Source organism: Myotis myotis, unplaced genomic scaffold (assembly GCF_014108235.1).
Source record: "Myotis myotis isolate mMyoMyo1 unplaced genomic scaffold, mMyoMyo1.p scaffold_m19_p_21, whole genome shotgun sequence".
In the NCBI taxonomy this organism is placed as follows: domain Eukaryota; kingdom Metazoa; phylum Chordata; class Mammalia; order Chiroptera; family Vespertilionidae; genus Myotis; species Myotis myotis.
The window spans coordinates 3384810-3441177 of record NW_023416326.1 but is presented as its reverse complement, the minus strand read 5'-3'; the positions used below and the strand labels follow the sequence as shown (position 1 = coordinate 3441177).

Below are 56368 nucleotides of genomic sequence, written 5' to 3'. Positions count from 1 at the left end.
TCTATAGGATATTCATCTTGTATATATTTTGATTGATTTCAGAGAGGAAGGGAGAGGGAGAGATAGAAGCATCCACGATGAGAGAGAATCATGGATCCGCTGCCTCCTGCACGCCACGCACTGGGGATCCAGCCTGCAACCCAGGCGTGTGCCCTGACCGGGAATCGAGCCGTGACCTCCTGGACCCGGGCGTCAGGCACCGGTGGTGGCACCGCCACCCAGGGCAGTGGTGTCGCAGAGAAGCAGCATAGAATCGGACAGCGCAGCGAGGCCACTTCAGTCTTCCCAGATCAGGCGGCAGGGAGTGGGGGGTGGGGGGGGTGGCCCTGGGGGCGGAGAGGGTGCGGGGGGGAGGGGGGGTCCGACCCCAAATGGACCAGCTGTGGCACCTTGGGGAAGCCTCAGATGTTCATTGTCAGGTTGATGAACTGGGAAGAGAGAGAGAGAGAGAGAGAGAGAGAGAGAGAGAGAGAGAGAGAGAGAGAGAGAGAGAGAGAGATATGAGGGCCGGTGAACCCTCCATCCACCTCCCCACCGGCCTCAGCAGTGGCCCGTTGGCTGGCTCAGGCCCCGGAGCTCCGCCCTCTGGTCATCCTGCCTGCAGACACGGACGCCTGCCTCGACGGGAAACATGCAAGAACGTCGGTTTTCGGGGCTTTGCATGTCCCAGAGGCCCTGGTGCCTGAGCCAGCTCAGGTCCATGCGGATGGAGCCTTTGAGGTCCAGACGCTCAGCGGCGTTGAAGGGTAGGACCCTGTTGCTGCCACTAGTCACCCTGCATTTCTAACCGCCTCCCCTAGGTGGCGCCCACGCCGCTGGCTGAGGGACCACGCTGGGCAGCTGGGAGGGGCCAATCCACGCCTCCTGGCCTCTTCCAAGCCTCGGACCCCCCCTCATGCCCTTCCCTCCATCATTTGTGCTGTCATCAGCCCATGTCGCTGGTAAAAGTTGTCCATTTCTTAGGGTTTTTGAGGAGTTTGCACGCGTGCATACCTTCCTACGTGCGCACATGCGCACAGACACACACACACACACACACACACACACACACACACACACTCACACGCCAGGAATCACGAGTCCCCTGGGATGACATGAGCAAGGGGGGCGTGAGCAAGTCGGAGCCTGGAAGGCAGGCTGAGGAACCCACGTGGCCGAAGGAAGAGAAGGAGAAGGAGGCGGGGCTTGCTAGCTCGCTTTGTTCCGGGGGACGAACCTCTCTATGCCTCAGTTTCCACTTCTGCAAAATGGGTAGGCTATTCGCCCTTAGCTCGGAGGACTGTTGCAACAATCATGCGGACTGCTAAGTGCACGGAACTTAAACAGAGTAGCATGTGCGTTGCTGTTTTGCCCCAAAGCTAAACGTTTAACCCTCGCATGCCATCATGCAAACGTTGATGGAGTGTGTCGACCGTGGGCCCGGCCCTGGCTGGGTCCCTGAGCGGGAGGTCTGGCTGGGCCTTACCTCGTTTATGTTGAGATGAATGAACTCCTTGTTCTTCGTGCTGAGAGCCTGGAACACGCCTGATGGGAGAGAGACCAGAGAAAGGCATCCTTGCGGGGACGGGTCCTTCAACAGGCCGAGTGCACCGCCCCTACCCCCAAGCCTGCAGGGGAGCTGCTCCCCCTGGCGGCGAGCACGGGTATTACACAGGCCTGACTCGGGGGCCCGCTGATGGGATTTCTTTCTCTCAAGGGGTTGGAGGACGCCCCCTGGATTCAGGTGACTCTGGCCTTCGCCCCGGGTGGCACCGTGTTGTCATTGACAATATCCAGCCGATCTCCTGATCCTTGCTGTTTGGGGGCCAAGACCCCTGGCAACCCATGCCCCTCCCCCCAGGGTGAAAGCGCAGGCACGTGGGGTTTTGTGTGAGTCTTGAAAGCCTGAGTCCCTTAAGAGAGGGGAGCCCTGTGGGTGCTCCCAGGCGGGGGAGGAGCCGGGTGCTACGTCTCCCAAGCACCCAAGAGAGTGGCTGTGCTCTCAGCCTCTGTTTCCCTCTTCGTCCCCGTGGTCCAGCCGGTCGCCCCTGGCTGCCCGACAGCCACCTGGGACCTCGAGAAATACGACAGAAGGCCCGGCCGGCCTGGCTTGGTGGCTGAGCGTTGACCTATGAACCAGGAGGTCCCGGTCTTGGCCCCACTTTTCGGCAGGTTTGTCTGTCCCTGGTCCCGGGAGGTGGCCGGGGGCGTGGCCTCCACGGGCGAGGACACGCGGGACACTGGACACTCACGGCTGGCGTTCTCCAGCCGGACCAGGCAGTTGAGGAAGTCGTCGAAGCCCAGCTGCAGGTCCTGGTCGGCGTAGCGGAGCACCACCAGCTGCAGGAGCGGGCGGCTCAGCTGGAAGCCTGCGGGACGGGCAGGAGACGGGCTGAGGCCCGAGGGCTGGCAGCTGAGGGAGCTGCTGGCGGAGCTCCCAGACCCGGGCTGAACGCAGTGGGCGGGGTGTGTGCGTGTGTGTCTGTGTGTGTGCGTGTGTGTCTGTGTGCGTCTGTGTGTGTCTGTGTGTCTGTATGTCTGTGTGTGTCTGTGTGCATCTCTGTGTGTGTCTGTATGTCTGTGTATGTGTGTGTCTGTGTGTCTGTGTGTATGCCTGTGTGTGTGTCTGTGTGTGTCTGTGTTTCTGTGTCCGTGTGTGTGTGTGTCTGTATCTGTGTTTCTGTGTCTGTGTGTGTCTGTGTGTGTGTGTCTGTGTGCATCTGTGTCTGTGTGTGTCTGTGTGTCTGTATGTCTGTGTGTGTGTCTGTGTGTGTGTGTCTGTGTGCATCTGTGTGTGTGTGCCTGTGTGTCTCTGTGTGTGTGTGTCTCTGTGTGTGTGTCTGTGTGAGTCTGTGTGTGTGTGTGTCTGTGTGTGTGTCTGTGTCTGTCTGTATCTGTGTGTCTGTGTGTGCGTCTGTGTGTGTCTATGTGTCTGTGTGTGTGAAGAGCTGCCCGCCCGGCATGGCTCAGTGGTCACGGTTCTGTTCAATTCCAGGTCAGGACAACTCTGTGTGCGTTGGAGGGGTGCGGGGGGGGGGGGTGCAGGTGAAGTCACAGTTGTCCCCCCAGAGTTCAATGAGCTCATGGTCTTAGTTTTGTTTTTTTTAAGATGTATTTTTACTGATTTCAGAGAGAGGAAGGGAGAGGGAGAGAGAGAGAAACATCAACGATGAGAGAGAATCATGGATCGGCTGCCTCCTGCACGTCCCACACTGGGGATCGAGCCTGCAACCCGGGCAAATGTCCTGACCGGGAATCGAACCGGGACCTCCTGGTTCCTAGGGCGATGCTCAACCCCTGAGCCACACCGGCCGGGCCTGTGCCCTGAGGAAGCTTCAACCCAGGAGGTCAGAGACCAGCCCCCTCCTAGGGTGTAAGAAGCAGGTGCCACCCCCACGGTCCCTGGCTGTCCCCCCTTCACCAGCCCCCCCCCTCAGCCCGCACCCACACGCCAGGCTCTCCCTCACCTGCGGCTCTCAGCGCGGTCCGCAGCTCGTAGGAGGACATGGTGCCGGACTTGTCAGCATCGAACCGAAGGAAAAGGTTCTGGGAGGGGGGACACAGGCCGTGAGGACCACAGAGCCCCCGACGGCGCCTTCGGTGGCACTAACGGGGCCGGGGAAGGGCGATTCCTTACGAGAGCGGGAGGCAGCGGCTGGGGGGCCTCCAGAGGAAGGCGGCCCTGCTTCTCCCTTGTCATTTGGGCAGTTGCACTGAGCTGCTGCTTTAACTGCGGAAGCAAGTGCTGGGGTCCCATCCTGGGTCCCTGCCTTTGCCCTCTGAGCACAACCCCCCGGCCGGCTGCATCCCGGCCTTTTAAAACCCCCTCTGGCCCGGCCGGCGTGGCTCAGTGGGTGAGTGCCGACCTGTGAACCAGGAGATCAGGGTTCGATTCCCGGTCAGGGCACATGCCCAGGTTGTGGGCTCCATCCCCAGTGTGGGGGGTGCAGGAGGCAGCCGATCCATGATTCTCTCTCACCATTGATATTTCTCTCCCACTCCCTCTCCCTTCCTCTCTGAAACCATAAAAATGTATTAAAAATATAGAGCCCCCTCTGCTATGGGCTTGCAGGGCCACCGGAGGCCACGCGCGCCCCAGGGTACATACCATCCACGTCTTCAGTTTCTCCCAGAACACTTTGAATTCATCGAACTCCAGCTTCCCGTTGCCACTGGTCTGTGCCGAGCGCGTGAAGGAAAACGCGAGTGTGTTTCCCCTGGGGCCCCTCGGGGGACCTCCCGCCTGGGGCTACAGTGGGGAGGGGCAGTGGGCTGGCGAGGGTGGCCTGGGGGGCACAGATTCTGGGCTTCGAGGGAAATGGTTTCTATCTCTCGCTCCCTCTCCCTTCCTCTCTGAAATCAATGAAAATATTTTTTTTTTTAAAAGAAAAAAGACTGCCCTGCAGGTACGGGCCGCCTTCTAGGAAGGTCTGCCCCGTACAGGGAGCTTAGCGTCTGCTCCTGCCCGCGCGCTGGGGAGGATACGTCCATTAGAGAAATAATGTTCTTACAGGAGATCAGGCTCAGCTTCTCGAATCGAACGCCCTTTTCTGAAATCACACAGAGAGCAGGACTCAGGCCGCCCCCCGACAGAACGCCCGCTGCCGTCTCCCGGAGCCCGGCCGGCCGCGGGGTCAGCTCTGGGGCCGGGGCCGGGGCGACGTGCTCCCCCTCCGAGGAGGCTGCTGGGAGAGGTTGGCATGGCCTTGCGGGAGGAACATTTGCAAAAGATGGAAAAAGCCTTCAAAACGGAACTGTCCTTTCAGCCATTGATTCTAGGTTTAAGAATCACAAGGAAAGTGTTACCAATACGGACTTTTCTCATCGCCCTGGCTGGTGTGGCTCAGGGGATAGAGCGTCCGCCTGGAGACTGAAGGGTCCCGGGTTAGATTCCTGGTCAAGGGCACATGCCTGGGTGATGGGCTCCATCCCCAGGAGGGGGCGTGCAGGAGGCAGCCGATCCACAATTCTCTCTCTCATCATTGATGTTTCTCTCTCTCTCTCACTCTCCCTCTCTGAAATCAATATATATATAAAGATTTTTCTCATCAGGTTCTTTACGGGGGCAAACATTTAGAAACGAGGCCCTAAGTTATGCCCACGTGATAGATTATTGCAGAGCAGCAGCCTGTGGCTCTGAGCAGCAGGTCCGGGAGCCGTCCCAGGCCCCTCCTGGGAGCCCGGGCCCCGGTGGGGGTAGGTGGGGGGAGCACTCACTCTGGCTCAGCACAGCATTTAACACATACTCCAGCTCCTCTGCGGTCACCTCCATGTCCTGTGAAAGCGGAGACGGTGGCTTTTCTCCCCTCCGCACCTGCTCTGTGAGTTTCTTTCCGCTCTGAGCTTGATTTGGCTCAAGGGACAGATGGGCCTCCCCCGCCCCTGCGGCCACTCACTTCTCGGGGCTGCGACCCAGCCCAGAAAGCCGGAGGGAACTGGGGCAGGCTGGGTGCTTCCCGGGCCCTGAGCTAGGCTCCCACGGCCGCTTATGCTGGGGACGTGTGGCCGGAGCCCCACAGCAGCAGCAGCACCCCAAGCTTTGAAATGCCCACACGGCGGGGGGGGGGGGGGGCACCGTTTCAATCAGGAGACCGGGGACAGGGACAGGGACAGCCCAGGGCCCCCAACAAGCAGGCTGAGTGACAGAGAGGGTGGGAATGGGGGCAAAGGGCAAAGGGACAGGCCCTCTTCATCCCCCGGGCCCCAGGCAGAGCCCTGGTTCGAAGGGACAACGTGCTGATAAGTGTTAGCAATTGAACCGCGGCCCCATCACCGGTGGTGCAGGAGGGGCGGTGGGTGGGGGGGCCGTCTGCGGGGCTCTCGGGGACCAGGGCTGGTCTCACTGTGCCCCACTAGGCCTGGGCACCATGCCTGGGCATCACACCTGGGCACCACTCTGGGAAATAGAGCTGACCAACGTCCCTGTTGTTGTATCCCTGGGTTGGGGCATCACAGACACCCAGGCCTGGGCAGCCCCAGCCACACCTCACCTCCCCGGCGACGCGTTCAAACAGGGCCCTGAACTGCTGCTCCTCCTCCGTCTCCTGGTCCCGTGGGGTCGGCTTCGGGGGCTGGAAACGACCCAGAGGAACTCGCATTGGAGCCACACAAAGGACACTTGGCATTTGCTCTCCCATAGAAGCAGCAGGAGCCTAGCTGGTGTGGCTCAGTGGTTGAGTCTCAATCTAGGAACCAGGAGATCGAGGTTCGATTCCCCATCAGGGCACATGCCCAGGTTGTGGGCTCGATCCCCAGTGTGGGGCGTGCAGGAGGCAGCCGACCCATGATTCTCTCTCATCATGGATGTTTCTCTCTCTCTTTCCCTCTCCCTTCCTCTCTGAAATCAATAAAAAAAATATGTATTTTTTAAAAGGCAGAGCCCTCTTCTCCAGGAGTTTAGGATCAATAGAGTCAGTGCAATTCAGTGGTTTCTGTTGTGTTCTCAGAGGCGGGCAACCATCACCACAGTCTATTTTATTTTATTATTTTATTTTATTTTTAATATATATCTCTATGGATTTCAGAGAGGAAGGGAGAGGGAGAAATGGAAACATCCATGATGAAAGAGAATCATGGATCAGCTGCCTCCTGCACACCCCACACTGGGGATCGAGCTCGCAACCCAGGCCTGTGCCCTGAGCGGAATCGAACCGTGACCTCCTGGTTCCTGGGTCCACGCGGAACCACTTCCCACAGGTACCCCTTCCCTGAACTTCGAGTTTTATGTGATGCTTTGCTGACAAGCACCGGCTCCAGTCCCAGCCCCCACGGCGACGCGGGCAAGGCTCACCTCCGGAAGGTCGATGTCCACGTGTCCATCCAGGTCCCTGGGGAGGCAGGAAGCACGTTTTAACGGCTGGTTTGAAGCAGGGCGGAGCAGAACTCAAACGGAACTGTTTCCTGCTTTTCGGATGGGTTAAGCATCCCCCAGTCCCGGCCGGCGTGGCTCAGCGGTTGAGCATCGACCTCTGAACCAGGAGCTCACGGTTCGATTCCCGGTCAGGGCACAGGCCCGGTGTGGGGCGTGCAGGAGGCAGCGGATCCATGATTCTCTCTCGTCATTCATCTCTCTCTCTCTCTGTCTCCCTCTCCCTTCCTCTCAGAAATAAGAAAAGAACGCCCTCTGCCCATTTCGCGGGTGTGTCATGGGAAAGGGGAGAAGGGGGTCGTTCGAGGTCCCTCGGTCGCCTGGGATTCCTGAGCCTGGGACTCACCGGCTGATGGTTTTCTTGTCTGAAAAGATCCTCAGGCAGAAATCGGCCTCCTGGTGCGGCTCGAAGGTGCTGGGGATGAGGATGTAGTCCCCGGGGGGCAGCTGGAACCGGTCGGACACTTCCCGCAGGTTGATGAAGCTCTTGCTCCGGGCCTGGGAGGCGTGGTACCGGAAGAAGTCCTTGTCCAGGTGGTCCTCCTTCCCGGGGCACTGCGGTGGGAGAGGCAAGGCTGCTGGCTCCCACTAATTGCTGTTCTTATTTTTAAATCCTCACCCTGGGATATTTCCCCATTGATTTCTTAGAGGGAGTGAGAGAGAGAGGGAAAGACAGAGAGGGAGCATCGATGGGAGAGAAACACATCAATGGGTGGCCTCCTGCACGAGCCCGACCAGGGCCCGGGCCGGGGAGGAGCCTGCCGCCGAGGTACGTGCCCTTGACCGGAATCGAACCCGGGACTCAGGTCCACAGGCCGACGCTCTATCCACTGAGCCACACCAGCCAGGGCAGTTTTCACTCTTTGGACCCAGTTTGGGGCCTGGCCATTGCGTCTCAGGCCGAGGCCCGGGAGGAATGGAGAACCGAGAAGCCGTACTGTGAACGCAGCCGCGGCGGCTCGCACCCACCTGGTAGATGGCGTAGCCGATGGTCAGCACGTTGGCGCCAAACCGCTTGAGTTTCCTGCGATCCTTCTGCATCAGGGCCACGAGCAGCGTGCACGCCTCCTGCCCGTCGTCCTTCTCCGTCAGGGACAGTCTGATCTGCGGGTTGGTCCAGAAGGTGTCTGCGTGGGGAAGAGGCGGGTTGCTTCTCCTCCTTTTAAAAACCATGAAGGACACACACGCACACACACACACACACACACACACACACACACACACACACACGCATATGCACATGCATACCGCACATGCGCACACACACGCACGCACGCGCACGCACATGCAGGACTGTCCGTCATATTGGAAAACAACCCGGTGGTAGAACAAGGGCGCTTCCCCGAGCAGTTCTTGCCCAGCTTCCTGCCAGGTGGCCCCTCGCCCTCCTTCCCCAACCGTCCCTGAGACCCCACAGTCTGACCCCATGGTTCAGGCTTCCTCTAGGGCCCTGGCCCTGATCCGCGACGTCCCCGGGTTGGACTGGGCACTCAGGGATGACGAGAGAGTGGCAGGCAGACTACGAACCCAGGAAGTTGCGGCAGCCACCGGCCGTGGAGCCCCGCACCCAGCTGCCCTGGTGCACCGTCACCTCCCACTTGTGGGGCGCATCCTCCTCCAGGGCGTCGGGCGTGAGGTTGCAGATCTCGACTTTGTCGAAGTGGGCCTTAAAGTCGCTAAAGGCCATCCTGAGACAGAGCGGGGGGCACGGTGCGTGGGCGGAGGTGGTGATGACGCGACTCACCCACCCATCCATCCATCCATTCACTCATTCATTCATTCATTCATTCTCTCTTCATTCCTTTATTCATTCACTTATTCGCTCACTCACTTATTCACTCATTCGCTTGTTCATGGATTCATGTATGCAATCACTCGTTCCTTCCTTTATTCATTCACTTGCTCACTCACTCACTCATTCACTCATTACTGGCTGCCTCTTGGGAGGGTGCCTGCCTCTCGCAATACTGGCTCGGTCTACGCTTTCAGATGCTCTCAGGGTAACTGCCTTTAGGCTCTCTGTCCTCAAGATGGGCATGGGGGGAGGGGACCCCGTGAGCACCAGTCCTGCCCCCCCATCTTGAAATTCACCCCCAAACTCTGGGCAGGCGCTCAGAGGAAGGGATTCTGGAGAGAGAGGCTCCACCCCACGCTCTCAACTCCCGGAGACGGGCTGAGCTCCCCCAAAACAGAACAGACTGAGCCGTCTGCCAACCTGGGTGCACATGGGCGGGGGAGGGTTGAGACAGAGGGACTGGATTCACCCACAATAAACAAATGAAAGAAGGGGAAATAAGTAAATGAGTAAGTGAAGGGATAAATGAATACGCCAAAGACAGGGAAAGAACTGCCTAAGTCGGTGACGGTGTGCCCCTTGCCCTGAGGCCGGCGGCACCCGCTCCTGCGAGGCCGGCACAGAAACGGGGAGGAGGAGGCGCCGGTACCAGAACTCCCCGTCGTCCAGGGCCGCGTGGCTCAGGCGCTGCTGCTCGGCGGGGCCCACGGCGCGCCACTCAGGGGAGCTAGGAGCAGACACGCTGCGTCAGGTGGCGGGCCCCTCCCTGGGGAGCCATGTGTGCCACGCGGAGGGGATGGGTCCTGGTCAGTGAGAGCTCCCTGGGCCCGGCCATGTGCCAGGGCCTGGGGCCGGCGGGCAGGTGCACGTCCCCTCCCGGCAGCCGGCGGGAAAGGCCCTCAGGACCTCGGACACGCTCCCCCGCCAGCCTGGCCCGTGTGCCGTGACGGCGGAGGGGGGGACCCGCCAGAGAGACGGGGTGGACTGACCTGTCGCTCCAGGCGCCGTTCCACTCCACCTGCCCCCACGGGTTGCGGACCCTGATGAGCGCCGTTTTCCGGCCTCGGACGTGGACCTGGAAGATAAACGCACCGGGAAATGGGAAATGACAGATTCCTCGTGTGCCCCACCTGGCCTGCCGGACCGCCAGCCTCTGGGCTATGACACGCTAAAGACACGCTAACAACATGCTAACGACACATCAAATCTCATCCGTGCTGCGCTGGCCCCTGGGGACTCATTCCCGCTGCACCCAGCGGCCAGCGCTACCCACGATGTCACGCGACCCCCCACCCCCACCCCCAGGGCAGTGACGCTGAGTCTGGGGAATGAGGTAGAATCGTGATGAACAGGCCATTAGTCCACACGAGTCTGCAAAGAAGCTCTCCAGACGGGGGGCTGCCCTTGAACTTGAAGGACACCGTCTCTGAAATGCCTGAAAGTGGCTTTATTCTTTTTTAAAAAATATATATTTACTGGTTTCAGAGAGGAAGGGAGAGGGAGAGAGAGAGAAACATCAATAATGAGAGAGAATCATGGATCGGCTGCCTCCTGCACGCCCCCGACTGGCGATCGAGCCCGAAACCCAGGCATGTGCCCTTGACGGGAATCAAACCCGGGACCCCTCTGCGAGGCACTAAGTTGGCACAGGGGACCGGCATCGTTGAGTCTGTCCCTGCACCCGCCCACCCTCCCGCAGGGGCTCATGTCACCCACCTGGTCAATCCCCGTCACGGTGTAGGCGTGACCCTTAATAAGGCCGAAGGGCGTCCGGGCTTCCGATTCCGCAGAATTTTTTATCTGAAACACGAAAGGGCAGCAGCGTGGGACCCATGGTGCGAGTCAAGCCGGAGCCTGGGCTCCCCAGCCGGACCCAGCTCCGTGCCCGGCCCAGCCGCTCCTGTCCCCGAGGTGAGGGCTCTGGGTCCAGGACACGTGAAACGGGGACACAGGACGCCCGAGGGCGGCGAGCGGCAACATTCGCCAAGTCCCAGCCTCTGCCAGGTCAGGAGACCCCCGCCCCCAGCTGGGGCTCTAGCGGTCAGTTTACTCTCCTGCCTCCAAACAGAACAACTTGACCGTCCCCATCACGCGGGAGCACGAACTTGAACCAAATCGCATGCACCTAACGGGCAGCGAGGAGCACATGGCAGCCTCACAGGCCAGCCTGTGCCACACACTGGGAGACGCAGGCGGGGGACGAACACTCGTTAGCAAAGAATAAGTTCCCACAGGAAACAGAAAACTTGAGTAGGTCTCAAAAGCACACGGGGTGCAATGCCATGTGTGCGCTTGTATCAAAATAAGGAAATTATTTGCCCAGCAGGCGGGGCTCAGTGGTTGAGCATCGACCTACGAACCAGGAGGTCGAGGTTCGATTCCCTGGTGGGGGCACATGCCCGGGTTGTGGGCTCGATCCCCAGTGTGGGGCGTGCAGGAGGCAGCCGATCCATGATTCTCTCATCATTGATGTTTCTGTCTCTCTCTCCCTCTCCCTTCCTCTCTCTGAAAGCAATCAGAATATATTAAAAAGGAAATTACTTTAAATGCTGTTATATTTCTTCTATCGACTGACATGTTTTTGCACGATACACGATGCGAAGACAGCAAGTTTTGAAAAGGTATTCGTGGTAAGGTGCGATTTAGGGAAACCACGCCAGCCCACCTGTGTGTGCATATATGTGCGTGTCCGTTTGTATGAGGGAGGGAGGGCTGTGCCGGGCACACGCCAGGCATAAAGGGCTGGCCTGAGGGAGGCAGACAGACATGTGCCTTCAGGTACCTCAGGATCGATCTACCTGACACAGCAAGTATGTCTTCCCTTTGTCATTTGAAAAACATTAAACAGCCCTGGCCGGTTTGGCTCAGGGGATAGAGCATCGGCCTGCGGACCGAAGGGTCCTGAGTTCGATTCCAGCCAAGGGCACGTACCTTAGTTATAGGTCCCCCGATCTGGGTTGGGGTGCAAGCAGGAGGCAACCAATCGATGTGCCTCTCTCACAGCGATGTTTCTCTCTCTGTCTTTCCCTCTCTCTTCCACACTCTCTCAACATCAATGGGAAGATATCCTCGGGTGAGGATGAACAAGCAAAAAAACACCCCAAAACCTTAGACAAAGGCTTTTGCTTTAATTAAAATAAATGGACATTTAATTAGAACGAGTACCCCCTCCCCCACTGCAAGTCCTGTTCCTCCTGGGTGTGGCCGGGCACCTGGCCCCGACCTCTGACCTCAGTGCCGTGCCCGGGACGGGAGCGACTTACGTCGATGGAGCAGCCCACCAGGGAGCCCCGCTGCAGCGCCTTCTCCAGGATCTCGTAGAAGTTCTCGGGCGCCTCCTTGGTGGCGAAGGTCTCGGCCACGCCCCCCGTGAAGTCCTCCATGGCCTCGATGGCGCTGCCCCCCTTCAGCGCCTCGTAGCTCCCGTTCAGCCTGGAAGGGCAAGGACAGCGTGGAGCCCAGCAGGACCAGCTGTTCCCAGCACATCAGCATCGCCCTCTGCCCACCCTCCCAGCCCCTGCCGAGGCCAGATTCCTGACGCAGGGAGAGCAAGGGGAGGGCCTCACTGTGCCGGGGTTGCAGAACGGCTCCGGCCTCTCCATGCGCACCTCCAGCCCTGCGTGCGCCCCCAGCAGGTGGGCCCGGGACCCACACCGGGGACCCTGAGCTGAGTCTCCCGGCTCCATAGAAGGGGCAGGGGAAGGCCCGGGAGGGGGCGGCCCCGGGAGGGGTGGCCAGCAGGGAGGGGGCGGCACTCACTTGGCGTAGGCCTTCTCCAGCAGGGCGCTCCAGAACTCATTGTGGTCAGCCGAGTGCAGGAAGATCAGCCGGTCCCTGAAGGTGGGCAGCCGGTCATCGACCACCACGTCCAGCCACTCGCTGTGCTGCCAGAACTGCGGGCGGTGGGGACAGATGGACGGATGGACGGACGTCGGGGTGAGTCCCACGGCAGAGCAGTCCACGGCCGACGCTCATCACTTTGCTTTTCCTCCGTCCAACCAAACTGCCCCAGGCCCACCTGCTTGGCCAGGGCACAGGCCTGGGTTGCGGGCTCGATCCCCGGTGTGGGGCATGCAGGAGGCAGCCGGTCCATGATTCTCTCTCATCATGGGTGTTTCTCTCCTCTCTCTCTCTCCCTTCCTCTCTGAAATCAATAAAAATATATTAAAAAAAAAAAAAAGAATTTCCAAAAGTCAAAGCCCTTCACACGGACCTTTACTGTAGATTTGCCAAAACGTCACTGCAAGTTTTTTTTTTCTCTCTCTCCTTTAATCCTCCCTGAGGACATGGTCAGAGAGAGGAAGGGACAGAGAGCAAAACACTGATGTGAGAGAGAAACATCGATCTGTCGCCTTCATGTGCCCCGACCGGGGGTGGAGCCTGAAACCTGGGCCTGTGCCCGGATGGGGGTCGGTAAGGTTTTGGGGAACAGGACGATGCTCGGCGACCTGAACCGCTGGGCTGGGCGTCGCCGCAAGTCTTGCTGCCTAGTCTGCGAGCATTCACCGGGCTGGCCCGCGCCATCTGTCCCGGGCACAGTGTGGGCTCGGCCGCCACACGGGTGACAGAGCGCGGGGGGGAGGGGGGGTGCTGCTGCTGCCCAGGCAGGGGCTGTCCCGGCAGCTGGAGGCCTCACTCAGAGAGGCAAGGGCAGGGCTCACCTGGAAGTGGAATATCCCGGCGTAACCGGGCCCGAAGCTCTGGTCCTGCGGCACCACCCTCGCCAGCGCTTTCTGGTTGAGCGTGAGGGCGGCGATGGCCGCCAGCAGCCAGCAGTCGCCTGCAGAACGGAAGTCGGGGATCATGGTTTCCGTTACCATTCACAGCAGATGGGGACACTCTATGTGGGAGAAGGGGGCGTTCCGGATGTGGGCACGTCCTCTCAGCATTGAGAATGGACAGCCCGGCCGGCGTGGCTCAGTGGTTGAGCATCGACCTGTGAACCAGGAGGTCAGGGTTCGATTCTGGTCACGGGCACATGCCCAGGTTGCGGGCTCGATCCCCAGTGTGGGACGTGCAGGAGGCAGCCGATCCATGATTCTCTCTCATCACTGATGTTTCTTTCTCTCTCTCCCTCTCCCTTCCTCTCTGAAATCAATAAAAATATATTAAAAAAATAAACAAAAATGAAGTCAAATATCAGTGTTTTCTGTGTCATTCCAGACCCCCCCATTGCAGCCATGGGCCCCCAACCCCAGACACTTCCACCCCAGGGAGCAAGAGTCCTGGGCTCCCACCAACGGAGCAGCCGGGCGGGCTGGGGGATGAGGGACGGAGGAGCAGAGGTGGAGCAGGGATGGCCCCCAACCCCAGAGGTCCCGCTGCCCCCCGCCCCCGTCCCGCTGGCCGCCGTGGGGGGTCCGTCTCACCTGCCACCCCTGCTCCCTCCGCTCCCACTCACCGAGCTCCCCCTGGCAGATGTCCGTCCTGGTGGCCCCTCCGAGGATGAATGCTGGGTCCTCCACTATCTCCTGGAAGAGTGAGATGTTCTCTGACTCCTCTACACCCACAGTTTAAGGAATCTGTTCTATGCCCTGACTCCTCTACACCCACAGCTTAAGGAATCGTCATATCGAAGGGCACACCCAGAAAGCTCATGGGCGTTCTGTCAAGACCCTCCCCTGAGGCCTTTCCTACGATTCCCGCCAAACCGAGGTAAGAAGCCTCAAGGTGAAGGTCACACGTGTACTCTCTGTGAGCCCGCGCTCTGCGTCTCTGCTCTCTTTCTCCTAAACTCTACGCGGCCCCACGGGACTGACAACCAGGGGCAACGGCCGCTCGTCCCGGGCTTGCTCCCCGAATCTGTCTCTAACCCCCCCTCTTCTCCGACTTTCACTCTCCTATTGCCTTTCTCTCTTCTTCTGCCTTAAGCCCTCCCTTCGCTTCACTGTCTCCAGCTTTCATCAACGTACTCGCAAAATCACCGGGACTCGTGTGGTAAAATCTTTCCTGCACGAAGTGAGGAACCCACATGCTACAGGCCAGCCCAAGGCAGACAGGCATGGTGCACGCAGGCTGCCAGGAGGTCATGGCCACGTGCATGGTGTATGCAGGCTGCCACGGGGTCATGGCTATGTGCATGGTGTATGCAGGCTGCCAGGAGGTCATAGCCATGTGCATGGTGTATGCAGGCTGCCAGGAGGACATGGCTATGTGCATGGTGTATGCAGGCTGCCAGGAGGTCATGGCCATGTGCATGGTGTATGCAGGCTGCCAGGGGCCAGCAGGGTGGGAGAGGGTGAGGGCCATGCCTTTGGGGACCAGCTGTCCGGGGAGCAGGCTGAGAAGGCTGAGAAGCGGGGAGGGAATTGCATGGAAGAAAGCAGATGGTTTCAGGCAGATGGGGAGTCGGGGAGAAAACCCCGAGAATGTCGGGCTGGTGGGCTGACCCCCTCAGGCTGGGAGACCCCATCCCAGACCAGCTCCAACTCACTCAGACTCACAGCCCCTCCCACGAGGCCTGTCACTGCCCCCCCCCCCAGGCCCCCCAGGACATCCGCCTCAGTGGCTCCTGCCCCGGGCTCCCTGGAGGGCCAGGCTGGCTGTCCCCAACCCTGCGACGTCCCCCTGACTTGTCTGATTCCGGCTGCCACTCCCCGCCAGAGCTCAGCTGTGTTTGACAAGAGGGTGGCGCTGGGAGACACCCCGCCCCGAGGTCTCACGGGGCAGGACACGCGCCACAGACGTGCTGAGCAGGAATGCAGACGCCCTTGAGCCATAGGGGCCTGGGGGGCGCTGGAAACTGACCCTTTCCCTGCCGCCCCCGCTGCCCCCACACCCGGGACCTGAGCTCCGTCCTGCAAGCGGCACCCCAGTCCCCACCCCACACCTTGTCCCCGGTCCCCCAGTCTGTAAGGGACGATGCAAAGCCCCGAGCCTCCCCGACCCCCACTCCCGGGTAGGAAACCGTGTCTGGGGATGAGCTGTGTGTCGAGCTTTGATCTCGGAGAAATTCCAGGTTTGACCAAGAGAAGGTGAGCTGAAGGCTGCACCTTACACTCGAAGCTGGGGTGGAGATGGAATACAAGGGTGTATTCCCTCCCCCCTCCCCCCTCCCCCTCCCCCTCCCATCCCCCTCCCCTTTCCCCTCCCCCTCCTTCCCTCCCCCTCCTCCCCTCCTCCCCCTCCTCCCCCCTCCCTTGTGGGAAGAGGCAGGTGTTGGTTTACAGATGCAGGCGGGCGTCCCCCCACCCCAGGGACCCTCCCAGCTCCAGGGCACCCCGTGCGCTTGGCTGACCCCGGCATGGGGCCACACCACCACCCACGGCTCCCCGGCCCAGTTCTGCCCCTTCCCTCCCGCAGGTGCTGATCCTAAGGGCACCCCTGAGAAAATTGTCAACCTCCACAGGCTGATTTTGTCGGGGGATCACAGAGAAGGTGGTCTAGCCCGGCCAGTGTGGCTCAGGGGTTGAGCGTCGACCTAGGAACCAGGAGGCCACGGTTCCATTCCCAGTCAGGGCACAGGCCTGGATTGCGGGCTCCATCCCCAGTGAGGGGCGTGCAGGAGGCAGCCGGTCCATGATTCTCTCTCATCATGGATGTCTCTCTCTCTCTCTCCCGCTCCCTTCCTCTCTGAAATGAATAAAAACATATTTTAAAAAAAGAGAGAGAGAAGGCGGCCCAGTTGTCAGAGGGTGGCTGTCGGGGGGGGGGGGGTGTGTGTGTGTGGCATTTTCTGCCTGAAGGACAGAGGCAGAGGCAGCTGCAGGGGAGAGCTGCCCGAGGCGGGCGCACCCTGTGCCGGCTCAGCCAGGAGCCACACTGCGCGCTTTCGTGGTGATGAGCTGTCCCCACGCCATCGGGAGGCAGCCTGGCAGTGGGCGCAGTGGCTTGGGACCAGCCCTGGCCCTGCCCTAGCCGTGGGCGGCATTAGGCTCTGGGCTCTGGGCTCTCAGGTAGATGGGAGATAGGATAATGCCCCCCTCTCAGGGTTGCTGGAGATGAAACCATAGAATCCTGGCTAACAGGAAATGGTGCCCGGGCCATAGTAACCATTGGCTGTTGCCATGGTGATCACTGGCAGTTGCCATAGTGACCCTTGGCTGTTGCCATGGTAGCTGTGGGCGGTTTCCATCTTAAAGGTTGGCTGTTGCCATGATAACCATTGGCTGTTGCCATCTTTGAACTGTGCCAGATGGTGCGTGCAGCTGAGGGCGCAGTGGGGTTCGGGACAAAGGGGCTCCTGCTCCCAGGACACGTTCTGAGGCAGCATACGGCGGCTGCATAGGGAAGGTGCTGAAATAGAGGCACCAGGTGCCCGGGGTGAAAGGCTCCGCGGGGAGGCCAGGAGCTGGAGTCCGAGTTTCCCAGAGAGAAGGGCCTCCCAGGCCAACGGGGCATGCGGGCTGGAGGGGATGGGTGCGGTGTGAGGAGGGGCAGGGTGCGAGGGCAGCAGTGGGGGGAGCCCTGCTTCATCCCAGGCTCTGCTGAGCCCCCGGAGGGCCCTGGGCAGGTGGCAGGAGCCCTGGGGTAGGGGGCGTAGATCAGGCAAGAGGCAGGGAGACCAGTTAGGACAGGGGGAAGCTACTGGGATTCCTCAGAAGGAAGGCTCAGCCCTCCCAGGGCAGCCTTGCCGGCTCAGGGAGATGCCAGAGAACTGGGAGCAGCTGGCACAGTATTCGGCAGGATGGTGTGTCGGAGAGCACATGCACACACGGACACACATGCACATGCACGTGCACACAAGTACAAAGTACACGCGCGCACACATACACACATATATGTATGCACATGAAAATATATACACATGCACTTGCACACATGCACTCGCACACAAATACAAAGTACACGTGCACACACGTGCACACACATACGTATGCACACGAAAATATATACACATGCACTCACGCACAAATACAAAATACACACCCATGTACACACCTACACACGCACACACGTGCACATACATATATGTTTTCACATGCAAACACACACGTGCACATCCATACATGCACACACAGGCACACACTCTGCCTCCAACAGGAGAGAGCAGTACAGAGCTTACACCACGTCGGTGGTGTGTGTGCACTTTGGGCCGGGCCCTGAGAGCCCGGAGGTTTTTGTGTGAAACAGCGACATGACTGGAACGTGGGGAGATCAGGAGGCTCCGCTGTAAGACGAGACTCAGAGCTGAGGACGGAGACGGTGCTGATGGTGCCAGGAAGCGTCATAGTGAGAGCAGCCGCCACTTACTGAACACGCCTGTGTGCTGGGCTTTGGGTCCACATTGGTCCTTACTGACCCACCTACCAGGTGAGAAGGCTGAGGCTCGGGAGTGAAGTGCCGTCACCAAGTTGCAGGACATGTGAGTGGGACCGGCACTGAGGTCTCACCTTCAAGGCCAGCGCTCTTTGTCCTCCTCCTCGCCCACGGCGACCTGTCCCCACGGGAGCCGCTCCCAGGCCAGTACCCACCCCGAGGGAATGAGCCGGCGCTGCCCGGACAGAGGTCGGCCCTGACTCATCAGCCTGGCAAATATTGACTCCCGGGCACCAGCTGGTGGCCCTCAGGACCTTGCGCCTGCTGGGCGGGGTGGCACCGATGCAGGCTCCCTTCGGGCACCAAGACTCCTGGTTGGGAGAGAACCTGTTTCATGGTCTCCCTCCATCACGCCTGTCCTGGGCACCTGCCGGAGTGCCCAGCCCACTGAGCACCAGGAAAGAGTGGCCAGAAGCCACTGGGCACTCCCCATGGGTCACCTCAGCGTTGGTGCCCCCGGGGGGCTCTGAACGGCCACCCACCATCTCGCAGGTTCACCCTTGATGTGGCCCCTGAGTCTTGTCCTGGAGAAAGCTCTGGTCCCCCCTTGCTCACCGCCTCCTGAGCTTGGGAAGGGGCGCAGCCAGGGGCCCTGGGTACCAGCCCCAGTGTCCCCACCTGCTGATGCGTGTCCCTGCACATCACTCTGTCAGGGGCAGACACAGAACAGTGGGGGCCCGCGGCCATGATAAGAAATACTCATGCTGCTCTGTTATCCCGGACAGGTCTGTGCTGATAGAGGAAGCACGTCCTGCCCTGTCTGGGAGCCGTACGCCCCGGGTCACGGGCGCTCCCATCGGAATGCGGTCCGTCCCCCGTCCCGGGAGCTGCCCACCGTCATGGAAAGACTGACAGCCTCGCGGCCGACACAACCTGGTCCCGGAGGCACCCGGCCTCTACGTACAACCCGCAGCCCCTACGGCCTGTGACCTGGTCCCAGGGTGCCTGGCAGCGCCCGCCCTCTGCGACCCCCTCCCAGCCCGCAGGACCGGTAACCTGTAAGGATTCTCCCGTGCGTCCTGTCCCATGCCTGTCACTCCCACCTCCCCACGTCACCCTTGTCCTTCTCCCCAATATAGGCAGCTGGCTGATGGGGGGTTGGGGGGCAGAGCAGATGTTTGTGGGTGCCCTGCTGATCTCCACGCTGCCGGCAGGACTGGAATCAACGCTCATCTAGGACTCAGCCCCGTCTCTGCTGAACTGGCTCAAGTCGGGACAGGCAGCCCGGACCCCTTGGCTGTCCGGTTACAGCTCCTGCCCTCACAGCGACTGCGCAGGAGCCACAGCAGGTGAGCCAGTCGGGGGCGGGCACCCCCTCCAGCCCCTCCTCTCCTTGCTGCCCCCTCCCAGGAGTGCCCCCCTCTACCCCCCGCCCCCGGCTGCACTCACCCCTGGCCGCTTCCACACGAAGGGGATCTGGGGCCTCTCACTGTAGAAGAGAGAGGAGTCGGTGGCAGGGAAGTCGGGGTCCTCAAACAGGACCCCCTTCTGCAGGCACTCCTGCCGCAGCTGCTCGAAGCTCTGGCCGGAGGAGTGGGTGCCGCGGGCGTCCCCGGGAGTGGGGTGCCCCTGGGGCCCCGGGGCCCGGGGGAGGTAAGGCATGGCTGCTCCCCGGGCAGCAGACTCGGGCCGGCGAGAAGCGAGTGCCAGGCAGGACGGAGCCACTCAGGGCACCGAGCCCAGGCCCTGGGGCTCTGCCTCTTTGCCCGGGATCCTCCCTGCCCGAGGGAGGTGGGACACACCCGGATGGCAAACGCCAGGGAGGGCCCTCTGCCCTCTGGGCTCCTGCGGACCCACAGGGAGTGTGAGGCCGGCCAGAGCCAAGCAGGGGCAGGACCCTCTCTCTAAAGCACTGGGGAGACCCAATGGGGTCAGAAGCGGGGGGCATGGCTTTCTGGGGAGAGAGCAGGAACCCACACTGGGCCCACAGGCGGCGGCCAGGGCCGGTTTGCTCAGGACGAGGGCGTGTCCTGAGTGGGAGAATGGCGGTTTTGCCCGGGGAAGGGGGCTTAGGAACAGTATATGTCACTAAGGAACCATATATAGAACTGCCGTCGCTATGGTCTGCATGACGGGGCCAGAGCTGGCTCACGGGGCCCTGGGTACCAGCCCCTGCGTCCCCACTGCTGATGCGTGTCCCTGCATGCCACTCTGTCCGGGGCAGACATAGAACAGTGGGGACCCGCAGCCATGATCAGAAATATTCATGCTGCTCTGTTATCCGTGACAAGGGCCTCCTTGTTTTTATTTAGAGGAGGGGTGGCAAATTGTTTCTGTAAAGAGCCAGATATTTGTGTTGATTTCAGAGAAGAAGAAGAAGAAGAAGAAGAAGAAGAAGAAGAAGAAGAAGAGAGAGAGAGACATGATGAGAGAATCATGGATCGGCTGCCTCCTGCACGCCGTCTCTCCAGCCCACGCCTCGGGCATGTGCCCCGACCGGCAATCGAACTGTGACCTCCTGGTTCACAGGCCATCGCTCAGCCCCTGAGCCATGCTGGCCGGCCTTCTTTTCCCTAAATCACTTTGCAATACTTTCCGCAGAGGAAGAGCCGATCACTAAATAAATATTTTTTTTCCCGGAGCTGGGTTGTTGCAAGAGCTGGCACCTTGGGCCACTGGGACCGCACGTCAGTCATCCCAGCGACAGAGCTTCCGTGGAAAAGGCGGGCGGACGGCATGTTTCCATCGGGGCGGTCGATCCTTATCGCAGCTCCCCGGCCAGCCCGTAGACTTTTCCCCGGGACCAGCGCCAAGGCAAACACGGAGCTCAGCCGCACGGGGCGGGGGCGCCAACGCCAGGAGGCCTCCGCGGAGAAGTGGGCTTGGACCTCGTGCTTCCCGTGTCTGATTTACCGAACTCGGAGCGGACCCACAAAGCAACCCAGGGACACCTGAGCAAGGGCCCTTTTAAACAAGGGCACGCCTGGCCGGCGTGGCTCAGGGGCTGAGCGTCGACCTAGGAACCAGGAGGTCAGGGTTCGAGCCCCGGTCAGGGCACAGGCCCGGGTTGCGGGCTCGATCCCCAGTAGGGGGCGTGCAGGAGGCAGCCGATCCATGATTCTCTCTCATCATTGATGTCTCTGTCTCCCTCTCCCTTCCTCTCTGAAATCAATTTCAAAAAAACCAAAAATTTTAAAAAGGAAAGAAAGAAAGAGTCACCCAGGCTGCCCTCGGCCATCATGTCGGGGCAGAGGCCCCTCACACGCCCACAGGGGATGCGCTGCGTCCGGCGCCTGCGGCCCCCGCCCCCGGGAGCTGCAGTGAATGTGTAACTGGGCCGTGTCCCAGCGCATTCTGTCCAGCAGCAACGAGGGCATTGATCACCCACTTCCTGGAAGCTGTCCCAGCAGGAGTCTCTCTGGCGTCCAGCCCCCTCATCAGGCCTGGCTGCTGGGCCCCCTCCCCCACCATGATGTAACCCCCTCTCCCCAGCCCGGGCACAGGACAGTCCGGGAACGGCTCCATCCCCGCCCCTCACGTATAAATAGGGCCTCCTCGCCTGGCCAGGAAAGAGGCTGCCCTGGTCTTGGGGACAGAACAGAAGGTCCCGGTCTGGTTTTAGGGACAGAAGCAGAAGGTCTTTGTGTTGGGAGCTGACGCAGAAGGTGCTGGTCTTGGGGGCAGACGCAGAAGGTAAGCCGGGAGTCCCGCTCCACACACCACCCGAAGCCCCAGCCCCCAGTCGCTCCCAGGACAGCTGAGCGGTCTGCTGGGCCCAGAAGATGGGGTGAGGGCTGGGATGGGGGGCAGAGCGGCTGGAAGGTGGTAGCTAACCTGCAGCCAGGAGCCAGGGGCCAGGAGCCAGGGGCCAGGGGACAGTGGAGACCTGCACTGCAGGGGACTTGACCACTGAAGACCCAGGAGATGCGTTCCCCTCCCGTCCAGCCAGCCCTGCAGACCTGGGCTGTCCTCCCTCGGCCCCACCCTGGGTCCCGCCAGAGACCTGGCCCCTCTCCCAGGCGTCACGGTGGCCGGTCCCCCCCACCAGGTTCATGGTGGCCAGGAGTCCACTGGGTCCTCTCCCAGCCAGAGGGACTGCGCAGCTTGTGGTGCAGGAAGGGGGGCTGGAGGAGGAGAGGGGCCCAGCTCAGGGGGCCCAGGGCTGTGTCCCTGAACCCCTTTGGAGCAGAGCTGTCTCCAGTCCTGAGCTCACGGCCTGGGTCTGTGCAGTCAAGCTCATCGCGGTCTCCCCGAGCCTCGGTTTGCTCATCTGTAAATGGGGCCAGTAGCAATTCCTGGCCTCCCCTTGCTCATGGACTAGTCCAGTGGTTGGCAAACTCATTAGTCAGCAGAGCCAAATATCAACAGTACAATGACTGAAATTTCTTTGGAGAGCCAAAATTTTTAAACTGAAACTATATAGGTAGGTACATTGTTATGAACTTAATTAGGGTCCTCCTAAGGCTTAGGAAGAGCCACACTCAAGGGGCCAAAGAGCCGCATGTGGCTCGTGAGCCGCAGTTTGCCGACCACGGGACTAGGGTGTCCGTTAAGAGCAACAGAAGGCAAAAGTGCTTTCTAACCTTTCAGATAAACTAAAAAGGCAAATTCTTACTATTTCATTCAGGAGGCGGTCCAGATCGGTGCTTGTGTGTGTGTGGATTGGGGCTTCAAGGGGGGGGTTTGCATCCTGGTTGTGTCTCTTATTGGCCGTGTGGCCTTGAGCCAGTCACTAAACCTCTCTGTTCCTTTGCAAAACAGCATTAATTACTTTATTTGCCAGCTACTTATCAAGTAACTGCAATGGCCCCGGGCACTTTTGGGGTGGGGGGCGATGTGGTATAGGTCATCGAACAAAACAGGGAGAACCCTGCACTGTAGGGGGTATGCATTCACCTGGGAGGAGAGAGGCAATAAACACTAAACATCTCTCTATATAAAAGGCTAAGTGACTGACCGTACGTGTGTCTGACCGACCGGCCTGTACATAGGACGCGCACTGACAATTTAAAAATAAGCGTGGACTCGCGCATGTGCAGTACATATAAAGCTCTTGCAGGCACCAATCCCACGCGTGTTTTGGTTTTATAATGCTATATTGTATACACCGCTTTGGCATGTAATTTTTTTGCGGCAGCGTCATTACCGCACGGATCTTTCTTCTAATTAATTTCCTTTCAATGTGCACGAATCTGTGCACCGGGCCACTAGCGAGAAATAGACAGACAGACAAACGATACAGAGTGTGACAAGGTGGCCAGGGCCAGGGAGTCGGGAGGCAGAGCACAGTGTCAGGAGTGGCGGGCGCAGTGGCAGCGTGGAGTAGGGCGTCAGGGAGCCCCCCCGCAGGAGGGGGGCACGGGTGAGAAGAGGAGAGAGGCCGAGGTAGGAAAAGCCTGGAGTGGTGCCTGGCAGTGCCAAGCGTTACGTAAGTGTCGCCCTCACCATTTGCGTTGAGCCACCAGGTGTAGGGACACTGAGAAGGGAGGGGGGGCTGGTGACGAGGGAGACCAAGCAGGGGTGAGGGAAGAGAGAGCACGGGGCCAGGACCACCCACGAAACCTGGACCCCTGCTGCCCGCTGACCCAGAACCCTTGGGGCAGGAGAGCCGATCACAGCCTCTGCCTTGAAAATGACCCATGAGATGGCGTCACCTGAACGGGGCCTGTGCCGTTCACTGGTGCAAAGTGGGAGGGGCTTGTGCCCCTGCACGGCCCATAGGTTTCCCCTGACGCCGGGACCTTTTACCTGAGGCCTAAGACGTGCAACAAAACCCAACAAAAGCACGCCCCCACCGGGACCATGTGATCTGCACCCGGGTCCTATAGATGTTTCCTTCTTTAAAAAAGATATTTGTAGCCCTGGCTGGTGTGGCTCAGTGGATGGAACGTCAGCCTGCGGACTGAAGGGTCCCAGGTTTGATTCCGGTTGGGGACACATGCCAGGGTTGTGGGCTCGATGCCCAGTGTGGGGCATGCAGGGGGCAGCCGATCCATGATTCTCTCTCATCATTGATGTTTCTCTCTCTCTCTCCCTTTCCCTTATTTTTTCCCTTAAATTTATATATTTATACATCTTTATAAAATATATTTGTAAATTCTATTGATCTCAGAGAGGAAGGGGGAGGTAGAGAGAGAGAGAAACATCAAGGATGAGAGAGAATCATGGATCGGCTGCCGCCTGCACGCCCCGCACTGGGGATCGAGCCTGCAACCCGGGCCTGTGCCCTGAATGGGAGTCGAACCGTGACCTCCTGGTTCAACCACTGAGCCCCGCCGGCCGGGCTAGAGATGTTTTCTGGGGACCTTGAATCCATTTCTTCTCCTTGAAATTGACAGACATGAGGGGTTTCTCTAGGCGAACGGCTGCAGGGACATGGGAACCAATCGGGCCCGAGGGCACTCAGTAACTGCCTTTCACCCTCCACCTTGCACCTTCCAGGGCCCGCAGACGCGCGATGAGTCCCGCAGGCCTGGGCCTCAGGGCCGCGGTGCTCTGCCTCTTGGCCTGGGCCGGCCTGCCCGCTGCCGACCGGCTCTACATCCACCCCTTCCACATGCTCGTCTACAGCAAGAGCAGCTGCGAGCAGCTGGAGAAGCCCAGCGGGGAGGCGCCCCCGGACCCCACCTTCACGCCTGTCCCCATCCAGGCCCAGACGTCCCCGGTGGACGAGGAGGCCCTGCGGGAGCAGCTGGTGCTGGCCGCCCAGAAGCTCCAGGGCGAGGACAAGATGCGGGTGGCCACGGTGGGCATGCTGCTCAACTTCATGGGATTCCGCATGTACAAGACGCTGACCGAGACGCAGGCCGCGGCCGGCGGGGCCGTCTTCTCCCCGACGGCGCTCTTCGGCACCCTGACCTCCTTCTACCTGGGGGCCCTGGACCCCACGGCGGGCCGGCTTCAGGCGTTCCTAGGGGTCCCCGGGGAGGGCCAGAGCTGCACCTCCCGGCTGGACGGCCACAAGGTCCTGTCCGCCCTGCAGACCATCCAGGGCCTCCTGGTCCAGCAGGGCGGGGCCGGCGGCCAGGCCCGGCTGCTGCTGTCCACGGTGCTGGGCCTGTTCACAGCCCCCGGCCTGCGCCTGAAGCAGCCTTTCGTGGGGGGCCTGGTTCCCTTCGCCCCCGTCACCCTCCCGCGCTCTCTCGACCTGTCCACCGACCCCCAGCTGGCCGCTGAGAAGATCAACAGGTTCATGCAGGCCGTGACCGGCTGGAAAATGGGCAGCCCCCTGCAGGAGGTCAGTCCCGACAGCAACCTCATCTTCAACGCCCAGGTCCACTTCCAAGGTAAGGCCCGGCCGGCCTCAGTGGGCTCCGTGCCAGGGGGTGGCGGTGCTCCGTCTCCGTGGCCCTAACGCCCAACGTCTCAGCTGGGCACTGCCTGGCCCTGGAGGTGGGCAGGGTGGCAGACGTGGCCAGGAGGACGGGAGTGGCTGTCCCATCCGGCTCCTCGGATGAGTGTCGGTTGGGCATCGGCCCGCCCACCTGCTGCCCTATCTCCGCAGCTGCTACCCTGCCTCCTGTCTCCCTCATCCTTTCCTTCCCTGGGTGCGGTGAGGAGGTGTCCCTGGTGAAGAAATAGACACAGAGAAAGAACATGACGTGCTGAGATGGCCCAGCCACGAGCGGGGACCTGGGGTCCAAGCCCACATCTTCTGACCCCACGGCCCAGGTCCTCGTTCAGAAGGGCTGGGTTTCTGTCTTATTTTTTTATTTTTAATTTTTATTGATTTCAGAGAAGAAGGGAGAGGGAGAGAGAGAGAAACATCCACGATGAGAGAGAATCACTGATCGGCTGTCTCCTGCACGCCCCCTACTGCGGGTGGAGCCCACAACCCGGGCATGTGCCCTGACCGGGAATGGAACCGTGACCTCCTGGTTCATAGGTTGACGCCCAACCACTGAGCCACGCTGGCCGGGCTCAGGCCGGGTTGTGAGACTTCATGGGCTGCTGGGAAGGCGGGAGCCCTTGCTGGCAGGTGTCCGAGTGGGCAAGCGTCCTGCCCAGAGGTCGTCCTACTGTGTGCACTGCGGACAGGAAGGACCTGGAAGGTTTTGCAACTGTCCAGGCAAACTCCACGGGTACACGCGCTGTGGTGGCGGCTCTGTGATTGATGGGGGGGGCTGACAGCCCTGCCTCTGAGGGACATGGATGAGGTCTGATCAGGATGAGCAACCTCGCCCTGGCCGGCGTGGCTCAGTGGTTAGAGCGTCCGCTTGTGCACCAGAGGGTCCTGGGTGTGATTCCTGGTCAAAGGCACGTACCTGGGTTGCGGGTTCGATCCCCACCCCCCAGTCGGAACATGTGTGGGAGGCAACCCATGGCTGTGTCTCTCTCACATTGATGCTTCTCTCCTCTCTCCTCCTCCCTTCCCCTCTGTCTAAAAAACAACAATAACATCATCCATTACCAGGAGCTCAGGGCACAGCTGGGTGCCTTTAACTATCCAGGATGGGATTTGGGAGCCCGTGGGCCCCAGCCGCCCTTTGCCCAGCACCGCTGACCCCCCTGGCCCCGGGGCCGGCCCTGGCAGGTTCCGCCACATCCGTTGACTTAACCTGGAGAGATTGACTTAACCTCCGGGCGAGGATGGAGCTTGCCGGGGAGCAGGGGGTAGAGGCGGCCCATCCGTGCAGATTCCAGCATCTGTTTGGTTCAGTTTGTCGGTGGAAAAAAGGTAGTCCTTTTTGTCCTCCCCAAACGAAAAAGCCTCCTGCTGGGCCTGGGGGGTGGGGGCCAGTGCTGAGCTCCCCAGGGGAGCGTGTGTGGAAGGTCACCAAAGCTTCTTTAAAAAAAATAAAATTATTGATTTCAGAGAGGAAGGAAGAGGGAGAGAGAGAGAAACATCCATGATGAGAGAGAGTCATGGATCGGCCGCCTCCTGCACGCCCCACACTGGGGATCGAGCCTGCATGTGCCCTGACCGGGAATCGAACTGTGACCTCCTGGTTCAGAGGTGGATGCTCAACCACTGAGCCACACTGGCTGGGCGGAAGCGTCTTTTTTTTAAAAGTTGAATGTATCGGAGCGACTGGTTAATAACATGGGACAGGTGTCGGGTGTACAGCGTCCGTCTGTTGTACTGTGTGCTCACCACCCTAAGTCCAGTCTCCTTCCCTCCTCCTTCACCCCTGTCTACCTCCCCCACCCCCTCCACCCTGCTGTCTGTCTACAGGTGTGTTTTCCCTTCCTAATCTCTTCACCTTTTTCACTGACAGCTGTCGGTCTGTTCTCGGTCTCTGTTTTGTTTGTTGGTCTAGTGTGCGCGTTAGATCCCCCGCGTGAGTGAGACCCTGCGGTGCTTGTCTCTGTCTGGCTCATCAGAGTTGGGGGGCGGGGGTGTCGCAGGCACACGGGAAACCTCTGTGCCACCTCTTAATTTTCCTGTGGACCTAAAACTGCTCTAGAAAAGGAACTTGAGCCCTGGCCAGTTTGGCTCAGTGGATAGAGCGTCGGCCTGTGGACTGAAGGGTCCCAGGTTTGATTCTGATCAAGGGCACGTGCCTGGGTTGTGGGCTTGATCCCCACTGTGGGGCGTTCAGGAGGCAGCTGATCCATGATTCTCTCTCATCATGGATCTTTCTCTCTCTCTCTCTCTCTCTCTCTCTCTCCCTTCTTCTCTGAAATCAATAAAAATATATTAAAAACAAAAAGTAACTTGATTAAAACACAACCACAGAACCAGCTGCTGGACCTCCGGCTCCGGGCCGGGCCTGATCCGGGCGGTTTGCCCTGTCAGCTCCTAGTGGGGGAGGCGCTGAGCCCTGGGGGTCCCTTGTGGACCCAAGTAAGGGGGTGGCAGTGGCACAAGCCCGGGTGTGTCCTCACGTTGGCAGCTGCTGCTCCCTGAGCGGCTCCCGGGCTGGGTTCGCAGGAGCAGGACTTGGCCGGCCCCGGGGACAAGCAGAGGCCTACGGGGTCTGCCCGCCTCGGCCTGCCCAGCCCAGCCCCCCCTGCCCCCCCGTTGCTGGGCAGGCGCCCCCCACCTCCCCGTGCCCGCCGCCGGCTGACTCTCCCCTGTTCTCCGCCCCCAGGGCAGATGAAGGGCTTCTCGCTGCTGGCGGGGCTGCGGGAGTTCTGGGTGGACAACGCCACCTCCGTGGCCGTCCCCATGCTGTCGGGCACGGGCACCTTCCCGCACTGGAGCGACCCGCAGAGGAACCTGTCGCTGACCCGCGTGCCACTCAGCGCCAACGTGGGCCTGCTGCTCGTCCAGCCGCACGACGCCGCGGCCCTGCCCGAGGTCGAGGCCCTCACCTTCCAGCACGACCTCCTGAGCTGGACCAAGAACCTGGCTCCCCGGTACGGCCCCTGGGGGACAAGCTCTGGGTGGGGGGCGAGCATCCCCTCCAGCTGGGACACAGGACAAGCTCTGGGTGGGGGCGAGCGTCCCCTCCAGCAGGGACACAGGACAAGCTCTGGGTGGGCGTGAGCACCCCCTCCAGCAGGGACACAGGACAAGCTCTGGGTGGGGGGCGAGCGTCCCCTCCAGCAGGAACACAGGACAAGCTCTGGGTGGGGGGCGAGCGTCCCCTCCAGCAGGAACACAGGACAAGCTCTGGGTGGGGGGCGAGCGTCCCCTCCAGCAGGGACACAGGACAAGCTCTGGGTGGGGGGCGAGCGTCCCCTCCAGCAGGGACACAGGACAAGCTCTGGGTGGGGGTGAGCACCCACTCCAGCAGGGACACAGGACAAGCTCTGGGTGGGGGCGTGAGCACCCCCTCCAGCAGGGACACGTGCCGGCCGCCTTCCCGGGTCTCCGGCACCTGCTCCGTGGGGCCCAGCCGCACAGAGGGAGCCCCCGGGCCACCTAACCTGGGTCCCCCTGCAGGGCCATGCGCCTGACGATGCCGCAGCTGGCGCTGCGAGGCTCCTACGACCTGCAGGACCTGCTGGCCCAGGCCAAGCTGGCCACCCTGCTGGGCGCCGAGGCGAGCCTGGGCAGGATCAGCGATGGCAGCCTCCGAGTCGGGCAGGTACGGGCGGCCCTGACCCCTGGGTCTGTTGGCTCCTGGGGTGGGGGTGGGGGGGTGGTCCATGGAAGCGACAGGGAGGAAGCTTCCGGAAGGTGGGCGGGGCCAGAGGGAGAGGAGGCGGGGCCAGGCGGGTGTGCCCAGGTGGGGGCTTTCTGGGCCTGTGCAGAGGCAGGTGGAGAGCGGCAACCCCTCCCACCCCCTGCTGGTGGCTCTGCCCTGCCTGGCCTGGCCGGGGCTACTCCCGACAGCAGAGTCCAGACCAGGAGGGGGTCCCCGCCTCCCAGGGCCGGCCGTGGGACAGCTCCTGGCTTCCGGGAAGCACCCCACAGGGGACAGAGGGTGCCCCAGCCACAGGGGACGATGCTCCTCAGCCACGAGAAGGGGCCTGTGTGCTCAGGCTCGGGGCTCGGTGCTGCGGACAAGCAGGGTCACACCCAGTCCTGGCCTCAGAGACTGCTGTTGGGGGCAGGAGCCGTCTGTGCTGAATGACTGGGGTCAGACCTGGCTCAGTGGATAGAGCGTCGGCCCTCGGACTGAAGGGTCCCGGGTTCGATTGCGATCAAGGGCACGTACCTTGGTTGCAGGATCAGTCCCAGCCCTGGTTGGGTGGGGCGCTTGCAGGAGGCAACCAATCGATGTGTTTCTCTCACATGGATGTTTCTCTCTGTCTTTCCCTCTTTCTTCCACTTTCTCTCTAAAAATCAATGGGCCGAAACCGGTTTGGCTCAGTGGATAGAGCGTCGGCCTGTGGACTGAAGGGTCCCAGGTTCGATTCCGGTCAAGGGCATGTACCTGGGTTGTGGGCACATCCCCGGTGGGAGATGTGCAGGAGGCAGCTGATCGATGTTTCTAACTCTCTATCTCTCTCCCTTCTTCTCTGTAAAAAATCAATAAAATATATTTAAAAATAAATAAATAAATAAAAATCAGTGGAATAATATCCTCGGGTGAGGATTAAACAAACAAACAAATAAAAATAAAGAAAAGAAATAAAAATGAATGAGTGGGATCACCCATGCACCGGTGGCCGGGGGTTCCGCCGGGACAGCCAGGTGGAAGGGGGAGACAGGCGGGTCCAAGGGGCCCTCTGGGAGGAGCCGCCGTGTCACTCTGAGCGAGAGTCATCAAGGGGGTGCGGGCACCGTGCATTGTCCCGCAGGCTGGGACCATGTCCCCCCGCCCCCGCCCGTGGGCACCTATGCACCCTGTCCTCGGGCCCCGTGGGGCTTCCAGGAGCGACCCCAACGCTTGCCGCTTTGCAGGTGCTGAACAGCGTCCTGTTTGAACTCAAAGCAGAGAAGGGGGAGCAGCCCACGGAGCCAGCCCCGCAGCCGACGGGGCCTGAGGCCCTAGAGGTGACCCTGGACCGGCCGTTCCTGTTCGCCGTCCAGGATCAAGACTCCACGGCCCTGCACTTCCTGGGCCGCGTGGCCAACCCGCTGAGCGCGGCGTGAGGCCGGCCACGGGCCCGCGGCCACCGCCCCGGCCCCCAGCAGCAGCGTTTGTCAGCCCCATCTTACCCTTTGTCTTCCCCCGAGCCAGCCGGGGGCCGAGAGCAGCCTTTCTCTGGGGCGGTGGGCGCAGCAGCCTCTGGGCCTCAGGTTTGGGGGGAGCCGGGGGGTATGGGGGGGCAGGGGGCCTAAGAACCAGCATTCAGCTCAGGGCGGCTGTTCCAGAGAGTTTGCACAGACCGGCCTGCGTGTGAAAGCAGTCATCGCTTCCTCTTCCACTGGGAACGGAAACTGGGCTTTTAGAGCAAGACCCCCGCCCTCCGCGGCCCTGGCTGTGTGTGCAGCGTGTGGAAGGGGAGAACACGACCTGCACGCACGCACCACACGCCCGCATTCTTCTTGGTTTCCCCGTTTTTCTCTCCCACGTGCGTGTGGGTTTTGGCAAACACACGCGCCTGAATGTGTTAGAATGTCACCCCGTGGCTGGTTAGCCTGTTACTAATAAATGTCTTACAACACAAAGCAAAAAGGGAAGATTCTCTCTTTCACTGAACAGGCGAATATCTATCATTGAGCAGACACACAGGGGCTCGGAGTCATAATTTGTTTTGTGTTTTTCTTTTCTCTCTCTCTTTTTTAAATGTTTTAAATTGGTTTGAGAGAGAGGGAAAGTTTTTCTGTATTTTTTAAAAATATATATTTTTATTGATTTCAGAGAGGAAGAGGGAAAGAGAGGTAGAAATATCCATGGTGAGAGAGAATCACGGATCGGCTGCCTCCTGCACGCCCCACGCTGGGGATGGAGCCCGCAACCCGGGCCTGTGCCCTGACCGGGAATCGAACCGTGACCTCCCGGTTCACAGATTGACGCTCAACCCCTGAGCCACGCCGGCCGGGCACATCAGGTTCGCTGTTGGTGCTGTACGTTCGGAGGTGCCCGCGGAGTGCCCGGCTTTGTGCTGGGCGTGGGGACGCTGCAGGGAGCCGGTGTCGCCACCTGGGACGCCGTCCTGAGGTCGCCCTGGGTGACTGAGCACGTGAGCTGGCACCGCTGGGCGCAGCTAGCGGGAGGGGACTGTTAATGACCAACAGGTCTCTGCCCAGCGGGCGGCTGCGCTTCGGCGTTGCCAGGAGGAAGGCGCTGCCAACCGACCGCTGGTCTCTGTTCCCAGAATTTCTATGAGCGGGAATTTGGGTCAGGACGTGACAAGGATACAAAATCCAACATCTCGCAGATGACTTAGCACAGACGTCTTCATTCTAAGGGTTTGCTTTTTTCCTTTTTAATTTTTTAAAAATTGATTTCAGAGAGGAAGGGAGAGGGGATAGATAGAAACATCAATGATGAGAATCATGGATTGGCTGCCTCCTGCACGCTCCCCAGTGGGGATAGAGCCCGCAATCCGGACATGTGCCCCGACCGGGACTCGAGATGCTCAACCACTGAACCACACTGGCTGGGCCTAAGGGAGTGTCTTTCTTAAAACATTTCTCCACTGCCTTCCGGTCCTCGTGGGCTGCCCAGTGTGTGTCCGGTAGATGAGACGCTTACTCAGCAACTGGTCACCCCATCGGGGATTCGTGGGCAGGTGCCCAGGTGGCAGGGGCGTCCCAGGGCCCCGAGAAGTCACCAGACCCCACGCCCTTGACTGAGTTTAGAAAACCGGACGATTTTTGTTTCTCATTTGGCAGCAAAACCCAACCTGAACAGGTGTGGCTCCTGCGGCAGGTCTGCCCTGTCCCGTGAGGGCTGTGCCCCCTCCCCCTGGGGCCAAGGACCCCGCACACCTGCTTCCTGCCACCGTTGAGCTGAAGGACAGATGCCACGGCTCAGCACAAGTGTGCAGGTGCGTGTCAGCAGACCTCCCACCCGCTGTGGGTCCTTTCCCAACATTCCCAGCTCTCTGCCCCTCAGCACCCCACCCTGACCCCCACCCCGGGGTCAGCTCGTCAGGAGGGCTGGCGGTGTGGCTCCTATAGGGTGTCACCTTCCATGGACCACTCCGTCTGCAGGGCGCATGTATGATGGAGGGGACCCTCCCCACAGGCGAGAGGCCCCGGCCCAGGGGAGGGAGCCACGGGCATGAGTGAGGAGTCACGGGCGCTGACTCACAGAGGAAAGTCGAGGGCGCTTGGCAGACACTTCTTTTATTTAGAAAATAAATCCCCGAGGGCTCTGGCTCCTGACGGGGGCGGGGAAGAGCGTGAGGAGCAGCACGTTCCCAGCACCTGGTGGGAGAAGGACCAGCATCTTCCGCCGCTCGCAGGGCCGAGGCCTCGCTCCGAGGCCGCCCGCAGGCCGCCGGCGCAGGGCCAGGGAGAACCCTCCTAGAGTCGTACATATACATTCACTTCCATTGTAGTTTAGAAATCAGCTCTTCCTCACCAAGATTTACAATAAAAATAAAATGATCTGCTCTGTAAACTATAGTAGAAAGTGTCAAATGTCTTAAAAACGATCTTCCTACAACGGAAAAGGCGTTAGTGTTCTTTCTGGGTGGAGGAGGACCCAGATGTGCTGGGCGGGTGCTGGGCCCGGGAAGCGCTTGGCTGGGGGGCAGGCTGAGGCTGAGGCTGAGGCTGGGGAGAGAGCACAGCCCTGTCCTCGGTGCATTCAGCTCCTTCGGCTCGAGGCCCAGCTCTCCGCTCCCGGGGCCCCGTGCCTACGGCTGCTCCACGGTCGCCTGGTCCTTGGCGGTCGCCTGGTCCTTGGCGGTCACCTGGTCCTTAGCGGTCGCCTGGTCCTTAGCGGTCGCCTGGTCCTTGGCGGTCGCCTGGTCCTTGGCGGTCGCCTGGTCCTTGGCGGCGGCCACCAGCTCTGCGAGGGCCGGGAAGCTTCTGATGCGCTCGGGGTGCAGGCCCAGCTTCTGTATCTGCAAAGGCCACGAGAACAAGTTGAGACACTGCGACCTACGGAATGTGAAGAGCCGTGTGACAACTGGAACATTCGCCCTTGCCCTGCGCTGAGGGGCCGCTCCCTGAAGAACGGCAGCATGCTTGTTCCTTCTGGAGGAGCGGTTCTCAACCTTCCTCACGCCGCGGCCCTTTCATACAGCTCCTCATGTGTGCTGACCCCCAACCATAACATTATTTTCGTGGCTACTTCATCACTGTCATGTTGCTACTGTTATGAATCGTCATGTAAATATCTGATAGGCAGGATGTATTTTCATTGTTACAAACTGAGCATAATGAAAGCATAGTGATGAATCACAAAAACAATATGTAATTATAGATGTGTTTTCCGATGGTCTTAGGCGACCCCTGTGAAAGGGTCGTTCGACCCCTAAAGGGGTCGCGACCCACAGGTTGAGAACCGCTGTTCTAGAGCAAAGGACATTCTTATTGCAAAACTGCATTCTGGGTCAGACACTTGGCATTCGAAGAAGCCAGCGTGTTAGCTGACCCCCACCCATCCAATCAGAGCCCAGGGGGTGAGAGCCTTTGGAGGCTGGCAAAGACAAGCCCCCCCCCCCCCCCCCCCCCGAGGGGAAGAATCAATGAGCTGCTTTTCCAGGGGAGAAGTCTCCAGAAAGGACAGGCGGGTCTTCATTGCGTAACCTGTCCACAGCCCTTTCTCAGAATTGATGAATTGAAGACACTCTGGCACAGCGTCTCCTGTGAGTTGCTTTGGTAACAGAAGGCACAGCGAGTCCCCACTGCAGCTCAGCAACAGTGAGATCCGGGAGGGCCCGCGCCGCCCATTCCGGACTTGTGAGAGCTGAGGTCGCTCTGGGGCTGGGACGGGGCTCCCCGTTTCCTTCCCCACGCCCCTCCCATCTCCTTTCTTCCTGTTGCTGATTCGTTCCTCATGGCTTCATAACAACGTCCCTGCTTGTAAGACTTAGACTAAGTTTCTCTTGGACAATAAAGAAGTACACCACGGCCCTAAATGGTTTGGCTCAGTGGATAGAGCGTCGGCCTGCAGACTGAAAGGTCCCAGGCTCGATTCCGGTCAAGGGCATGTACCTTGGTTGCGGGCACATCCCCAGTAGGAGGTGTGCAGGAGGCAGCTGATCGATGCTTCTCTCTCATCGATGCTTCTAACTCTCTATCCCTCTCCCTTCCTCTCTGTAAAAAATCAATAAAATATGTTTAAAAAAAAGCAAAGAAAAAAAAAAGCAGCAGCACACCACACACTGGGCCAGGCCCTATCTCTCACCCGCCTCGGGGCAGAGAAGGCGAGTCCCAGGGGCCCCTGACGCGAGAGGCTCCTCGGAGCGGGCACCCCAGGCCCTGCGGACGGAAATGCCCACGTCACGTCTTGTTCCCCAGCGAGGGCTCCTGAGACCGGCCCGAGGACTCGCTCTGTAAAGTCAACCGCCACCTCTGACGCTCCGAGCAGGGTAAGGGCCCCTTTCTGAGCATCCAAGTTTGATGACCCTCGAGGGGTCACCTCTGACTCCAAAGAAAGGCCTGCGCGGAGCCCGCTGCCGGAGGGAGACGTGCAGGCACCCGCACGCCGCGCTCCACAGCCTGCGCTTGCCACCTGCGGGGACCTGTGTCAGACGGGTTCTCGAGCATCACACACAGCGTCCGGGCCAGAGCTCTGGTTACTTGGAGCCAAACTCACAGAAGACCAGGACCCGGCCCCGACGTCCTATCAGCATTTTCCACGCAATGACCAGGGGGACACGCCCGTGAGCACCGCCCCGGGGCTTCTCGGACACGAACACTGCTGGCCGTGCAGATGCCAAACGCACAAAAGATCAACCCACTGGACTTCGAAAACTCGATTTCCGTGTTGTCCTATCTCTTCCTTCTTGTAACTCCTGGGTGCAAATATCCCGACTTCACAGATTTGGGGCCCCGACCCCTTTTCCCAGCGGAGGGAACAGCCTCCTGACCCTCGACGGCATCTCTGGGCTCACGTGAGCCACCAGGTGACCCCGGACTCGGTTCCAGAGTCCCTGGAACGGACACGCTCGCGGTTACCTGGTCCCCTAAGTACTCCACGTCCAAGGCCAGCTGCAGCCGGATTTTGTCGTCGTCGCTCATGCCGCCGCCGCCGGCCCCGCCGGGGTTGGCGGGGGAGGATTTCCGGGCTTGTTTGAGCCTTTTCAGGCTCTCCTCCATCTTCTTCACGGAGTGCAGGACGTCGGACACGGTTTCATAGAACCTAGAGCACGAGACACGTTCCAGTGAAACGGACGCTGGCATGGAACACAAACGCACTGACTGGCAACGTGGACCAACAAAAGGGGGAAAAGGGTTTTTAAGATAAAAATTCACTTCCAGTAAAAAACAATCAGCCTTGGTAAATATTTAATGTTTTTAACTGAAAGAAAACTGACGGCCTAGCACTGCACTCCCTCCAAACTGAAGAAATATGTACATGGATTTTATTCAACATTTCCGTCCTGGCCACTCCGAGGAAACCATGGGCCACGCTGTTTGTCTTCCATCGCGTGAGCACCTGCAGCTCGTTCCCCAAAAACAGGGAGCAAGTTCATTTACAACCAGTTCTGCAAAGTCCATCTTTTAAAGAGGGAAAGCATTTCAAGATTTTAAATAAAACTGCCTTCCAAATAGTCTCCATTTGCCGTCCAAATGAGAAATGAGTTACATTTAAAAGCTGTTTACAAGCTGGTTACTTGGCATTTACATAGAAATCATATTAGAATTCATTGTGATGTTTGAAATGAATCCACAAATGCCACTTAGCTCCTAAGTAATTGAAACAAATCTAATACTACGGCAAAGTTAATAACTGAACAAAATTCAACAACGCGACGGGTAACAGGCTCGAGCGCAGTCAGGGTGGGCACCCGGGAAGAGCGGACGAATGAGAAACGAGCCGCCCCCGACGGAGACCTCCTCGCACTGTCACGGGCTGTGGGGCGTGGGCCCCGCCTGTCCGCGGCTGCCACTGTTTCTCTTCCTCATCCGACCGTCTCCCCACTGCACGCTCTGACTACATGGCACGACCAACGCCATTCTGGATGGACGGCCGAGGAGAGAAAGGACCTCACAGGAAACCCTGTGACTGGACTTACAGGATGAGGCCTGCGGGAGATGGTACCGGGACAGGAAAGGCAGGCCCGGGGCGGGGCAGGGACCCTGAAGGTGTGCGGCCTGGGAGAGGCCAGGACAGACAGAGCCTTGGCAGGGGAGTGCAGCGAGCACAGCTCGGCCGCCCACACCGCTGGGCAGAGGCCGGGGCCTCCCTGCTTGGTCCAGCGACGCAGCCCCATGATGGCCTCCCCGCCTGGCCTCCCTGCGCCCTCTGATGGACTCGGCGGCCTCGGATGCGGGGCCCCTCACCTGTGCGTGCTCTCGGACAGCGCGCCCTCCAGCCACTGCTGGATCAGCTCGGGCTTGAGCTTGTCCCTGTGCCCGCTCCGCAGCTGGTGGCACGGCCTCAGAGCGCTGTCCACATAAGAGGAGGCTGTCGTGGGCACCTCCTGGGGTAGTGGCGGTGAGGGTGAGAGATGCACACACAGAGAGAGAGACAGACAGACAGACAGACAGACAGAGAGAGGACGCTGTTCAAATCTCAAGGTCAAAGGAGACTAGTCACTCTCCCGTTCTGAGACACCCACACCCGCACGCTCCCTGGTGAGGGTGCGCCCCCCAAACCCGAGCTCCTCGGAGGAGAGGGAGTGGCCTCCGCTTCCCTCACCCTCTGCCTGCTCCTCCCCTCCCTCCCGCTCTCCTGCCCTCTCTCCTGGCACCGACCTTGTTGGTCCTTCGGTACAGCCGGGGCACCTCCAGGGCGCTCTTCAGGGAACCGAAGCAGGACTCGCTTAGGTCCTGGACGATCCTGGCACTGAGGGCGGGCGCGCAGGCCGACAGGGACAGCCGCGAGTCCTCCAGGGCGGCTGTGACACACAGACTGAGCTCAGTCACGCTACCCAGGCCGGTGTGACTGTCACTTTAAATGCTGCCGTGGTATTTAGAGTGTACAACAACACATCGAGTCAAACGGCGAGCATGCAACACGGTTTCGCACTGAGGGGCGTTATAATCATACAACAGAGAAACAGCTAAGGGTTTACAGCTAAAGAGAATGGTAGTTGAAATGCACCCCAGTCTCTAACGTTTTATTTTAAATTATTTCCTATTCAAAGATTTGCTAAGTCTGAGATTTGCATTTACCTGAGATAGAAGAAAAATTCTTAAAGCCAATCATCTCGAGCTTGGGCTGGATTATTTCCAAGAGTTCTGGAAGCTGAAATAAACGTGCAGTTTGTGTGCAGTTACTTTTTAAATCCAAGGAAGAGGCCATTCTCTTTGCACCTGCGTCCTCTAGGACACTGTTATGAATGATAAAACCGAACTTGGGACGCTTAGCACCATTCATCAGAAGAAAGCAAAATTCTTGCCCTAACTGGTTTGGCTCAGTGGATAGAGCCAAAAGACTGAAAGGTCCCAGGTTCGATTCCGGTCAAGGGCATGTACCTTGGTTGCGGGCACATCCCCAGTGGGGGGTGTGCAGGAGGCAGCTGATCGATGTTTCTCTCTCATCGATGTTTCTAACTCTCTATCCCTCTCCCTTCCTCTCTGTAAAAAATCAATAAAATATATTAAAAAAAATAAAAAAGAAGAAAGCAAAATTCTCAATGACAACCTTCACGGGAAATGGACTCACCGTGGGAAGCAGCAGCAGCGTGGCTGTTCCCACGCCCGAGAACAAACATCATCTTCTATTCCGTGGCTCCCCTGCACCAAAAAGCTCACCAAAAGACCATGTTCTCACTCAAAACATACAATATTTGGAACGCCACAAAATATTTCAACTCGAGGAAAGCACAATTATGAAACAGAGGACTTAAATACAAATTCATCCACCAGGTTCTCTTTAATAAAAGCAAAACATGGGACAGACGCAGACACAGGAAAAAATTAATAGTTCAGGACTTTCAAAGTAGAGCTGAAGAGTAACTGTTACTAAGAAGTATTTGGGCTCTCGAATGGAAATGATTAAATCCAGCCCAGCACGGATCGGGCCTGCACAGGAAGTGGAGTGGATGAAAAAGAACCGTGGGCCGCTCACACTGAGCTGGGACGCCATCCCTGGAAAAGCCGCAGGGAGACCCGGCGGAGGGAGGAGGGAGAGCGGCTGCCAGGAAGGCTGGATGAGGGGAGACGCGGGAGGTGTTCTCTTGGGTACCAGGGCCCGCGGGTCTGCAGCCCTGTGGCTGCTGCCAGTGTGGGCACGCTCTCTGGGGAGCCGCTGCCCGAGCATGGGGCATCCTGGCACACGGGCTTACCTGCTCCTGCAGCCGGGCCAGGTCGGCGGCCGCGTGCACGAGCTGCGTGCTGGAGATGGAAGCCGCGGGCTTCGCCTCGGAAGGGCCGCTGCCCGCGTCCTCGCTGTTTCCCGGGGCAGCGGGAGCGTCTTTGCTAGCAGTTCCCAGAGGTTTCCGAACGTCCTTGGCGCTCTCATTCGAGATGGGCCTGAGCAGAAGCTGAGACGGGATTTCCATGGTCACACAGTCCTCCACCAGGAAGCTCCATGGGACCCACATACGCGGGCCAGCAAGTCACGGGAAAAGCTGGCGTCCACCATCCCACTCCCCTCTCACGGCAGCATGGCCGTTTCCATCTCAGGGCACTTAGGCCAGTGATGGCGAACCTTTTGAGCTCGGCGTGTCAGCATTTTGAAAAACCCTAACTTAACTCTGGAGCTGTGTCACATAGAGAAATTTTTTGATATTTGCAACCATAGTAAAACAAAGATTTATATTTTTGATATTTATTTTATAGATTTTTTTAAAAATATATATTTTATTGATTTTTTACAGAGAGGAAGGGAGAGAGATAGAGAGTCAGAAACATCGATGAGAGAGAAACATCGATCAGCTGCCTCCTGCACATCCCCCACTGGGGATGTGCCCGCAACCCAGGTACATGCCCTTGACCGGAATCGAACCTGGGACTTTTCAGTCTGCAGGCCGACGCTCTATCCACTGAGCCAAACCGGTTTTGGCATTTTATAGATTTAAATGCCATTTAATAAAGAAAAATCAACCCAAAAAATGAGTTCGCGTGTCCCCTCTGACCCGCGTGTCGTAGGTTCGCCATCGCTGACTGAGTGGCTCGATGTATCTGTAAAGCCCGCGGCCGGCTCACCTCGCTGACGAACACGGAGTAGCGCGCCAGCACCTGCAGCGTGAGCCTCCACAGCCGGTGCGCCAGCGACGGCAGGAACAGCTGCTCCGACCAGCACGTCTGCAGGCAGCTCCACGTCCGGTGCGACGCCAGCAGGCAGTAGGCGCTCCCAGCTGCAGGCAAAGCACACGCGGGCAGGCGCCTCGGTCAATGCGGCTGCGATCTGGGGCAGTGACGGCGAGCCTGTGACACGCGTGTCAGAGGGGACACGCGAACTCATTTTTTTGGTTGAGTTTTCTTTGTTAAATGGCATTTAAATAGATAAGATAAATATCAAAAATAGAAGTCTTTGTTTTACTATGGCTGCAAAGATCAAAAAATGTCTATAGGTGACACGGCACCAGAGTGAAGTTAGGGTTTTTCAAAATGCTGGCACGCCGAGCTCAAAAGGTTCGCCATCACTGCTCTAGTGTCTTCGGTGTGTGACCCGGGGGTGCAGAGTGGCACCCTGAAGTCCGTGTGGTCAGCGACACGGCTCAGCGATGCACTCTCTGATTTTACACGGTTCCACCTCGCAGGTGTCTGAGAACTATTAACCACATACAGCTTCCAGAAATAGCTAGTTACTAAGCACTTTGTACCAAATCAACGAACACGAGTCAAAGTGGCCGTCACTTGCCAGGGTTTAAACTTTGGTTTTGAATTTGCCCTGTTTCATTTGCCACCTTCTCTTCCCTACCTGATCACACGATTTGGATGCAGGGAGTTCACTGCACTTGAGCATTCTGGCAAAGACAGACGCGAACTAACTTTCAGACCACAGGGCGGAGTGCAGAAACAGTGCGGGAGCCAGGCCTATGCAGCTACAGACACAGCCCGTGTTCTGGGAGCGACTAAACGGTCCCAGTCAACAGGCTGCCATCCAACAAGAATCTCTTTACTTGCTGACAGGACGGGGCTGTAAGGGATGCAAACCCGGCTGGGAAGTCTGCATCCCACCAGTGCCACCTGCCCGATGAGCCAGGACTGGGCCCCGCGGTGAGGCCCAGCCCCAGGTGTGACGCACCAGGGAGGGAGGGGCCGTCAGATCCTGGGAAGAAGGCAGCGCGCAGCCAATTTGCTACAAAAAGGGCTGATCACTTGGCAACCAGGGGCTAAGCCCCTCAGCATGTGATGTGCAGGAACAAACACGAGGGCTGCTCCCTATATTCCTACAGCAGCCTCTTATTAGCTCTATAAAGCAAAAAACCATAGGAACCACAATATTTGACTTCTTTTTGTCTCTTAAAAAAGGCCAGTCACAGGAAGTCTTTAAGGTCCAGCCTCCTGGGTCCCAGGAAAGGGTGCAAGTGCCCTCGGGGATCGGGGTTGAGATGGTGAGCTCCGAGCCCCCTCGGGGACCTGTCATTCACCACCTTAAGGCATTACCTGGAGCGTCTTCCAGGGCATCTGTCAGCGCTGCCTCTAAGGACCCCGCGATCTCTCTGAACCTGGGATAAAACAAGAGTACGAGTCAGTGTTTCTGCTGCTGCTGACGCCTTTCCCTGTCCATTCCCCCTTCTTCCTAGCACCAGGGACTTCCTCCACCCGGGGCTACGGAGGGCGGCCGAGTAACGGCCTGAAGACACCCAGGTCCTAATCCCTGGAGCCTGCGGCCGTGCCCTCATACGGCACAGGGGGCTTTGCAGGTGGGATTCAATGAGACCCTGAGGTGAGACAAGATCCTGGATTATCTGGGTGCAATCACGTGCTCCTTAAAAGAAGGAGGCTGGAGAGAAATGAAGACTTAGCAGATAGAGACACAACGCAAAGTTTTACGCACACATGATAAAGTACAGGAATGGGGGTGGGGGTACGTGCACAGTCGGACGCAGGCGCACACACCTGTTGCTAAGAGTGCAATGGGAATACTTCTCCTTAGCGACATGTCAAACACTCCCATCCCACTGGTTTTGAAACTTCCTTCAAATGACCCCAGGGTGAGTGAGTCAGATAACAGCGCAACTCTGCCCCCAGCCACGTTTGCAGGATTCTGTCACAATTCGGGGTAAACACCTGATAGAAATCAATAGGAGAGTCCTACAGAGTATCACCTGAGTTTATTTTTTAAACGGAAAAACAAATGTATTGAGAACAAGCTCCGTATCTGAAAAATAATTTTTACACAACAGCCCAGGGCAGTGCCCGGACATGGGTGACAGTACAGGATTCCTAAGCAGGGGTCGCGGGGTCCAGGAAACGATAGAAAAGGGGAGTTTGCCCGGCCTGAGTGGCCAGTGGTTGAGCATCAACCTGTGAACCAGGAGGTCACGGTTCGATTCCCGGTCAGGGCGCATGCCTGGTTGCAGCTCCATCCCCAGTGTGGGGCGTGCAGGAGGCAGCCGATCCATGATTCTCTCTCATTCTCCCTTCCTTTCTGAAATTTAAAAAAAAAAAATTATTTTTTTAAGAAAAGAAGAAGAAAAAAAGAGGAACTTGCAGGCAGTAGACAGCAGGATGTGCTATGACGGCATCTAACTCCAGGCACGGATGACAAAAGAACCGGCCAGATCTCAACAGCACTTGCCGGTGGCAGCCTTCACCTGTCAAATGATGATTCCCTCTTTTCAGCTCTGCTCAGGAAGCAAAGGGCTTCCTACCCAGCCTGATCCCGATCATCAAACCTCTCCATGAACACCTTAGAGGGGCAAGTCCTTGCTTTCCTACCACAAGATAAGCTACATGATGTAACCCGGACACATGAAGCATAAACACAAGATTGCACGTATGTGAAAGGGCACTTGGCTAACATTCTGAAAGCTGTGATTTCATTATCAGAGGTGATTCCATACATCCCCGTCACGGTGAGCAATTACAATCAAGGCACCTAATTCGTAATCCATTTCCCTCCCTGTAATTTTTCCTCCGCGCTCTGGGGAAAGGACGGCATCACAATGAACGAAAGCATAAAAACACTAAACAAAACGCTATGATTCTTAAAAGAGCGCTTCGACCAAAAGGCTCTAGTTAATGCCGTTCCACAGAGGAGCTGACATGACCTCATTCAGGGGAACCTGCAAAGATGGCCGCTATCATCTGCTTTCCCAGCGGACCCATGTGGCTGTGGTTATGATCAAGCTCCCCGGGCAGCTGACAGAGCCGCTCCCTGACAGGCGACAGCACCGTGGCGTCGGGGAGAAAAGGGGCCCCGCTTTCCAGACCAGAGAGACGAGTGTCACCGTTGATAAAGGAGCCAAGGTAACAACCAGGACTCTCGTACCCGGGAACACAGAATCCGCTGGAAGAACACCTCTTGGAATCCAAAGCCCACACCCTTTCCTCCCCCCGCCCTGAGGGGAACCTGGCACAGAGGAGCAGAAGTGACAGCAGTGGGACAGGCCCACTTGTGGAGGCAGGTGAGGAGACAGGGACAGCGGCAGGGAAGAGCTGCCACCGACTCCCACGCCCTCTCTCCCACGATGAACGAGAGAACGTGTGGGGGTGAAGCTGGGCCTGGAGTCCAGCCTTCTCCGCGTCAGTTCTCAGCTCGCTGGTTACCAAACACTCACCCTTATCCTGTCATGCCAGCCTAATGCTGACATTCGTGATATTTCCTGTACATTTCCACTTGAAAGTTTGTTTCCCAAAGGATAGTATGATGAGCACAAAGAACAGGCTGTTAACAGGGGGCCCCGACATGCTTAGCTGGTATTCGAATTCTCTTAGGAAGGTGGAGGCGGGCGGGGAATGAGTTACTGACCGTATTTGAAAATAAACAGGCAAGTTCCACTTATTGTTGAAGCTGTGATAGGCAGGATGCGCGCGCAGTCTTCTCACGCTGGCCTGGGATCCGCACTGCCGTTCAAACGCCCTCACGAAGCCCATGCTGATGGTGTATTTCTAAAATAAGAACGAGCAGGTGGCATTTTCACTGCCAACACCCGGAATTGGGAGCATCTACTAAAACCTGTGATGGAGATAAAGGAGGGCAGCACAGAACCACAGCTTCTAGAGCTGACAGGGGCCCAAGGGACCTCCCTTCAGTCCCCACGTAAAGCCCAGGCAAGGCCCGCGTGGCCCCGTGGCATGCTCAAGGTCTCCCGTGGCCAGTCCACTTGGACACCCGGGTGCTACAGAGCCGTGCTCTTTATGTGACAGCTCTCACCCTCTAGGGCACCCCTCACCCCGTCCCTGGAGCTGGATGAGACGGCAGATTAAGCTGTACAGCCTCCATCGCCTCTCCAGAAGAAGTGCAAAATTTTAAAAAGGAGAGAATCAACCATGTGAGTAATGACGTCATTTTTATAGACGAGACAGCAGCAAAAGTGACGGGGACGTAACAGCCGCAGAAGAGCAGCAGCTAACACTTCCTTAGCAGTTACCATCCGCACACTGTGCTTACATCGTGTTATTAACTTAACCCACAAACCACCGTAGGAGGCAACTGCCATTATGATCACCCCCACTTTACAGACGATGTTTCCTCTTCTGCTTAGGCTCAGAGAGAATTCGCCCAAAGACAAAGCCAAGAAAGAAAGTCAACAGAGCAAAACCCGGGGCTGCTGTAAGGGATGTGCTATTCCCAGGCGCCCAGGCTCCGGGGAGAGCACCCTGGCCTCTCCATGCCTCCTTCTCAGGGAAGAGGGGCTCCCTTCGCCTCAATACGCTGAGGCCTGTGCTTCCACAGAAGGTTCAGTGCAGTGAGCACCCCAGGTCCTGGGCACGGGCAGGTGTGTGGATTTGAGGCCAAGAAAGCTGTTATTCATCTCTTTCAGGGTGAAACTATACCTTAGGATCTAATGGATGCTAATAGAATAGAGAACATTTCCCTCTGCGAGGGAAGCGGGTCACATTAAAACTGCAAGCTGAAAGCATTTCTTGAAAAGAACAGATGCTTGCTGGACACTACGCCCACAAACATTAAATACCGGGAAAGGATTCTAAAGTTAAACTTTTTCCAGAAAGCTTCATTTCTGAGCTGAAACAAATCATAATGTGATCAATATGATTCTCTAAGGAGCACAGCAAAATATAAAGGCTCTTAAATTGCAAATGCTTAGGACAATTATTTCACACCGCCTATGGTATCTACTTTTTAAATCACAGAAATCATTGTCAATGTCCTATAACATGGAACTATTAGCCAAGAGGACAGATGAGTGATATTTCTGGGACAATGAAGTTCTACCAGGCCCCAGGCTTAAACCACACTTACCTTTTGTCTCTGTACAGTTAAAAATCATCAAATTCACCAGGCCGATTAGAAAAAGAAGCAAAGAGAACTTCTAGAAGTGACAATTAGGGTAATTAAAATTGTAAACAATGTCCAGATTAAAAACAGTTTAGACACAACTGAAGAAGGAATGAGTACACTAGAAGACAGGTCCCGAGAAATTACCCAGAATGCAGCACAGAGACCAAGAGATGAAAAATAGAAAAGTCCTTTTAGGAAACATAAAGGATCACGTGTGGAGTCCAATCCAGAGTTCTAGAAGGAAATAATAGAAGAATGGGAGGGAAGCACAACTGAAGAGACAGGGAGACAAATGTTCCAGAATTTACAAAAAACAACAACCCTCGGATTCAGGAAACCCAACACATCCCAATACAGTAACTAAAAAGCAGCTCGTCCTAGACATATTATAATGAAAAAGCACACCAAAGTCACAGATTTTAAGAGGAGATTTTAGAGCAGCCAGAGGAAAAAGGCACCAACTACAAAGAAACCACAATTAGGTTGCAGCCAATTTCATTAACAGAAGTCAAAAGACAATGTTCAAAGTGCAGAGAATTCTATTTCCAGCAAAACTACTTTTCAAACATGAAAGCCATAGGGTTATTTTTAGACAAACACAAACTAAGGGTTTATTATAAAAAATGAAGGTTATCGCCCTGACCGGTTTGGCTCAGTGGAGAGAGCGTCGGCCTGCGGACTGAAGGGTCCCAGGTTCGATTCCGGTCAAGGGCATGTACCTTGGTTGCGGGCACATCCCCAGTAGGGGGTGTGCAGGAGGCAGCTGATCGATGTTTCTTTCTCATCGATGTTTCTAACTCTTTATCCCTCTCCCTTCCTCTCTGTAAAAAATCAATAAAATATATTTTTTTAAAAAAATGAAGGTTATCATCCACAGATCTTTACTAAAAAAGTCTCCTAACCCTAACCCCTAACCCCTAACCCCTAACCCTAACCCCTAACCCTATTTACTTTTGAAATCTAAACCATGAAATATTTTAAACGATAACATGATTTTAAGAAAACAGTACATTTTAGGGTCTCCTAATCTTTTAAACTACACAGGACAATTATATACATTTTTAAGTCTAAATCAATAGTAGTTTTTGTTTTCCTTCACAATTATACAGTAGAGGCGTAAAAACTTAACTTTTTCATGGACAATTATAAAGAAAAGGGCTTTTAATGGTACTAGGATCTTTTTTTTTTCCACTTTGAAAATAATGTACATATCTAATCACAATTGTGTCTAGACTGAATTGTACTTTATGTTCTAAAATTAAAATATTCTCACTCCCAAGAGTACCGGGGACTATTACACGAATAAAGCACTGTGTGTGCCTAAGGTAAGCGCTCACGTAGCAACTCCCACCGTGGTTCTGACCCAACCACAGAGCCGCGCCTGTGCAGAAGACAACGTGATCGCTCTAAAACCTCAGGTTAACATCTTCCAGAGTCAAAACGAAGGAGGGACAGGTACCTCGTGAAATGCATTGGGATCCCCAGGGTTAAAGAGTGAGGGCAGGTTCTCCTCTAATCCTCGCACTATTTCCGGCCAGACCGAATTCACCAAAAAATCATATCCGGGAACAGTATTGCCTTTCTCACTGTAAGGAAAGAGCAAAATCGCAGTCAAATACACCATCATCTTCTACGTACAAAAAGCAAAATTCTACTGTGGTGCTTTAACTACAAGTTCCTCAGCCTCACACTTATTTCAACCCCCTTTTTAAAAACTGTCAATTAGTTTGTTTCTCCACCCACATTTCTATTTCACGCCTTAAACTCAGACTCACCTTGAACCTGACGCATTGCAGAGGGAGCTGGTGTCAAGGATAAGGCAGAACCACCATGCCAAGGTGCCTGGGCACAATTTCCCCCCTTAAAGTCGGACACCACATCCACACTCGATCTTAGAGAGGAGGCGATCTACCACCACAAGAAAAGCGATCTTTGCACGCAACCTGAACACCAATGATGCTAATTTCCCAATGACTAACAGTGTTGTCACTTCTGAACTGTCTCTAAGATTGCCCCAGTTCTAAGATTCTATGACGGCATCACGAAGCCCCGTTTTCCTCTAGAAGCAGCGAGACACCACTACCGACATGAAGAAGGTGAGGATCTGAAGCTCAGACTTCTGGGTGAAGGCGAAAGACGAGGCGGAGGCAGGGAGAGCAAGTGGGCAGAGCCTGTTACTTTGGGGACAGAGGACAGAGGCCTGGATTGGGCCAGTGGCCGTGGTGACAGGTAACGGGGTATTTATGCAACGGAACTGGGAAGTCATGGGAATTAAAGGAGGAAAAACTGAAAATGACTTCAATCACAATCAGTACAAAACCTGCTGAGTTTAACTGAATTGGTAGTTCTAGACAGATTATGCCATTAGAATAATAGAAGGCAACCAATACTGATGTCGAACTAAGTTAAGAAAAAGCCAAGGGGGAAGGAAAGGGTTTGGGCTTTGGATGCCGAGGCGTTCTAACCGTCACCCTCAGCTCCATCTACCAGATCTTATCTGTAGAAGGAGGCTATAGATGCCCGCCTTGCAGCGCTGTGGGGACAGTTACATGGAGACCAGGTAAGCCTCGTTTCATTGGACCTCATTCTACTGCACTTCATGTTTTTTACAAATTGAAGGCAAGACCCTTCAGCAGCAAAAAGATTAAGAGTCACCGAAGGCTCAGAGGGTGGTTAGCATTGTTTAGCAAAAGTATTTTACAGTTAAGGCAGGTACGCTTCTTTAGAAATAAGGCTGTTGCACACTTAACAAGCTATAGGATGGTGTAATGTAACTTTCAGATACACCGGGAAACCAAAAAAATCCATGTGACCCGCTTTATTGCAACATTCGCTTTACTGCTGCGGTCTAGGCAGAACCCACACCACCTCTGCGGTATCCTGGGCCCACATGGCACAAGCCAGCCCCTATCGGCGTGCACCCGGCGGCAGATGCAGCCATCACACCCAGGTGCGCTCTAGCACAGCAGACAAGTACCTTGAGATGGCCCCGCCTGTGACTTCCCGAAGAAGGCGGCAATGGTGAGGGACAAACTCCAGGAGCTTGTTGTACATGATCTGCAGGCCGTTTGGATGAGACTCAACCACCTGCTCTATAATCACCTGTTAAACGAAAGAGAATTTTATTTTTTATTTTTTTTAAATATATTTTATTGATTTTTTACAGAGAGGAATGGAAAGGGATAGAGAGTTAGAAACATCGATGAGAGAGAAACATCGATGAGCTGCCTCCTGCACACCCCCCACTGGGGATATGCCCGCAACCTAGGTACATGCCCTTGACCAGAATCGAACCTGGGACCCTTGAGTCTGCAGGCCGACGCTCTATCCACTGAGCCAAACCGGTTAGGGCAAGAAAGAGCATTTTAAAAAAGCACCTAAAAGCGACGTAGAAACTATATACCACAAAGGAAAGAATTGAGAAAACCCACCCTCCTCCCTAACGGACACGTTTCTAAATGGTAGGTAAATAATCGTTGCATCAAAACTGGTTCCTGGGATGAGCGTGCGCAGTTCCCTCGGCGATTTGCCTATAAAAGCCCTCCATCTTTGAATGTTCCCTCCCTCCCATCTCTGGCCTGGTCAACCCTCCATGTTTTTAAAGACTGAGCCAAATCTCACTTCCACGCTCAGAATTCCCTACACGCTCCTCCCGGCTCACACACTGCTGGACTGCTCTATTCAACCCAAGACCAGTTCAAAACTGCTGCCTAGTAATTTTATTGACATATAATTTACATCCCACAAAACTGACCTAAAAATGCTTTGATGCATACTTTCTCCCAGGCCAGCCCCTCACCACCCCCAAATGAAGATGACCCCTGGACTGGGGCATCCTTAGAAAATACAGGAGAGCAAGCCGATTCCCGGCACTGATTTAACCAACAGGGACCAGCCTTTTTCTACGCCTGATACTGTAGCAGACACGTGCCTCTACAGAGAGCTCTCTGATCTGGCCTCCGCCCAGTGAAGTCTTGGAGACGGAATAAAAGCTGTGATGCTGGTGGAATGGAGCCCTTGAGATCACAGACCTGGTCCATGTATGGCTTCACCAGAACCTGACCGACGAGGGCCTCTGCGTCGCGGGTCTTGTCGATGGTGGCGTAGGTCCGTAAGCAGTGCCGGACGATGTCGACATCCACCGTCTGAAGGCCTTCGAGCAGGAGGCCCTCCAGCGACTGCTGCAGCATGGCCGTGATGCCCGCGATCCGCTGCAAGGAGACAGGGGAGTCAGCAAGGCTCCGGCGGGAACAGGTCCTGGGAGTCCAAACACACACGTGACCCCTGTATTCTAACAGAAGGTCATGTATGTAAGATGGACATGCTAGCCTTTCCTGAAGATTCACAGTGACTCGCTCCTCCTCCCCACAATCTCTAGAAATAAACCTTTGCATCATCAAAGGCGAGGTTAGAGAGAATTACAGAACAAGAAAAACAGTTATTTTCCCCTTAAGCTACAGTGTAAATCAAACACATGAATTTAAAGTCTAGTCAAGGGCTCTGGATAAATGAACAATGACTGAATCCTAGAAAGCGTCAAGTTACGTGAAATTCACAATTAACTTCACTCTTGCAATTCAGAGAATATGCCTGTGTCTTTACACAAAAGCTATAATGCATGACGTGTAGGAAGCAGGGGTCTAAAAAAAAAAAATGAAAGAAAAAATGCAAAGCTAGCTTCAAAACCCCGTGGATCAAAAACTATGAGGGGCATTACTAGGTTAAACCAAATTTATTTAGCAAAGTCCTAGCTACCATCTGTGAGAACGGACAACACTTACTGGTCTCACTTTGTCCAGAAGAGGCATGCCTTTGCTTTGAACAGCATGAAACTGTAACTGGTTAAATTCTGTAGCGATTCTCTCCAAAATCTGTCCAGTCAGCAGTGGGCTAGTGGGGACAGGACAGAAACGTGATTCCTGAAGTTTGTTCATTTCACACGGTTAGTGGTGGGGATCCTTGAGCCCCGCTTGCTAGAACTTTCTTGTTTTCCACACCCCCCTGGTCCAAGGTGGGAGCTAAAGCCCCCTCTGTGCCATCGCCTTCACCACGAGCCACAGTACAGCACGTGGTAGGTGCAGTGGGGAAGTTACATGAGCCGATGCGGCCTGGCCACGGGCCTCAGGGCCCGACAGGAGCCGGAGCCGGAGCCGATCAGTGGGGAGGCAAGTCCTGTCTGCTCCCACCACCTTCCCCCGGCTCTCCCTCACCTTTAACCCCCTTCTCTCCTCTTGCCCTTTCCTCTTATTCACACCTTTTCTAAAGAAAGCACCTCTAACTCCTCTCAAACACCAAATACTGCTGTCTCCTTCGGCAAATCAAACTAACCTTCTGGGAACAACAAATAAAATACCTCAAAACAGCTTCTTTACATTTCCATTTACCGAATGGCTGAGAGAGCAGGAGTTTAGATGCTCTGGTCCTAGCGAGAGGACACTCATCGTGTATCTTCCCCGAAGCCTAGTCAGTCCCTCCTTTTTTCTCACACACATTACAAAGCATCGCTCCCTCTCAGCAGGGAGTTAAATGGCAAGAGGAGAAAAGCAAAGGGCAGGCAGGGAAGCACCGGCCGGCTTTCCCGAGGCAGCCTCTGCCTGATGCTGACCGATCAGGGGGGACACGTGCAGTGAGGGCAGCAGTCCCTGGTCCTGCATTTGCAGCACCCCAACGAGGCCAGCCCAGGCGTGCAGCATTCACTGACGTGCGATTTCGTAAGAAAGAGTTACCTGTGTCCTTCCAGTGCGGATGTTTCTTTAGAACTCTGGGAATTTAAGATCTTTTCAATTTTCTCAACCGACCGAATAACTTGTATAAGCCTCAACACACACATCTATTCAAATGAAGCAAACACATGTTATGAAGTTTCAGCATCCTACATTTTGAATGTCTATGTAACACTGAACTTGCGAGAATGCCAATCTTAATCCTGGCTTTCTTTCTACAAGCATATTTCAACATTCTATCGCAAGGTTCCTGTAGGAAAGAAACTGGACTTCTTTGCTTTCTCATGCTCTGCACTCTTTCTTACTCCTTCCTTCTTTTCCCATCTTAAACGAACCTTTCTACCGGTACGTTTATTTTCTTATAACCCTTTTGTTCATGTTTTAATGTGTCAATTCATTAAATACATTACACAACAAATATTATCAAAGAGGTGGAGGAACATTATAAAAACTCTCATCCTTAAAAGAATAAAGATACAAGGTCATTCATTCAACAGCTAGTTACTGACCCCCTACTGCGAGCCACACATTCTTCTAGAAGGTGGGGGCCTGAGTGAATAAACGAGAAAAACGCCCTGCTCTCATGAGGCTTATCATCTTTTCTAGAAATGCATTGCATTCTGGGAAATCTTTAGGCAAAAGTTCAGGGGACACCTAAAGAATTAAACAGAAGGTCTCAAATAGGCTTCTCCCCTTGACATTTAAAAAAATATGCTCATAGCCGCTGGGTGGCTCAGTTCATTCCTGGTCAGGGCGCATGCCCGGATTGCGGGCTCCACCCCCAGTGGGGGGCATGGAGGAGGCGGCCGATCCATGATTCTCTCATCACTGATGCTTCTCTCTCTCCCTCTCTGAAATCTAATGCTAATAAATCCATTTAGAAGATACAGGAGGACCAGGCTAGAGTCAGAAGTCTTGAATCCTAATTCCAGCTCTGCTACTATACCATTATGATTACAAGTAAATCAGAAAATAAAATTAAAACCCAGGTCCAGTAAAACGTAAAGGCATAAAGGGAGAGGGGGAAACAGAAGTAATGAACGTAGCAGAGTAAGAGCACCACACACTACTTTTTCTGGAACAATCAGCCTGCAATACAACACTGAAATGTGCTTAGAAAGCCCTACCCCCTCATCTCTAAAACATGGGCACCTTCTCTGTAGGCGTCTTCCTGAGCATTCTTATTCTTACTGAACTGTCACGTGCCTCACTGAGGTCAGTTACGATTGTTTCTCATTCTGGACACAATTTTAATTTTGTGTCCAATCGGGTACCCCTAAAATTTTGTCATATTTCAACTAGATACCGTGACATTATGCTGCATATACATATATATGTGAAAACTTTGAGGAAAAAAGCAATTTCCTCATAATCAAAACCATGAGAAGAGAGGATGAGAGGGCTTTTAGCTGACATGCAGCCCATGAAATCTAGATTTCTTTAAAAATGTTAATGCTGCCACAACTAAATTCAAGCATAAGAAGACTGCAGGTTTTCTGTCTTTTAAAACATTTTATGACTTTACCGCACCCCTCTTTAATCAGACCAGGAGCGAGGAGCCTGGGCCCCAGCTCTGGCTCCGGCCCTCACTAGCCCTGCTCAGCTACTAGACCCAGCAGAGGCTGCACGTGTCCTCTGCAAAGGTGCCCGGAGTGCACCTGCCACATGCATGACAGTGCCTTCCCTCAAGGTGCTGTCTGTCACAAGTCCAGGCTGCAAGGTGCTGTGTGACACTTTACGTACCTTTTTCCCCCTAATGTCCTCTTGTTTAGACATTCGTTCATCTACTGCCCGAATTCCTTCACTGACAGATGACCTGAGACTCTTGAAAACAATAAAGTAAATGCACTGTTGAAATTGTTTCATGACATTTTACACATTTAATTCAATTCCACAGAACTGAACCAAATTTACATGATTAATTCAATTCCAGTATTGATAGGCCCGTATTATACAGATATTGACAAAATACAAAGTTTCAGACACAACTGCTATTGATTTGGGGGCAAAATGACATATGAAACGAGGGTCACACAGGATTAATGGCCAAAAGAATAATCTACAATGACTGTGGCAGATGGTCCGGGTAGAGAAAGGATAGTCTGAATCCGAGTACAGGAGGGTTTAGTGGGGGGATGGGACTGGAGTTCCGCACCTGTGCAGGCTGACCTGCGTGGAGGGGAGATTATTAGAAAAGGGAGAAAGATACCAACTGAGCACCACATACTTGGGGCGGGGAGGCATCCACCTGGGCACTGCTGGCTTCGTTTTGGAGAGAAGTAGAAATAGAAAGGAAGGGGTTGACTTAGGAGGACTTCATTCAGATAAGGTCTTACTAGTAGACTAGATTCTATACATTTCGGAGAACTCAAAAATTGTTAAGTGCTCATATACCACAGTGTAATGTTGATTTGGGAATATTAGGAAGCAAGAAGGGTCAGGAAAAGGGAGAGGTCATGGGACAGGTGGAGACACATGCCCAGCAGCTAATGCATCAAGCCACGTATGAGATCATAGAAATTAGGTCCAAAACGAAGGTAAGGAGAACAAACAGAATCAACAGGACAGCCCGGCCGGGGTGGCCCAGTGGTTGCTAGTCATGGACCACTGAACCTCCGCGAGAGGAGAGCAGCTCCTGCAGGACAAGCATCGCGTACCTGACGGTGGACTGTGCCATGGGATTTGGGGACTTACCAGAACTTCTTCTCGTAACTGTCCCAAAGGCACCGAGAGCTGGTTGAGGACTTTGTCCATGCCAACCTACAAGCGAAATCATGTCGCACACACACATCAGAGGCAGGAGTCAGAGGGAAGTGTCTGTTTAATGAGCAAAGCACTAGACGCAGTTACTCTCTCTGTATAGCCATATACTGCTAAGCAGCTAGCTAAATAGCCAATGTCATTCTGCCATAAATATTGCTCATAGAATAAGAAAAACAATCTGCTGATACGCATGAACCAATAAATGAGAGAAGTCCTAATAAACGAACGCTTCTTTATGCACAATTTGCCTTTGGATGAAATTTTAAATGAATCTGAAAAACATTTTAATGGGAGGTGAGTACAGTTGGTGTAAAAGTCTGATGGATGGGCTCTAGCTCGTCTTAACGTGATCGTCACCTTTGAGGAAAATCCAAATTAAAAAGAAGGGAGATAAATTTTTTTTGGATTTCTAATCCTAATGAAACATTTATCTTAGTGGTAGATTTCCCACACGCAAATAGGGCTCATTAACCTTGATGCTTCTTGAAGTCCCCATGGAGAGAACTACTTTCTGTACTTCTTTAAACAAATAGATTCAAAAACAAAATAAAATACGGACAAGACCAACTTTTCTTGCAAGTACTAAACCTCAAGCATTTATTTCTCGATGACTTTTACAAACCACCCGCACATTTTTCTGAAGCCAGCTTCTTACAGAGCCACACTGGCCACTGCTCCCTCAGCCTGGCTCCAGCCAGCACGCGCCTGCAGGTAAAGCAAGCACTTCCTTCCGAACAGCTGATATTTACTCTTGCCAATTAGTCTCCACCAGTGGGATGTCATGGTAACCACTTGCAAACTAACCAAAGCCACTACTTTGGTATTATTGCCCTTTCTCTTGTGCTATACATGTGTTATGTTCACATATAACTTAAGAATATAACTATATGTATAGTTACCCTTAGTAACAAATTCACAAATAATCAAACTAGCACCGTCTTAAATGAGAAAAAATGGAAACAAAAATGTATAGAAAAAGAAAGTTCAGCTCTTTTATTCATGAATGAGATTAGTAATCGCTTTATGTTTCTGAGGGGGAGGAAAACGAACTAAAAGATTTCTAAAATGCTCAGCATTTTAAGAGGAAACCTGAGCTGACAGTGTGGGTGTCGGCGCACCAGCCGCAGGAAGTGTGGGTCTCGGTTACCAGGTTTGTGGAGAGGTTGACGAAGTCCGCGTAGTCCTTGTTGATGAGCTCGACCATGGCGGTCTTCAGCAGCTTGTAGTAGAGTTCTAGGTCATCCCTCAGCTCCTCCAGCTGCACGCGCTTCCGACAGTCAGACACGAAGTGATCGACGTCGAAGTCTTCCTGAGAATGCAACCGGAGCAGCTCTGAGTCACACCCTGAACGCTTTCACACCCTGAACGCCTTCACGCCCTGAACGCTTTCACGCCCTGAACGCTTTCACACCCTGAACGCTTTCACGGAGGCGCCTGCAGACCCTTTATGACCAGCAACATGGTCTCAGCTGACGCCTCTGTTCTGTATGTCTATGTCCTACTAGAGGCCCGATGCATGAAATCTGTGCACTGCTAGGGCCTAATGGTTGCAGGCTGGGTACTCCCTCCCTTCCCCCAGGCCATTTGCTATTGCAGCTGCAGCAGGTCAGGACCTCCCTCCCTTCCCCTGGCAGGCCACACCCCCTGGTCGAAATCCCAGCGGAGGGACAATTTGCATCCTAGGCTTTTATTATATAGGACCATGGCCTGCACACCCGCCTCCAGTTCCCCTCATCCAGAGAGCAGGGCAACGTGAGAAAAAGAGTATGAATATCCCACTCTGCCCTCCCCAGTGTGGCTCAGTGGATAGAGTTTCGGCCTATGGACTGAAGGGTCCCGGGTTCAATTCTGGTCAAGGGCATGGACCCCGATTGCAGGCTCCATCCCCAGTAGGGGGCGTGCAGGAGGCAGCTGATCGGTGTTTCTCTCTCATCCATGTTTCTAACTCTCTATCAGAGCCTCTCCCTTCCTCTCTATAAAAATCAATAAAAAATATATATTTTTTTTAAAAAAATGAATATCCCACTCGTTTTAAAATGTCTCATTCCAGCCCGGCCAGCCTGGCACATGCCCGGTTGCGGGCTCGATCCCCAGTGGGGGTGAGGGTGGGAGTGGGGACCGTGCAGGAGGCAGCCGATCGGGGATTCTCTCATCATTCATGTTCCTAGCTCTCTCTCCTTCTCTGAAGTCAAAATATATATTTTTAAATATATATATTTTTAAAAGTCTCGTTCCAGAAGCTTTCGGACGAGGGGCCTTTTCTTTCTGACCCGACCCTGGGAGGCACGTGGGCTCAGCGATTTGCTCAGGACGGGATTCCTGAGCTTCGGGGGCAGGACACCGGTGCCCACGCTTCCGTCCGGAGAGGGGACCGGCCATCTGCCCGCGCTGCACGGGGACGAGGACCAGGGACCGGGGACCGGCAGGGACCGGACACTGCGCTCAGAACTTGGAGGCCTTTCCACCCAATAAGCCCCATTTCACAGACGGGCTTCCTCCAGGCGCCACCCGCCACGCCTGAGGCCGAGAGGCTCGCTCACTGCCAAGGGCAGCGAGGTCCCCGGCTCCGGGGCGCGGGCCGGAGCCCGAGGGGAGGCCCCGGGCGGAGGGCAGAGGAGGACGGGCCCCTGCGGCCCGGCTCCGGGGGGAAGCGCCCCGCACCTTCATGAACTCGTCCTTGTCGAAGCAGAGCGTGTCCGGCCCCGTGGGCAGGCTCATCCGGCTTCTCTCCATCGCGCCGGCTGCCGCCTCTCAGCGCCCAGATCCGAGCGAGGACAAGAAGCAGGAGGCGGCGCCCACGGACGCGGCGGCTGCAGCCACGATCAATTTCCACGGTCGGGGAGGCACCGCTTCCGCCAACATGGCAGCGCCCGCGCCGCAGCCAATCAGGGAGGATCCCCGCGGGCCCGCCTCCGCCTGCGCCGCCAAGAGGGGAGGCGCGCACCGCTGGGGTGGTGGCGGCGGGCGGTCCTGCCCCCTGTGGCGGAGGGCGGAACTGCAAGCCCCGCTCGCTTCTTGGCTGGGCCCTGGAGGGGTCCTCTGCACCCCACCGTTTCAAGCCGGCGGGGGGGGGGGGGGGGGGGGGGGACCGGCCTGCAGCGCTTGTCCACGGTCGCTTCCCGAGATTGCTCCTCCGTCGCTTCCCGAGATTGCTCCTCCGTGGCCTAATGCCGGTCCTTTAGTTCTTAGGCGGGTCTTCGAGGGTTGGGCACATCACCGGCTCCTTCCTCCTGTCGGTCCCTGTGCAATGAGGCCTCTGCCCTTAGCGTTGGCACCCTCCGCTCCAGGGAGCTGTAGGGAAGAAAAGGTGGGCAGCTGGGCACCTCCC

The 56368-nt window shown here is 56.3% G+C and overlaps 3 protein-coding genes across 6 annotated transcripts; 1 reads left to right on the top strand and 2 right to left on the bottom strand.

The window, feature by feature from the left end:
• Window positions 1–343: 343 nt before the first annotated feature.
• Window positions 344–19507, bottom strand: CAPN9 (calpain 9). The gene is made up of 20 exons (XM_036355162.1): window positions 19290–19507; window positions 14044–14113; window positions 13304–13422; window positions 12402–12535; window positions 11906–12074; window positions 10359–10442; window positions 9632–9717; window positions 9292–9369; window positions 8375–8535; window positions 7817–7974; window positions 7194–7402; window positions 6770–6806; window positions 5970–6050; window positions 5197–5254; window positions 4465–4529; window positions 4088–4156; window positions 3447–3525; window positions 2232–2348; window positions 1466–1524; window positions 344–428 (listed from the first exon to the last, which is right to left on the bottom strand). Exons 1-20 carry the CDS (start codon window positions 19500–19502, stop codon window positions 402–404), a joined length of 2073 nt encoding a protein of 690 aa, XP_036211055.1. The 5' UTR covers window positions 19503–19507; the 3' UTR covers window positions 344–401.
• Window positions 19508–21389: 1882 nt separating this feature from the next.
• On the top strand, window positions 21390–30790 carry AGT (angiotensinogen). The gene is made up of 5 exons (XM_036355156.1): window positions 21390–21533; window positions 24282–25126; window positions 27875–28142; window positions 28672–28816; window positions 30079–30790. The coding sequence occupies exons 2-5, from the start codon at window positions 24298–24300 to the stop codon at window positions 30268–30270; spliced, it is 1434 nt and encodes a 477-aa protein (XP_036211049.1). The 5' UTR covers window positions 21390–21533; window positions 24282–24297; the 3' UTR covers window positions 30271–30790.
• A 1606-nt stretch (window positions 30791–32396) lies between these two features.
• On the bottom strand, window positions 32397–55909 carry COG2 (component of oligomeric golgi complex 2). 4 transcript variants are annotated; one of them, XM_036354877.1, is made up of 19 exons: window positions 55702–55909; window positions 54188–54349; window positions 52972–53037; window positions 52021–52101; window positions 50281–50384; window positions 49336–49444; window positions 48586–48765; window positions 47532–47656; window positions 46014–46140; window positions 43061–43200; window positions 40750–40811; window positions 39343–39494; window positions 38481–38678; window positions 37366–37438; window positions 36946–37088; window positions 36532–36671; window positions 35203–35386; window positions 33042–33140; window positions 32397–33005 (listed from the first exon to the last, which is right to left on the bottom strand). In XM_036354877.1, the coding sequence occupies exons 1-19, from the start codon at window positions 55771–55773 to the stop codon at window positions 32931–32933; spliced, it is 2292 nt and encodes a 763-aa protein (XP_036210770.1). In that variant the 5' UTR covers window positions 55774–55909; the 3' UTR covers window positions 32397–32930. The 4 variants fall into 4 exon arrangements, with proteins under 4 accessions (XP_036210770.1, XP_036210769.1, XP_036210772.1 ...); XM_036354876.1 differs by having other exon boundaries at window positions 32397–33140; XM_036354879.1 differs by lacking the exon at window positions 38481–38678 and having other exon boundaries at window positions 32397–33140.
• Between the last annotated feature and the right edge of the window lie 459 nt (window positions 55910–56368).

Excerpts from the sequence above, each read along its gene's own strand:
- CAPN9 (XM_036355162.1), bottom strand. The coding sequence starts at position 19,502 with ATGCCTTACCTCCCCCGGGCCCCGGGGCCCCAGGGGCACCCCACTCCC. Across the intron at positions 12,075-12,401 it reads CTGGAGAAGGCCTACGCCAA|GCTGAACGGGAGCTACGAGG; the intron begins GTGAGTGCCGCC and ends TTGCCCTTCCAG. Across the intron at positions 6,807-7,193 it reads GACAAGAAAACCATCAGCCG|GGACCTGGATGGACACGTGG; the intron begins GTGAGTCCCAGG and ends CTGCCTCCCCAG.
- AGT (XM_036355156.1), top strand. The coding sequence starts at position 24,298 with ATGAGTCCCGCAGGCCTGGGCCTCAGGGCCGCGGTGCTCTGCCTCTTG. Across the intron at positions 28,143-28,671 it reads ACCAAGAACCTGGCTCCCCG|GGCCATGCGCCTGACGATGC; the intron begins GTACGGCCCCTG and ends GTCCCCCTGCAG. Across the intron at positions 28,817-30,078 it reads GCAGCCTCCGAGTCGGGCAG|GTGCTGAACAGCGTCCTGTT; the intron begins GTACGGGCGGCC and ends GCCGCTTTGCAG.
- COG2 (XM_036354876.1), bottom strand. The coding sequence starts at position 55,773 with ATGGAGAGAAGCCGGATGAGCCTGCCCACGGGGCCGGACACGCTCTGC. Across the intron at positions 53,038-54,187 it reads TCAACCTCTCCACAAACCTG|GTTGGCATGGACAAAGTCCT; the intron begins GTAACCGAGACC and ends TTTCGCTTGTAG. Across the intron at positions 46,141-47,531 it reads ACAGGCGGGGCCATCTCAAG|TGAGAAAGGCAATACTGTTC; the intron begins GTACTTGTCTGC and ends CTTTCCTTACAG.